Here is a 72,089-nt window from a genome sequence, read left to right on the forward strand (position 1 = left end):
CAATGTCGACGAAAATACCCAATCTGCACCACGAAGAAAGGATGAAAATAAAACAGATGAACATCACATAGACGGAATTGAATATGAAGACAGAACTGAAACAGTTGAACCAAGTCAAGATTACAGTCAAAGCCGTGACGATGATATGGATGTTGGTGGGGATAACACACAAATCACGAGGCTTTTTGAAAATGACCTACATACTGACGACGCCGGTGACGACGCCGGTGACGACGTCGATAATGATAGTACTAATAATGTACAAACTGATTCATGTAATGATCAAAGAAAATCTAAACCTGTCAGTGAAATTTGTGTGGCCAATCTAAACATAACAGACAGGTGTATCTGGTTCTGACCCAGTGTCAACATCGTCAGATTTTTCAAATACCAGCGAGGAGGTGGTACTAACCCACCCCTCAACCATCCTGCATTCCTCCGATCCTGGCTTTTGTGTTCCGTCTTACTCCTCTATTGTATCGGGTTCTAAGCCCATTGATGTTTTTGACCGAAAGGTCAGTGACCTTGATGGTCGGTCTGATGACAGAGATGAAATGGAGTCTCTGTCGTCAGAGGTCTCCGAACTCTCCGAAGTCAGTACTGATGATGCTGACTTAAAATTGTTGGATCAAGATACAATTACATCCTTTATCCAAAAATCTTACAATCATAAGCGCATAATTGAATTCGCGACAGAGTTCTGTCCAGATCTGGGAATACTTATTAAATCTATTAACCACTACCGGAAAAACACTGATATGCCGGGCAGCGAAAAAATCCGTATCCAGCGTATGAATTCAAAACTAACAAGTTATTACAAGAAAGTACTCAAGAACCCAGAAACTACCGTCAGCACAAAGGAAAAAGCAAAAGAAGTATTATTGAATACACAACGGGGTATACCCTCCAACACTGGAGGTAAACAAAAGATCTAACACTGGTTTCTTGTCCTCAACTCAATGGATTTAACAATGTGTTTAAATTTGATCTTTTTTTCTTTATGCTTAATCATGGCTGACATTTCTGCAGTCGTCCCGAACACATGTGTTGTGTTAATTTTTTGTCACTTGGTTGGTGTCTGTGTTTCCATCATTTTTCTAACACACAGTAAGAGTGTATTAAATATTGAATATGAAATTTCAATGGATCATATTTCCAAGCACGTTATTGGCGTGCCTATATTCAGCATGTTTTTATGTGCTATTAGTGCCTACAATATTTTAGTTCCAATCAAAAATCCCAATAAAAAACATAAAATACTCAGCATGGCTACCGGTATTTTTGTCTACAACTTATCTTTCATAAGTGAGTGCCTTTTGAAAATAAAACATAAAACAACTATGGGTTCCATTCCCGAGCACGTCACGAATGGTTTTGTACTCAGCATATGCGCTGGCGCTGATGTTTATAAATACTTGCTATCGTTCGTCAGTTAGTGCATTTTAAATACAAAGTATGAAACATTTTTGGGTTTTATTCCAGCGCACGTCACGAACGTGCTCGTACTTTGCTTGTTTACTGGTGCTGATGTTGTCTGCAACTTTTTGCTATAGTCCATCAGTGAGTGCGTTTTAAATGTAAAGTATGAACGATTTATGGTTTTTACTCCCGTGCACGTCACGAACGTGTTCGTACTCGGCATGTTTACTGGTGCTGTTATTGCCTGCAACTTGTTGCTATATTGCAGCAGTGACTGCGTTTTAAATATAAAGCATAAAACATTTATGGGTTTTATTCCCGAGCACGTCACGGGTGGTGTTATACTCAGTATATGTACTGATGCTATTGCTTATAAATACTTACTATCCTCTGTTGGTGAGTGCGTCTCAAACATAAATTATGAATCATCACTGGGTGTTATTCCCGAGTACGCTACAGGCGCACTCATTCTCTGCATATGTGCTGATGTTATTGTCCATAGCTTTATTTTAATCTCCGTCAGCGAGGGCCCTTTAAATGGGAATATGTTAATACTCTGCCTGTTCGCTAGCTTCATGCGCATCTATAAGCTTGTATCCCCTTTTAGTAGGGGAGTCATAGATACAATATGTGAAATATTATTGTGCTTCATCCAGAGGAACATTATATATGTGTTCATATGCAAGAATGTAATTACAGCTGTTCCATAACACCATTCCACTACAAAATATAAAACATCAATTGTTATGGATATGTTATTTTTCAGTATGTTATTAAACATGAATTATCTATGGACGTGTTCATACCAGTTGACAGTTTCTCGTCCCTTTGTATTTAAACATGGCTGATATCTCGTCTGTCACCTGGAACATTCGTGGTTGTCGAGACTCTCTCAGGAGGTACCAACTTTTTAATTTTCTCAAGACCAACTATAAAAGTGATTTTTTCTTCCTACAAGAAACCCACACAGTCGTCTCAGACGAACCAGCGTGGAAGGTTGTTTGGCGAGCGCCAATTCATTTCTCCCACGGTAACACGCATGCATCTGGTGTGGCAATTTTGTTTAACCGCCACAAGCAAGTCAACGTTATAACAGCCAGTGATGTCGTGCCCGGGCGATTACTTCACTTATATGTTGAGATTGATGGTACACGCTTTCATTTGATCAATGTGTATGCCCCCACCATTGGTACAGAGCGTGTAGCTTTCTTCACCACGCTGAAACAACTGTTAAATAATATCGCTCCCGACCCCGTAATCATGGGGGGTGACTTCAACTGTACTTTGAACTCCGATCTGGATAGAGCAAATATACCTGAACCACACACCCTTTCGTCAACAATGCTGACCAACATCAGTAAGCGCTTCAAACTCACTGATGCATGGCGACACTTTAATCCTTTAGTTAAACAGTTTACATGGTCTCGCAATCAAAGTATGTCCCGCATTGATACTTTTGACATATCAAAATCTATAGCCTCGAGAATTAAGCACACATCAATCAAACCACATTTTGATTTCTCCGACCACTCTCCTGTTAGACTTAAGTTGTCTTTTACAAAAATAAACAATCACAATCCCGTCTGGTGTTTTAACTCTAGTTTGTTACATGACAAAGAATATTCTGCTATTATCTCTGACTACTGGCTGACATGGCGCAAAGAAAAATCATGTTTTGATTCACTCCAACTGTGGTGGGATGTAGGGAAAAATAAAGAATTAACAAAACAATACACAGCAAGGCTATGCAATAACTATCGCAATATCAAACATAAACTATGCAATGAAGTCACTGATCTAGAAAAACACGTTGTCAATAATCCAGCACTTCAAGAACAATTAAATGAAAAACAATCATTACTGAACGAGTTTGTCAAAACGGAAACCAGGGGAGCAGCGATAAGGGCCAGGCATAAAGTTTTGAATGAGAGTGACGCACCATATGCATTCTTCTTTGATATGGAAAAATATAAAGGCGGCAGAAAAATCATGTCCCAATTGAAACAGGCGGACGGTACTCTCACTGACTCGCCTACTATGATGCGAAGGCTAGCTAGAGATTTCTATGCCGAACTGTTTTCTCCAAACCCTGTCACCACTGGATGTCAAGACATTTTATTAGAGGACCTCCCACAGTTATCTGTAAATGAGAGAGAACAGTGTGATGCTCAGCTTTCTTTTGATGAAATGTCTTCTGCGGTCAAACGCTTGGCAACTGGTAAATCGCCTGGTATCGATGGAATTCCAGGCGAGTTTTACAAACATTTCTGGGAAGTACTTGGTACTGATTTATACAATGTGTTCTCAGCCTCGATCGAGGACGGTATTCTTCCATTGTCTTGTCGCAGAGCAATAATCACGCTCCTACCTAAAAAAAGGTGACAATAACGACCTTAAAAACTGGAGACCAGTCAGTCTCTTGTGTGCAGATTATAAGATAATCACCAAAGCACTGTCTTTTAGACTAAAGTCGGCGCTTGCAGAAATCATTCACGTGGATCAGTCATATTGTGTACCTAAACGTCAAATATTTGATAACATTTATTTGGTGCGTGATGTTATTTCTTATACAAATATTAACAACCTACCTCTTGCTATTGTGTCGTTGGATCAGCAAAAGGCATTCGATAGAGTGCATCACGGTTATTTATACAAAACCTTACGTGCGTTTGGTTTTGGAGATGGATTTATTAATTTCATAAAACTCATATAATCAGGCACACAAAGCATTGTTCGTATTAATGATTCTCTCACAAGCCCGTTGTTGTTTCAGCGTGAAATTAGGCAAGGTTGTTCTTTGTCGGGCCAGTTGTATACCATTGTTATAGAAACGTTGTTACACAAAATCAGAACACGCAGTCAAATTAAAGGTGTTAAAATAGGCTTCTCTGACAATCACGTGAATCTCACAGCCTATGCAGATGATGTAAATTTTTTCTGACGGAGAACAGCGATTTTGAAAAACTTAACGAGTGGTTGAGTATTTACGAGAGAGCAAGCAACTCGCGGATCAATCTTTCAAAATCGAAAGGTCTCTGGGTTGGCATTTGGAAATAACGTATCGATAGACCACTAGGCATTGGCTGGCACAGTGATGGATTAAAAATTCTAGGCGCGTATCTTGGTAATACGTCAACTTTCTTTAACAAAAACTGGGATGACATTTGTAATAAAGTTGAAACCAAACTTGATTGGTGGAATACATATGCGCCTGCAATGTCATATAGAGGGCGTGCTCTGGTCATTAATCATCTTGTCTCCTCGAAGTTTATTCATAAGTTTATCTGCCTATGCCCATAAAAGAAAATTATAGACTATATACAGAACCTTTTTCTCAACTTCTTTTGGAAAGGGCGTCACTGGGTGTCGCAGCAAACTGTTTTCTTACCTGTAAGTGAAGGCGGACATGGCCTGCTTCACTTAGCTACACGCGTTGCATGTTTTCGTGTGCAATATATTCAGCGCTACCTATACTCTGGCATTGATCATCCAGTTTTCGGCTTCACAGACTACTTTATCCAACAAATACACAAGCTACGTTACGACAAACAGATTGTTATTACAACCCCGCCAACCGCATCCGATTTACCCCGTTTCTACTCCGACTTGCACAAGGTATGGTCATCACTCCCAACTTTACGGAAGGATAGACCATCAACATATAATCAGATTTGTCAGAAACCACTTTTTCACAACTCACTCATTCTTCATAACTTACAACACACACCCCTAAATATGGTTCATTTTCACGAAGCCGAGATCACTAAAATTGGTGATCTGATTGATCAAAATGGCTGGAAAGATGCTGACGTTATTCATAAGTCGGTACCGATCTATTCAAAACGGATCTTTAATTTAGCAATAGATACTATAAAACAAGCAATTCCATTAAAGTGGAAAAATATTATCTACAATGGTCCAGATACTGAATCACGTGCTAAGAAATATTCGTTAGAGCTGATATATAGGGACGATGAGCGTGACATTTTTCTGAATTACCTTTTGTATAAGTTTGAGAGGGGTTTCCTATACAAATTTCTAGTTATACTGAAGAAGCTCAACTGTGACAATACACTTCACCACACTGTGTGGAATGACATATTGTCATTTAGTCAAAACAGCAAACCCAATTTCACTGCATGCTATATACATGTACCACCCATCACTAAAAAGGACGGCGACCTCCAGTGGCGGCTAATGCATGATGCATATCCCACTGGCGGCTTCCTCGTAAAGTCGCGTATTCGTGACAACGATAAATGTCCGTTTTATCAGGAAAAGGATGACCTAGTCCACATTTTTCTGGATTGTCCGAGGTTGACGCATGTGTTCACCACTTTTAATAATTTAATCCAGAAACTAACTGATACACCGAACATTTCCTTAAGCTGGTATATACTCGGTCCACCTAGAAAACGTCCATCAATTTCCACTCACCGCTTGTTGTGCTACCTCATAGCATCTATTTACGTCACCGGCTACAACAAACTAAAAGAACTCGAGCCGACCAACGTTCGAGATGTGATTACAGCAAGACTGAAAAGCCGTTTATTCAATGAATTCAGATTCCACGTACTGAACCATTCTTTAGATGTGTTTCAAGATCGTTTTTGTACAAATGAAGCTCTAGCCACCGTCGTTAACGACCAACTCCATCTATCTCCAGATATTACGTGATGTACTATAGACAAGGTTACAGCCCGCATGGAAACCTCTCTATTGAACTTTGATTCTATATATTTTCGAAAAACTTAAATTTTGCAATAATAATACATTTATATAAATAATTATTTCATATATTCCTCAAAGGTTTGTATTTGTCCGTTTTTATAATTACTAAAATGCATTCTCGTAAACATTAATTTATTGTTCTCGTATTATTTACTAGTGTACATTGATAATTATAAGTATGTAAATCAGTATAAGTATGTATGTCAGTATATTTATGTATGTCAGTATAAGTATGTATGTAAGTCAGTATAAATATGTATGTCAGTATAAGTATGTAAGTCAGTATAAGTATGTATGTCAGTATAAGTATGTAAGTTAGTATAAGTATGTATGTCAGTATAAGTATGTAAGTCAGTATAAGTATGTAAGTCAGTATATGTATGTATGTCAGTATAAGTATGTAAGTCAGTATAAGTATGTATGTCAATATAAGTATGTAAGTCAGTATAAGTATGTATGTCAATATAAGTATGTAAGTCAGTATAAGTATGTAAGTCAGTATAAGTATGTATGTCAGTATAAGTATGTAAGTCAGTATAAGTATGTATGTCAGTATAAGTATGCAAGTCAGTATAAGTATGTAAGTCATGGTCAGTCATAAGATGGACCAGCATGGTGTGTGATCATGGAAACTGTCAGTTCTACTCAGACTAGTATCGCCCCAAATAAAAGTAGCGTCATAAATTAGAATATTGTTATTCAGGATGGATATCAGAATACGTGTCCCTCTGATTACCGGACAGACTGGCGAATGGGCAGTTTGGGTTTTCGGTTTTGGTTGGGTTTTAGGTGGGTGTTTGATTGGTGGGTAGGGTCGATGGATGCATCGATGGATGGATATATGGATGGATGGACGGACGGACGGACGGACGGACGGATGGACGGATGGAAGGATAGATGGATGGATGGATGGATGGACAGACGGACGGACGGACGGACCGATGGATGGATGGATGGATGGATGGATGGATGGATGGACGGACAGACGGACGGATGGAAGGAAGGATGGATGGATGGATGGATGGATGGATGGATGGATGGACAGACGGACGGACGGACGGACGGACGGACGGACGGACGGATGGATGGATGGGTGGGTGGGTGGGTGGGTACTTGGTTGGTTTGGATGGATGCATGGATAGATAGATGGATGGATGTATGGATGGATGGATGGATGGATGGATGGATAGACGGACGGATGGATGGATGGATGGACAGATTGATGGACTGACGGATATATGTGAATCACCTATAAAATACTTTTTTTATATTTTGGCAGCATGTGATCGATTTGCCTTCGCTTGGCAATTCGCAACCCCCATGTTCTTTGGATAATATGTGTACTAGCTTATTTCATAAAGGATGGTCTGACCATCCAATACTGTATCAAAGAAATCACCCTGAAATAATGATGTTAATAACATTTACAGAATACAGTAGTAAAGTTTATTTGATGGGAAATACATATGTGTGTGTATATATATATACTACTATTGTAGTAATTCAGTTAACCAAAGTATATATCATTGGATGTAAAATTAACTTGTCCAATAATATAGCTGAACTTTTCGGTAAAATAGTGTTGAATGTTCGTGAAGAAAACAAATACAATGTGAATATTTGCCACAAGAGGGCGCAAACGCTTGACGACGTCAGTTGACATGTGGTTATATTTTATATTGGTGAAGGCACGGTTATATTTGTCAGGTTGTGATTAATATTAATCTTAATTTCGCATATCACTCTACAAGAAGTCCGTTTATAATAATAAACTATAATACAAAATATCTAGAGGTTTGTAAGTGAGCACCCCTAACTTATTGCACATTATACCCTATACTGTGTTCGCGTTTCATGCAACTACGCCACCTGTAGTCTAATATACGCAGCTCTCTCGGACCGGAAGCGTTGCACCATGGGAGACACCTGTCACGTGTGCATGTAAGTACTACGGATTATCTGCCGCTTTTTGTCCGGTTTGAAAGGTGGCAAAACTAGAGTGTTCCCAACGGATTTTATAGAATTAAAAGCAGACAATATGAGTGTAATACATTAATGATGGAATCGCTAGTTGCTTTCAGCAAAGCAGCGAAGGTTCTAGTTCTAACGTAACGTTGTTAAGCTGCATTCTACACTGATGGCAGTCCATTCTGTTTGTGCGATTGATTAGCGAGCTGTGTTTGTTGTTTAGACAGGTACATTGCATGGAATCCAACAGGACACTCTACTTCATCAGGAATATTGGCTCGACCTAGCTCTGTAAATGTGCTGGCATCCAACACCAATAGAAATGCCGACCTCTTCCGTGTGTTGATGACTGTTGAAACGATTACGCCTGAAAAAAATAACACAAACCGCCATGATGTAAATTTCAGCTTATCATCTAACAATGAATAATGCATAAGCAAAAGCTATCGCGCCCTCTAGCAATGCTACGCGCATGTGACGTAAAAATGACGTATATTGATCGTTTTTTGGTGATCTCTGTAAAAACTATATTTTTACTGACTGAAAACCACATATTCAAAACATCGACACTCGTCCGCTGCTCCACATTTATCCAATTACGTCGCTGAATCGTTTAGCCACTAGAGGGCACAATTAAAATGGAGGCATCTCAGTAGAGATGATGTATATTAACTTGACCAAAAACAACGCACATTTTTAACTGTAATGCAACCCCCTCCCCCAACAAATAGCTGTGTCCGGTCAAGAGGCTACTACGATAAACTTGTCTAATAAACCTTTCAACGATCATTTTTATATCGAAGTCAGGATTTATATGTGCGCTCTTACCGTCGTCTTCCATTACAGCGCCCGGAGACTCGATAAATACAGGTTCGGATGGATAGCAGTCATCGTCAGACCAAAGCTCAAATGATTTCTGTCGCACGTTAACCTTCACGAGCTGTAGGAGAAACAGAAAATGTCAATCACTTTGAACTCCGCTCTGAACCCATCTTTACACAGCGCCGCCAACGTGTTATTAGAGTACATAGTAGCGCACTTACCCCGTTCGTGAAATCCCCGGGCTTACAGGCAGCTACACCATAATAATATGTATACGGTCGTTGATTACATTTGTCGTAGTTTATTCTCGGCATATCAGTAACTGAAACGTTGATTGGGTATATGTAAGCACGTGGTACGATTGAATAGTGAATTGCTATAATCAGTTGAAGGCAGGTCACTCTGTATAATTAAAACACTACAATTGGCCCTCCTCACAGAGATTCCCAATGTGGGCATGTTCTCTGCGTTTTTCCCCGACACTCATAACTCCCCGGAAAAAAAGATTCACTGTAATAATCACGATAGGGACCCCCGGATTCGAAAGTGAGCTATGCCGGGCTATTTGAAAGAAAACAAGTTGTTTTATGTATACTTACTGGCTTCGGATATCTTCTCTGGTGTAATGTGTACCGTGCCGTTTTTCTGCAGTACCGCAACTGCTTTGCAATTCTTTAATGTTACCAGATTGCGCCCTCTTGGGGTCGTCGACTGCATTAAACAAACATAATAAAATTACCAATATTAACCCCACCCAGCGAGTAATTGGTCTGATATTCAAACATGGTTGGGGTGCACAGTTTTATCCTGATGAGGGGACTATGCTGGAATCAGAAAGTGTATTTCGCAGAGAAAACTATTTGAGGCAACACGGTAAGAAAAATTGATCGCAACAGAATTCACTCAGACAGAAATAACTTGCATTTTCTTTTCAACAAACAGAACAAAATATCAATCAAAAACATTCGAGCGTACTCCGGTAGAAATATTGGTCAATCCCGAAGGATTTCGGGGGATATAACGTACCCTCCGAGCGACACTTTTGAAACTTACTAGTATAATATGAGGGCGCACTTTGTAGCTATGGTTAAAATAACACTTACAAGATTTACGTGCAACGGCATGACGAAACGCATACTTGATGACGGGCTGAAGTGGCGCTTTCCTTCGTGGTCTCCATTGCGCAGATAGTCTAGGTAAAACTTAGTGATCAATTCATCGTCATGGTAACAGCACATATCAAACACGACGTGTCCTTCATCCTCGTACGCATTTATGACGTGCATGCCAAAGAACCCATCAGCCTCGTACTCAATTGATAGTTTCTTGCCGGTTTTCTTTTCCATTAGATGGAAGTAGGACTTAGCGTTATTGTCGAATTCAAGACACGTGCAGATGGCAGAACCTCTCAACTGCGCAGTCGCGAGTTTCTTGAGGTTGATATATAATGGTTGTTCCAAAAATATGAAGTAGTTCTCTGTCATGCCAAAGCTGTGGTAGTAGGAAGGCTTAAGGCAGTGTTTGGCGCGAATTGTTCCAATTATTTCGGCATTTTTCGACGGATCATCCGAACTCTCTGAAAAATAAGAAATAACATAATTACTCAACGTGCTATAACATAATATGGCAGCAGACAGGGAGCTCGATACGCATGCGTCATTTTTTGTCACTGAGCCTTATGGTAGCCTTGCATGACACATGACGTCATAAGGCACTGACCTATACAGTTCAGTAAACTCAGAAAACCTATTATGTTTCTTAATACTGTGCACTATAAACGAATGGAAATAACTACGAGTCGTTGTCTTTCAGTTACCTTTGCCATATTTCACAATGTTATAACAGCTCCCGGTCATATAGGACGAAGCCATGTTGTAAGTAGTGCCATCTCTGTCAACATGTGGGTGCGCCGACGCAGTGAGCACACCTAGCGTTCGGAATTGGTTGATCTGTAACAACAAATATAGTAATTATAGCACGATTTATAGAAATATATCTCACCTCGTCCCCATTTTTATACAAGTTCAAAACTGACTATCACTCTCTATAGTTTAACAGAATAGATTACAGGTTTACAAGAAACCACAGAAAGAGACGTAGCCTGGTGAGGTCACGTGAGTTGCGCCCTCTGCGGTGCTCGGCCGGCGAGGGCCTACTCTACTCAAGTCTACATGTCAGGCTGAGAGAGACATAGTACCACGTAAATAGCATGGTACAAAAGAGAGTGGTACCCTAGGAATATTTCATTATTGATCTGCAACTTACCCTTTTTTTGTCAAATTCAAGAGTCTCGGTATTCGATATTCTGCGGAAAAAGCAAGTTTCTGTGTTGACATAAATCTCATCGCCGATAGTGAAGACATTGATCAAGTCATTGTCCGTGATATTCAGCGGAACTAAATGTGTGGCAAAGCGTTCAAATATGGTTTTACAAGGATCTGGGATTCCTAATGTTCCAAATTCGCTCAAAATAATACGGTTATATTTCATGGCCTTGTTGTAGGCATCGCTTCTTAGGAATCTGTTCTGGTAGGTAACTTGGCCATCGTGAAAACTGAAACGATGAATGAGCGCCAGTCCATCAAACCAATGTTTGTACGGTTCATCGCCAACTTCAAACTTGCCTGGACCGTTCCTTAGCAGGGTCCCCGTCAACCATTTAGGAATTGTGCCTGAATGAGATAATCAGAACACATGTTATTTGCGGGGTTGAATCATACCTCTCCTTTCCGATAATTGAATCCCCCGAAGAAGAACGACATCACCCGATCCCATTTATTAGTGTCAGCGTAGTGTAATTTTAGAGCGGCGACTAATACCGTCACTAAGCAATGTGCTATTAAAAATAAGTAATGAATAAAAGGTTTATAAAAAAGACAAAATCTTATTGACACAGGGACAGGGGGTGGATGGAAGAGCGGAATCTGTGTAGTCATATATTGGCGTTGCTTTAGCTGTACATTTTATTTTTCTGGAATTATTTTCCAGCAATACCGTGTATGCATTTTTCCTCAGTGTCCTGCTTGAAAACCTTCCGGCACCCTCATTATTTCAAATGATCGACCCCTTCTGGGACATCGCACTTGGTTATGAACTTGGGATGTGGCGTACGTAACCTGTCGTTACCCTCATGCGATATCATATCAGTCACGTGATCTCTCCGCATTGTTCACTTAGCGCATGTATTCACTGCTCAGTCGCAGATTAAAAGTACATTGAACGTGGATGACTCCAAAATAAAGTGACCCACAAACGCGTTCAGTATTTTAGAAACAAACACGTAATCTGTTCCCCGCGCCACCAATATTAAAGCGCGGTGGTCGTCGCGCAGCGCGTGTTCGATTTTCATGTAAATAAAGTGTATTTTACACGCGTTGTATACGTCGCTATGAGTCCCATATCGAACAAGACGCGGCACGACGACTGCCGCCCTATTAAGAAGGTCTCCATTGTATTACAAGAAAGGGTTGCATTTGTAATAAATATACACCTCGTATATAATTGTTAATTTTTCTCCGTTTTCTCGCTTGCTACACCGGCTTCTGCATTCCCACATTCACAGTAAACGACTGGAAATCGTGATTAGTGCTGCCTCTAAACATTTTCCGCAACCAAACCGCGGTGAGACTGATATACAGATAGCAGAAGTGAATATAAAAAAACCAGACGTGAACGAGGATGAATGAAATACTTGTAGTGCGTCTGACAAATTGCTCGGTCACTAGCTTCATGTGAATCTGTTTCCCGCTCTGGTATGACCGTATTGTAACATGCCGTCGCTACCTACACACATTTTCGATATACAAAATGGTAAATTAGAGAAGAATCTCACGAGGGAACTTCGAAGCTTTCAGAGTCGGCGACACGAAACTTTGCTCACCAACCTTACCAGGGGGTCCGGGCATGCTCCCCCTTAACAGTCTAGACCATGTAAGACGCTATTTCCTGCATTTTCAGGGACACATGTTGCTGACACAACCGGGGTTTCAGTTTGATTTTGGAGGGTCGCCTCCCTTCCCCCACATTTTTATCAGAGGGGCGACCCCCCTGTGTCGCCGCCACTGGCTTTTGGAGTAATTTGTGTTTACGTGTTTGATTTTCCGTTCAAGAGCCGACTGAGATCGTCATCGCTTTGCATCATGGGTATACAATGCATCATGGGTACACAAATGTTGCGTTGTAAGTGAAACACTAACGTCCTGTGTATGAAACACCGCCGTCAATTTTGCCTCAACGGTTGGGCCACACGACTGAGCGAGTACATTGGTAACCGCTACGTGTGTACACGTATGGGCTACCAATGCAGTCAGACACCTCGCACGGCGACGGCATTGAATAAAGCTGATCATCATCATATCATATAGTTGTCTGTGTATGAGACAACACGTAGCGTCTGAAGCGTGGAGCACTGCCCTGTCTGGCATAATTGGCAAACGCCCAGAGAGCGTACTGCACACATAATGTGTAATTGTTCCGATAGGTAAATCACCTATTGTCACACTGTCTGGCCTAAAAGCCACAAAGGAAAGCCGACAGAGTTCTTACATCATAGGTGTGTCTGACCATGTGGTCCCACCAAGTCACAGATAGTGTGTATGTGTTAAAGGTACTGCTTTATTTTTCTTTTTACCTCACACAGGATCAAACATTTTTAAATATATACATACAAAATATAACAAAATTAAACGTAGCGCATGTTATCATTATGTAGCACGCTTGTTGAAGCATAAATTCATATTCGTATTGGGGAGCGATAACACTCATGTTCAACATACACATCATCGCGTGATGATGTTGTAGTGTGAAATCGAACAGGGCGATGTTTTGCATCATGTAGAGGTGACGTAGATGGAATTGTTGATACAGAAATCGAGTCAGGAATACAACACAGCCAATAAAATACAGAGGCAGCTCGTTGAAAGTCAAATGACAGTAATTTCATTGTATCGCCAACCACGAATTTTAGCTACTAACTTTACACCGTATAAACACCTCTGTATAAAACAGTGTTTAAAATCGATGTGCGTCTCAATAAGAGCTCATTACATGTCACGTCTAGCCTCCACGCCTGTTTGTGCGTACAATAGAAAAGTTTATCCTTGACAAGTATCAAGTCCAAGTTAATAGACGCATGAAAGAACCAAGTTCTAAATATATCTTTTATCACAATCCGTTGAACTATAGTAAAGTATTGGACAACAGGTAGGGATATATTACAAGGTTGCCCCGGTATTGTTCGTTCACCCACCGAAACCATATACAATGAATTCGGCGTAGATAACTACTACTTGTGGTTGATATACGTGGACAATGCAATCCGGCCTCGTCAGCATTGTGAAAGATTGGAAACCCGTATGGCACTGGTGATGTCTAAGGGCGGTCGTTAACACCGTTACAGTTCACTTAAATCGATTGATGTCCATACGTCCCAGCCTGCACGTGTTGCCCTCCATCAAATCAGTGTGAGCGGCACCCCTGACAATATAATTTGTCGCACTATAAAGACGAACTACATTCATGTAACGCGATATTGAGGTCGCCATTCTACTGGCCGCGTTTAAATAAAATAGATCTCTTCCACTATAAGCATTTGAATCGCACACATTCTGCGGTCAAGCTGTCCTAATTATTCGCTCTTTGCAATTCTTTCAGCGGAAAAATTCGTTTTGGTTTTGATGATTCGATGCAAGTTTGTCAGAAGGTTGTTTTGAAATTAATACCTATGCCATTATAAGCTCCCATTGCTACACGTTGTTATCACGAATAACGCCGTAAACAAATTGGGTTGTTTTCTTTCTTGGAGCAGCGCGTCACTGAACTATTGATGGTGTCACTTTGTCCTTGTGCTGTACTGTTTTCCGACTCGTAGTGAAAACACTGCATTGCATCGAATTCGAAAAACATGATTAAAGAATATGTTTTGTTCTAATTTTGGATGTGTATCAAAAATTTCATTTAGGTTCAATGAACATAACATGTATGCGTTAACATGCGTCATATTACTGGTGGTTCTGTGGATAGGCAATACCAACGATAACTGCGACGATGAAATATAACAACATCAAACATTAGTACGGAGTCCCGATACACGTTTCCCAGCGTCTGTTTTTTGTTTGTTTTTTAAATTCGTGATCCGTACGTACTCGCTTCCCAAGTTTAAAACGAACTAATCAATCAGCGCTGAATGGTCTCAATATACGGCAGTAGGCAAGCTTTATACATCAGTACAATGCACTTGCTGATGCAAAACTAGGGCAGTGTTAGGTTTCTCGTTAAAAAGTCAATAAGATGATCGCCTCCCTGGATGACATGACAGCTTTATTAGGGTTAGCTGAGGTGAGGCAGGTCATGGAAATACTTACACTTCTTCAGTAAATGTCTTATTACATTATTTTAATAAAACAAATGAATAAAACATAATATATTAACTATATATTCTCAGCTTAACCCTGATTCCCGGATGTTGCGGACTTAAGTTGTTTTTTTCGTATTATTAACTTTTTTTTCGCGACACTACGGATCATTGACGCAGTATATTTCATTGTCTACTTTCGCGAACCCTAGGCAAACACAATTAACGTCGACAGTTATCATACATTCTCATTAACATATATATTGTTCTATATCGTATCGCACCAGTTTCAACATCACGATTAGCTCGATTGACCGAATTTCCAAATACAGGCTGAAAGTTATCACTGTGCAGGCCGTGAATGGAACATTACCTTTCCCATAGCGAGACTATACAATCTCAAACAGCGTGCAAAAAAAAAAAAAAAAATAACAAGCAAGACATTTAATTGAAAGGTTATTGAGTCAAGTGTTGATTTTAATTAGAGGTAGCATGAGTCAAAGTCAGGGTGCAGAGCGATAATTGACGGTACTGGCAGTATCACTATGTGCTTTGCCACGAAAATAAGATAGCATATAAAAAAAACGACATGTATTGACGGAAAATCTTTATAAAGCTAAAATTATTATTCGGTGTGTTTTTAAGGGAATGACTATTTCTTAAGATAATGTTGATATTACATACCGGTTATGTGTGTCTGCACAGGGTCGGGGTACTCTTTGCTTACCGACTTGAAGAGAAAAGCAAAATCGTCTCTTGTTTCAGACATGGTTACACAGGTATACACGTAGGCGGACGCTGTACGTTACTGCCGACTGGTCAGTGGCTCTCGATGCTTTGCTAGTGTCCGCCGATGTGAGATTTTATATAACAGTAGAAATATAGATAAGATTGTCCGGTCTGATGTTCTTAATGATAACACTGGGGCATCATGCCGGCAACAAGTCCGCTCGCACCGAAACGCCAACCGAGGAAATCTGTGACGAAACATCTATTGTGTTTGAGTTGTAAAGCCGGGTTTGTGCTCTGGCATTGATCTTGTACGGGTGCTCGTACATGACACGCACTACGACAACAACAACATCAAGAGGGATGTATTGAAGGCTTGAATCAGTGGCCACGTCAATAGGTGGGCGGAAAAACAACGGAAGCCTGTCTGAATTCATGCACGGACAACGAAGAGAGACCTTGACCCACAGCCTGTTGATCAAGAGGTACTTTGATTGGTTCGTGTAATAGCCCTGTTACGTCCAGTAGACAGAGATGGTTAGAACCTAGGATTGTTATGTGATGAAATATGGATACCATTGCGTGGCGTTATTTCGTGTATCAATGCTAATTTGATAATTCGCAGCAATTTGGCGCCAAAATGCAAATCATATGATAAAGTATGATTCAAACTTGCCAGGCGATGCTTTAGCGACAGTGTATGTAGAAAATAAGAAAGGCGACTCCACGCCATCATACACCATCATTCCCCCTCCCCACGTTAATCTTGTAAATCTTGTTATTGCAGAGTCACGGTGCACCCGACGTTCTACAAGCTAGACAATCCGTTAGATGGAACAGGGCTATCATACAGGGGGAAATTGGACCCGGCTTGATGTCACGCAAATGTCGTAGCATTATTTTACACACATTATACGAAGTTCCCAGAGAAGTCAAAATAAACACGTTCAAGTTCATACATGAGTTTTTTTTAATTCATTGCTTATTTTGTCAATGAGTCTTGTGAAAGGCGGGGCTCTGATGCCACGACAGCCAATCTTGGAGTAGCCACTGGTACCAAAGCCGCTTAATTATAATAAAAAGTACTGTGCTACCTTTTAAATCTCTGAAATCTATTTACGTTAAACAAAAACAATCACCAGTAAACTTTATTGTGATAGAACGCCAACAAATGATTAACGCTCGCCACGTGCGAGTCATACTAAACAGAAAGGACGGGATAGAACTGCAAGCCGCGATTAATTCACTAACGAATTGGGGACCGGACCTTGGTCGTTCCACATGTGCTTGTGTTCAGCTGGGTCTGGTTGACGTCAGGATTTCGCAATGAATTGCTGAAATGGCATTACGATAAGTATATGGTCACCCGGATGTCCACTCACCCATATCGCGTATTATAGATTACATTGCCCCGCTGCATACCTACATGCCTACAGAGGGATCCGAACGAGGATGTGCTGCCTATGCTTTCCAGAATTTTTTCTTCTTTTCCTTATATGATTTTGCTATGACTTTTATAGTCAAGTGTATGATGATGTGTATTCTCACATGCATTCAGTTATATGACACTGAGTTATGTTTAACATAGAACAATAAATCGTCCTTCACCTAGTAATTACACCCCAACAGAAATGACCCTCCCCCTGGCCGTGTGTTCAAAGCAGCAATAAGCAAGAAACATTAGACAAAAGAATGCAAATTGCAACTGACACATTACTATTGATGTAGAGAGGAACACAGAATATCCCGCCGTTTGAAGCGGCCTATGCATAAATGTTGCACACGTGAGACACGGTTTACGCATGCGCAAGTTTGAGCCAGTAATCAGGACAAGGGTAATGACCTGCATGATCTATCACATGTTCATACTGTCAGACAATTCGATTTTAGTGAATCATTTAACTTTTTTTAAAAAAAGGCATTTCGTTCTCAATTACTTTGTCTTTCTCTTTCTCTCAAAAATATTTATCTTCGCAAATCATATATTAGTGTAAATATTAAATACAACTTTTGAACAAAAGTCGTCTATGCGTGTTCTTGACATCTAAGCTACTCTCTGATTACTTTTGTAATGGTGATTTATTGTGTTAGCATAGTAGAGACAAAACGTGGCGTCCTTTTATACACGTCAAATAGAATCCATAACAGGCAGGTGGCTGGTATGGTAAAGAATTGTCCACTTTTGGGAGGGTTGGATAGCTTAGTATCAGGAAATGACAATTTGCAGCGAAAAATACAAATAATCTTCCCGAAGGCTACATACCCATCAAGCTGAGAGAGAGAGTTATATACTGACTAGATGAAAACACAATCTGACAGATACAATATTGATTTACCACTCTACATGTTGAATATGCATTTTGCAACATAATAGCCTAACAGTAAAAAAAAAAAACATTGTCCATGGAACTGTGTTTATGTGACAACTTACAGTCACTACGTAGTAGAAGCATGCGCAGTACATGAAGTCACTCACAGAGGTAAACTGGATTGCGCCACTAAGATATTAACCATGATATAGTTTGGTGGGGAGGATGGTTTCAAAAAGTAAACAGATCTGCACATTCTATATATAAAGTTACAGAAATAAAAATATTCATAAAAAATACTAGAAAGAGAGAAGTAAATAAAAAAGGAAAATAATGGGAAAAATGTAGCTCAAAACTAGGAGAAGGAAATAAAAGAATTCGCACAGTAGTACTCCCCAAGAATTTCTAATGCTCTAATGTTCTCATTAAATGTCGTATATAGATTAAACTGTATACATGTTTCTATTAATATATTGACCGATTAAACGCATCATTATGTGATTTCTTCATATTGTGTTCTAAAACCCTAGATATAAAGTTTATTGGCCTGCCTTTCATGCCCGAGAAACGTGATCTCTTGTGTTGTTTGCGGTAACTCCCGTAAATGCGAATCGTTTCAGACGCCAGTGGGAAAGCAGAAAATAACGTCAGACCTTAACTCAAGTGAAATGACAAGGGAAAATGATTTGATGAGTTTAGGTATATGTTAACCTGTTTTGGAAATATTTGCTTTTACTTTCAAAGGACTGCATTGGAAGTCTTGAAATATCCTAGTTGAATATAGTGGAATGAATGAATGAATGAATTGATGGATGGATGATTACATTGATAAATGGGTGGCTGGATAGATGAATGAAGGAACGAATAAGTTAACAAATAAATACATGTTTGATCCACGAAAAAGGAGCAGAAGAATGGACTAAAGTACAAGGTCATATTATATGCTAATTAAATCTGTTTACGATTAAGCAAGAGATGACTGTACGACAAGTAAATGTCTTGCATGTTCACGTCTCTAAAAGTCTACAGGCAGGCATATCCAGCAATAATAAGGAAGGGCACATGTTTTGCTATTTGTTATGATGGTAACCAAATAATACAATGTTCAATCTTTAAATTTCTTGGTCAGCAACTCTGATTTGTTAGTATCTAACTCAAGCATGTCACATGGGCGCTGAGAATGAGAGCCACGATACTTTCTTTTGACCCCAAAAAGTACTCTATAGTCTACGTTCAGTTGTCTTGACTTGGTGAGAATTTAATACATCTTATGTATATTACGGTTAAATTTTCTCCCTTCACATCATTTGTATTTTGCTTATTACCTAACTTCCACCAGGACAAATACTTACAAATAAAAATGGAACAGCCATTAATGCAGAGTGAAAGAGTGAAAACTGGACACTGAGTTATGTTTAACGTACAACAAGAAATCGTCCTTCACCTGGTAATTACACCCCAAATAGAAATGACCCCCTGGCTGCGTGTTCAAAGCAGAAATATGCCAGAAACTTTAGACAAAAGAATTTTATTTTATATTATTAATTTTTTTCCTTATTTTTCTCATCTGTCTGTGACATTTAATAGGATATCCACATGTTATTATCATATTAAGTATTTGCAGACAAATAGATTCACATCTGTTCGTTGTCATGATACTTGGAGTTTTTATGCTAAGTGCTCTGAACCTCTAAATGTCAATCACTTCAAGGTCATTTTAGTATTGACAGTCTCGACTAGCAGGTAACTAATAATATTATAATTAGTTTTAATGATAATTATCTGGAATGGGCACATCGGCTCAATAACTGTCAGAGAAGGAGTGGAATCAGAGGGAGGCAGTTAATAGAGATTGTAGGAATAATTGAGCCTTGGGCAGAAGGTCGGAATATCAGAAGAGAATATAGGAGAGGTGAATCAGGTAAATAAACATGGGATGATTCAGAGGACACATAGTTGAAAGTCGATAATTATTTGACCAGAATTCATCAGGTGAATTCCTACGGTGTATGGTTATAAAACATTTCGCCACAACTTGTTATTCGAACACAGTATCAATTCATAGATTATCTCTTGTTTAACCTTCAGACCTTACTACGGTCAACGTAAAGTAGTTAAACTTGAACCTGTATCTGTACCAGTCAGCTCAACAAATATGTTCTCAGATAAAGATGAGATCCTATCGTATACCTTTGCCCATGACCAGTTACCTTTGATCATGTCGTATCTAAGGCGTAACAGGGTCATGATCTTCACTCATCTTATCCTATTTTACAATTTCTCTTTTTTAACTTTTTACCTTAAGCAGCAATAATATTTTGATTTATAGCTCACAATAATGGCGCGTGCATTTATATTATAATACAATTGCCAACGTTCTCAGTGGAGTGGAGTGGAGTGGAGTGGAGTGGAGTGGAGTGGAGTGTAGAGCTATACTCCATAGTCTTTATAGCCTGAGTGGAAAATTCAATCATAGAGGTTCCAGACAGATCTATTTTCAAATGGTTATATTCAACTCATTGCATTTTGTAAAATTCGAACTCGGACACACCGTCAATGTTCCCATCTTCAATAGCAAACATGGGAGGGAGTATGCTAACTATTACCATTTTTCAAACACGACAATTCCGCACTAAATACTTCAAGAACTCTCGAATCTATAAACTATATTCCATACTGATGAATTCGGACATATTAGAATGTTTCATACTGGTGAATTTGAGAAGACTGCACCTCTGAGTGACTTCAGAGTGAATAAATCATATTTTTTGCAATTCTTGACAATGCTATACTGGTAACTTCATGTGAATACAATATATTTCTTTATCTTGACGTCAGGGGGACTACAAATTATTACATTAAAATAATCTTTCACATAACATCACAGGATTCGAAAGTGCCTTGTGACAATGGTGGATGAATACTGGTTGAGGTGGGAAAACTGCAAACTAGTATCATATTTTACAGTAGACCATTCCAACTGGTGGATTCACGGAGACAAGAATGTATTCCCATCTTCTGTACCACAAAATTACATACTGGTAAATTCACAAGATTATAAATTATTCCCATCTGCCACAACGAGCAATTGCACACTACATTTTCACAGTAATTTGTTTATAATGGTAACTACAGGGAGACTACAATCTACTTTAGAAGAATGTTCCATACCAGTGAATTTGTGAAGACTGCAAACAATTCGGAATTTGTACAGTGGACAATCACACAAATAGAGACGCCAGTAGACTAGACTCTTAACTATAATGTGACAACAATCTTCTTCCAGTGTTTACAGCAGACGCTGATATAACAATGATTTAGAGAGATTATGAATTATAAATCGTTCACTATACAAATAATAGTGAATTCAATCCACAGTAGACGATTCCATACTCAGTGATTTCAGTGAGATTTCTGTGAGACTACAATCATATCTCACAATCCACAGTAGATGATGCCATACTGGTGACGTCAGGAAGACTTCTAGGATTCCTGGTATTCTGTCTGGGAGACTACATTATACAATTTCATACTGGCGTTTACAAGAAGTCTTCTGGGATGTCTGGGAGGCTACATTAGACAATTTAATACTGGCGTTTTCAAGAAGTCTCCTGGGATGTCTGGGAGGCTACATTAGACAATTTCATACTGGCGTTTAAAGAAGTTTTCTGGGATGTCTGGGAGGCTACATTATACAATTACATACTGGCGATTACAAGAAGTCTTCTGGGATGTCTGGGACTACATTAGACAATTTCATACTGGCGTTTAAAGAAGTTTTCTGGGATGTCTGGGAGGCTACATTATACAATTACATACTGGCGATTACAAGAAGTCTCCTGGGATGTCTGGGAGGCTACATTAGACAATTTCATACTGGCGTTTAAAGAAGTTTTCTGGGATGTCTGGGAGGCTACATTATACAATTACATACTGGTGATTTCAAGAAGTCTTCTGGGATGTCTGGGAGGCCACATTATACAATTTCATACTTGCGTTTAAAGAAGTCTTCTGGGATGTCTGTGAGGATACATTCAACAATTTTATACTGGCGATTACAAGAAGTCTTCTCGGATGTCTGGGAGGCTACATTCAACAATTTTATATTGGCGTTTTCAAGAAGTATTCTGGGATGTCTGGGAGGCTACATTAAACAATTTCATACTGGCGTTTTCAAGAAGTCTTCTGGGATGTCTGGGAGGCTACATTAAACAATTTCATACTGGCGATTACAAGAAGTCTTCTGGGATGTCTGGGAGGCTGCATTAGACAATTTCATACTGGCGATTACAAGAAGTCTTCTGGGATGTCTGGGAGGCTACATTATACAATTTCATACTGGCGATTACAAGAAGTCTTCTGGTATGTCTGGGAGGCTACATTAGACAATTTCATACTGGCGATTACAAGAAGTCTTCTGGGATGTCTGGGAGGCTACATTAGACAATTTCATACTGGCGAATACAAGAAGTCTTCTGGGATGTCTGGGAGGCTACATTATACAATTTCATACTGGCGATTACAAGAAGTCTTCTGGTATGTCTGGGAGGCTACATTAAACAATTTCATACTGGCGATTACAAGAAGTCTTCTCGGAAGTCTGGGAGGCTACATTCAACAATTACATACTGGCGATTACAAGAAGTTTTCTGGGATGTCTGGGAGGCTACATTGGACAATTTCATACTGGCGTTTACATGAAGTCTTCTGGGATGTCTGGGAGCCTACATTAGACAATTTCATACTGGCGATTACAAGAAGTCTTCTAGGATGTCTGGGAGGCTACATTATACAATTTCATACTGGCGATTACAAGAAGTCTTCTGGTATGTCTGGGAGGCTACATTAAACAATTTCATACTGGCGATTACAAGAAGTCTTCTCGGACGTCTGGGAGGCTACATTCAACAATTACATACTGGCGATTACAAGAAGTTTTCTGGGATGTCTGGGAGGCTACATTAAACAATTTCATACTGGCGTTTTCAAGAAGTCTTCTGGGATGTCTGGGAGGCTACATTAGACAATTTCATACTGGCGTTTTCAAGAAGTCTTCTGGGATGTCTGGGAGGCTACATTAGACAATTTCATACTGGCGATTTCAAGAAAAATCTTCTGGGATGTCTGGGAGGCTACATTAAACAATTTCATACTGGCGTTTTCAAGAAGTCTTCTGGGATGTCTGGGAGGCTACATTAGACAATTTCATACTGGCGATTTCAAGAAAAATCTTCTGGGATGTCTGGGAGGCTACATTAAACAATTTCATACTGGTGTTTACATGAAGTCTTCTGGGATGTCTGGGAGGCTACATTAAACAATTTCATACTGGCGTTTACAAGAAGTCTTCTGGGATGTCTGGGGGGCTACATTAGACAATTTCATACTGGCGATTACAAGAAGTCGTCTGGGATGTCTGGGAGGCTACATTAGACAATTTCATACTGGCGATTACAAGAAGTCCCCTGGGATGTCGTGGAGGCTACATTAGACAATTTCATACTGTCGTTTTCAAGAAGGTTGTTCGGGATGTCTGAGAGACTACATTACTGGCGATCATACTGGCAATTTCAAGAAGTCTTCTGGGATGTCTGGGAGGCTACATTAGACAATTTCATACTGGCGTTTTCAAGAAGTCTTCTGGGATGTCTGGGACTACATTAGACAATTTCATACTGGCATTTTAAAGAAGTCTTCTGGGATGTCTGGGATGCTACGAGAGACTCATTCATACTGGCGTTTACAAGAAGTCTTCTGGGGTGTCTGGGAGGCTACATTAAACAATTTCATACTGGCGTTTACAAGAAGTCTTCTGGGATGTCTGGGAGGCTACATTCAACAATTTCATACTGGCGATTACAAGAAGTCTTCTGGGATGTCTGGGAGGCTACATTAGACAATTTCATACTGGCGATTTCAAGAAGTCTTCTGGGATGTCTGGGAGGCTACATTTAACAATTTCATACTGGCGATTACAAGAAGTCTTCTCGGATGTCTGGGAGGCTACATTCAACAATTTCATACTGGCGATTACAAGGAGTCTTCTGGGATGTCTGGGTGGCTACATTAAACAATTTCATACTGGCGATTTCAAGAAGTCTTCTGGGAGGCTACATTAGATAATTTCATACTGGCGTTTTTAAGAAGGTTGTTTGGGATTTCTGAGAGACTACATTAGACAATTTCATACTAGCGATTTCAAGAAGTCTTTTTGGATGTCTGGGGGGCTACATTAGACAATTTCATACTGGCGATTTCAAGAAGTCTTCTGGGATGTCTGGGGGTGGGGGTACATTAGACAATTTCATACTGGCGTTTTGAAGAAGGTTGTTCGGGATGTCTGTGAGACTACATTAGACAATTTCATACTGGCGATTTCAAAAAGTCTTTTTGGATGTCTGGGGGGCTACATTAGACAATTTCATACAGGCAATTTCAAGAAGTCTTCTGGGATGTCTGGGAGGCTACATTAGACAATTTCATACTGGCGTTTTGAAGAAGGTTGTTCGGGATGTCTGTGAGACTACATTAGACAATTTCATACTGGCGATTTCAAAAAGTCTTTTTGGATGTCTGGGAGGCTACATTAGACAATTTCATACTGACGTTTTGAAGTAGATTGTTCGGGATGTCTGTGAGACTACATTAGACAATTTGATACTGGCGATTTCAAGAAGTCTTCCGGGATATCTGGGAAGCTACATTTGACAATTTCATACTGACGCTTTCAAGAAGTCATTCGGGATGTCTGAGAGACCACATTAGACAATTTCATACTGGCAATTTCAGGAAGTCTTCTGGGATGTCTGGGGGTGGGGGTACATTAGACAATTTCATACTGGCGTTTTGAAGAAGGTTGTTCGGGATGTCTGTGAGACTACATTAGACAATTTCATACTGGCGATTTCAAAAAGTCTTTTTGGATGTCTGGGGGGCTACATTAGACAATTTCATACAGGCAATTTCAAGAAGTCTTCTGGGATGTCTGGGAGGCTACATTAGACAATTTCATACTGGCGTTTTGAAGAAGGTTGTTCGGGATGTCTGTGAGACTACATTAGACAATTTCATACTGGCGATTTCAAAAAGTCTTTTTGGATGTCTGGGAGGCTACATTAGACAATTTCATACTGACGTTTTGAAGTAGATTGTTCGGGATGTCTGTGAGACTACATTAGACAATTTGATACTGGCGATTTCAAGAAGTCTTCCGGGATATCTGGGAAGCTACATTTGACAATTTCATACTGACGCTTTCAAGAAGTCATTCGGGATGTCTGAGAGACCACATTAGACAATTTCATACTGGCAATTTCAGGAAGTTTCCGGGATGTCTGAGAGACTACATTAGACGATTTCAAGAAGACTACCTGATATATTTTTTAGACTACATTTTGTCACAGTAGATAATATCATACTGATGATATAAACATAATTCTTGGTTTTCTGGGAGACTTGTGACAATCTGAGATATAATCTTTTGTAAAGCCACAGTAGACAATTTCATACTATTCACATCAACACTACTAAATTGAACATTCGTTGCAACTAGGATTCTCGTAATTTAGATTATACCTTTATTAAATAATGTTGCATTTGTTTTGGCAATTATGTGGAAGATATTTGAAGACCGGATTCAATCTATTGGTAGATATAGATATTACAACGACGATGAATTACGTAAAGGAATACACTGAAATATTTTATATTTCAGCACTAATATTTTTCTTGACCACGTATTGTGTAATGTTACTATGCCCATTCAGACCTGTATATACACCTGGATATACTATGTATAACAGACCTAGATTGGAAGCACATACCAATCCATGTCATCTGTGTTGTTATTCGTGTTTTTATCAACATCGGGTCTCTCTGTAGATGAAAATTTGTCTTATATTAAAATGTTGTGTTGACATTCTACAATCTGACTAACCCATAATAAATATGAAGGTTCACGAAGCATGTCGAATAATAGAACTGATGGCATCGTATCTCATTTGCAGACCTTATATCTGTGTTTTGTGTAAAAAATATTTGACTATATCTATTGTTGCATTGTGATCGAATCATCTTCCATCTCAAATCTTGTGCAAATATCGTGAGGGGCATTATTAAAACAACGAAATCTTTACGCGCCCTATTTCCACCACTATCTACTAACTACTAACCCCATTAATTCTAACGCCTTGGCATAGTTCTTTTAGTATATCATGGTGGTTAGCTATTTACTGTTAATTTGAATGGAAATTTCGTCGACAGAATCATTGTCAATCATCTTGAAATCTCGTAATTACGGGGAAGTTTCAACATGCAGTATTTAAACTGGCCAATAAGAGTGTTAGTATGGCATCATTTAGTGTATGAGGTTTGCATAAATCTGAATGCACAATGAGATATTACTAGCGTAGTATATAGGTATTCGTATAGGCTACACCAGTTACTACTTAACACTTATCGATCCCATCAATACCTCCTCCAGGGGGTGCACACCTTTTTAATGACGTCATTATCACACTGCAGTATGGGTAATTTCTGTATCAGTGACAAAGGCAACGGTTAAGGACTTATCCCAAGCAGGCCCACTCGTTTGGTAAATGGTGTGAATTTTGACATCAGCATGTGCCATAGATGTCCGCCAATACACCGAGCGCGGGCCTGCAACACCACATTGTCCACACAGGCGTCTAGCCTACTGTAATGTACATATGGCAGATACGGAGCAAATGCGTACTTTGACACCGCACAGGGACGCGTTCGCTGATAACCAAAAAGAACATACTACAATCTTACATGACCTTATACTACATCTTATTCAACTTGGCAATGGCATTATCTCACCTTTTACAATATTTAACCAGTAATCACAACGTCAATAAATCATACGAAGGCGTGTGTTGATACGGTATCGCGGCCACACTACTGGACGACTCACTGTGAAAACAAGTAAATAATAGACGATATTTCGCGGTGAATTTAATGTATGTATCTCAGTGTCACCGTATCCAGGACAATATTTGGGGGTAAATTCCGATCTGTGAAGAACAAAAGTGCATCTGCATTTTACCAGATGCAGAAAAATGTACAATCATTAAAAAAACACAAACAACAACAACAACAACAACAACAACAACAACAACAACAACAAACAAACAGGCAGGTTGTTTAACCGTACAGTCTGGTATGACAACTCTATAGATTAAAATGTTGACGCAGATGATGGCATTGAAGAGTGGTAGTGAGTTATCGCAAATAATCAGGCGGGAAACTATAGATGTCGTCCTGAAATGAACATTTCTAATTGAGTCTAATACTCGAATAAACTATCTGATGTTTTTCGCCGTACCAAAGAAGTAGTAATGCACATTTTTACCAAACATAAGAAAAATACTCCATAGAACATATTTGTTTATTATTCTTGTGAATATCATGGCAAAGACAAAACACAGATTAGTGCAACCATTACGAAAACACAAATATGTGAATTTTCATATTAGCATAAGAAATTTATATTTTGGCTCTCGTTCTCCGCGAGTTCACAGCGGTCATTTACAAATGAGGCATATAACACATAAATATTTTGAAACTAAATAAGCACGGAGGAAAATCTGAAAGACATGTTGTGAAAAAACAAATTATCATAATAAGGCTGCAATGTTAAACTAAAGGGACAAGCTGTTTTTAAATTTGACAAGAGAGCTTACTAAAACCATTGGCAGCGGTTTAAAAACAAAAATATTTACTAATTTATAAATATATGAATATATATTGTCGTTGTGTGTCACCAAGACTTAGTAAATTGCTAACTTTAGTGGAGTTTTACGTGAGTTTTATTTATCGGTACGGATTGTTAAATGCGTATAAATAATTATCTACATTCGCCACAAAACTTCGCACCTCTAATTTAGGGGTTATCAACTAGATGAACTCGAGATGTATTGTAATCCTTTTGGAGGGTACTGGGCACGCACGCACTGCGTGTACAATCCCTGTACGACTATTGTTTTAAATGATTGTAAATAACCATGAAAGTATAAGTATATGTAAATAAATCATTGAATCAATGAATGAATGAATGAATGAATTATGACGTCGAGTTTTTCAATATTTCATATTAGACTACAGTATGGCGCCAACAATTTACTATATACACGCCAATTCCGCTACCCTCAGACTTGGCGTCAAGGTCACTGTCCTTATTGCATGCTAGTTTTTGAAAACTTTAGTTCAGGTAAGTCTGATTGACGCCGAAAAAGCGCATCAAATTGAGATGATGATCAACACAGACACTGTTACGGTGTAGTCCCAAGCACCGTCCCGAGGCAAATACCTTACAGAGGTGTCCAATTTAGTTTCGGTGAACACATAACACTGTAAGTACGAACGGCATTTTCCCCTCAGAAAGAAGTGACAACTGTATCAGTTAAAGTCTCGAGTTGTCGCTTTGCACAAACATGTTATTTTAAAAATAAACAGTGCTTCCTTTGTTGTGTGAGTTTAAATTGTCCACGACATTATAAATCTTATTTATATCAAATATTATGTGTCACTTATGCGTATAAGTGAAAAATTATTGCTCCAATTGTCAGACTCGAACAACAGCCCTGATTGTTCGGTATGCGTTAGCAATGACTTGAGAACGAGGCAGCATGGTTGGTAACTTCAGTTCATTTCATCACACCGAATGAAAGATGTGAGTTCGATATATCAGTGTACGTGAGGACGTTATATGTAGGTCGCTTGTCGTGGTAGCCATTGACCGCTGGTGTAAACAGGAGCATTAAAGGTGCCCGCTTCATACCTAAGATAAGAGCCGTGATTAGCTTCGATTCACAGATAAGAAACGTGAGTGTTTTGTCCAATGTTCAGCAAACTGATATACGCTAGTTGTAAAATGTGCTGCAACACCAAATGTAGTTTCAGCATGGGAAAACAAGACGATCTGGTTGAAAATTTTATTTATTTATTTATTTATTTATTTATTTATTTATTTATTTATTTATTTATTTATTTATTTATTTATTTATTTATTTATTTATTTATTTATTTATTTATTTATTTGGATGAATTATGTGTACTTTTTTTTTATTTGATGTTGCTGTCACAAAGTATACACGAGAGAGTCCAGCGGAAGTAATAAATGAATGAATGTGCAAACACTGAGTTAACTGCAGCACTCAGGACTATATGGTTATTTATTCTGTGCGCTGTACTAATGGTTTTGTTTCTTAATTGATTTAAATTTCGAATTTAAATTTGTTATTTTCCATTTTGTTTTTCAATCAGCTTGTTAATAATCGCTCAGCTCAGTGCTTTAAGGTAGCTGCAATGCATGCTGCACACCGACAATGGCAGTTTATTTTAAAGGTTTATTTTATTTAATCACAATGATATTTCTTTTGTTTTGGGCTCTTATATTCTGAGTTTATTTACTGAATTGCCAAGCAATAATAGACGAACTTCCATTACCCTAAATCTTCTCAGGTAAAACCAGATTACTAAAACGGAAAGAACCACGGGCGCCATACTACTAACGTCATTCATTTATCTGAAGGGACCGCCCGCTAAAAAAATCTACGGCAATGGAAACGTTAGATTGAATGTCGCTATAACCCGTTGAATGGCCTCTGAACTTTGATGATGTCATATGTCACGCAAGTTATTGTTTTTCAGTCGAGCTGACTCGGACGTGATTTCAGACACCCGCCTACGTAACGAAATGGTGTGGACTCGGTACAGGGCGTGGACAATGACAACATCACGCGAGAATTCTGACTTCACGCATTGTTTCAGTCACACAAAGCAGAAATCTAGAAACACGGTTTCAGAAAAACGAAAACACGCCGAGCGTCTTCATAAAACGTCGTTTTCTTCAATTACCAAATATGTGCATACCCCTAGACGACCAACATACTCAATCAGCATATTTATGATTTATCGAATTACAATGTTATCTATGTGCGACGTCTGAAATAAACGCGGTTAAATAAACAAAAATAATCAATATACAATTAATTATGGTTCTGAGACAACAATAGGAAAGACACCTCGTCATTGCTTTCATGCGATTCCAGACTTTTCATTGTAGGTTAAAACGTCTCGAGAAACCACGCCCAAATTGTAACTCAGCTAACTTCGAGTTATGGAGAATATATATTTTTGTTTATGTTGAACGTCAACATTTAGTAACTTGAACTTTATTAAATAGTTAACCGAATATCAAGTTACGGGCAACTTGGATTCGTTGTTCTGTTTAACGTTCAAATTTAATAACTCGAATTGTAATTAAACAAACTTTGAGTTAGGGGAAACATAATACGTTAAACAAAACAAAACATTTATATTGCCCGTAACTAGAAGTTCGATTAACTGTTAATTGAACATTTAGATGTAGATTTCCAAAAGTGGGCGTGGTTTTCTCACAGTAAACAATGTATTTTACGAGTTGCGGAATTGTTCGAGTTTCGTATATCGAGTTACGAAAATAGCATTTTTTTTAGAAACAATGCCCAAATTGTGACTCGATGATCAATTAACAGTCAACAGAACTTCGAGTTACGAGCAACATGCATTTTTTTTTTTTGTGAACGTGCACGTCTAGTAACTTTAACTTTAATTATCAGTTAACCGAACTTCGAGTTTTTTATTTTGTTTACGTTTTATGTTTCCCGTAACTCGCCGACAGTTCACTAAACAGTTAATTAAAATTCGAGTTTGAACGTTAAACAAAACGACAAATCTATGTTGCCCGTAAATCGAAGTTCTATTACCTTTTAGTTAAAGTTCGACTTTCACGGGCACGACGTGGAGCAACACCGATTAATATGTTGTTAGATAAGGTCAAACTTGACTTATGATCACTAGAGGGCGGCGTACTCAAAATCGTACTGTCACATTTGACATTGCACTTCACGAGAGGCTCGTCAATGTAACCTAATGTGTCACTATGATGACTTGATACATCTGAAACCAAACTTATAAGGATAGAAGGGCAATTGTCAACAGCCAATGTTCTGTCCGATCATTACATCAGCCATGTTCATAGTTTGTTTACGTTGCGCGCAGTCCCCGTCTAGTATATACTACACATACGTACGCGAAAGGAAATCCAGTTTTATTGCAGATTAAAAAAAATACCTGCCATGTATTTGGCATGGGAGATGAGTGACTAATTGAGTTAATGCAATATGAAAGAAAAATACTTGTATATTCGCATTCTAAATTCAGCTCTGAGTGTGACATTGACGATTGGCTAGGTCAAATGTTGTTAACAGATTGACATTTGACCTAGTTGAACAAACATTTGACATGGTTAAAAAGTTCGATGATTCAACATGTTTACCGACACGCCTGTTTTATTTTCCCCGTACGTTACTGTCACTCAATTACCTCCCCCACCATAATTTGCATTCCTGGTAAAATCACGTTTTCACATTCCTCTGCCAAACGCTTTTACACGGATAATGTAGTTTAACCTATCGGGGTTTTCATAAGAAAGTAGTTCCGTTAGAAAGTAGTTCCGTTAGGTTGCGAAGATGAGTATTGAACTATAAGCGCAGCTGTATTCGTGACTAACGAAGTAGGTCGGTTCAACTAATTAACGCCAGTTTATTGAGAGCATTGCACACCGCCCTACATATCAAGTCTGTGTCGCCGATATAGTTTGAATCATCGCTATAATCCAACCTTAACCCTTATCTGGTCAAGACAATGTAAAATACATATGGCTCACCACTTATTTGTATTTTTATAAATTACGTATGGAAAACAAATCAAAGTTGTAGCACCGATATTTTGTAACAAATACATACAGTCCTATTTGCCCACTTCTCACCACTGTGGCAAAAAAGGGTCATTTGTTTTCGGGCGATAAAATGTTTTAAACACGTAGCCAGCAAGTGTTGGAGTGACCAGATATGTTAATTCATAAAAGCGTTTGTATTCATTAAATTAAAGGTGCATTATTAAGTATTTTTTAGTCATGGTCGATCTGATCTGTACATAGTTCGACGGTAAGACTGGATTCATTAGTCCCAATCCAGCCAATTTGAGTACACCTAAAAATGTCCTGGTGAATCGCTATACAACAACATGTCTGATTGGCTGTCTCCATGCTTTCAGTACATTGTGACGGAAATACACGGTCTGGTCTACCGGTAATTTCTGTCCATAACCGATTCACATGTCTATTATTTGCAGTCTCATGATCATGGATTTAGTCTATTGAGTCACAAAAATGTCTGATAAATTTATTTATCATGTTGATTTACATACTGTGTTATGGTTTACCGAAAATTAAACCACTGTTTCAGTCGCCAACAAGACAGAATAGAGAATTTAAGATTTTCATACGCAGCGGGAACGTAACGTGTTGTTCTAATTTCGTTTGGTTACGTTCTCGGGAGTCAGAAAACGATCAAGTACAAGCTCAAACAGCAGAGATTTCAGTTCTGTCTGGCGCAACCTCTTTCATCAGATCAATGTCATGCATTACCATTCATTTAAATATATGTCTCTTTGCGGGAGTGGTCATTCTGAAATGCTAAAGAACAATATGGGCTTTTCCGTACAATTGCGAGATCTCACGAGATGTATGAAAAATGCGCGTCGAACGTCTGCCGCAAAAATCGAACGATTTGATTTTGAACTAGAATTTCTTTATTTCGTAACTCACATCGACCGGCCGATCTTCGACAGAGGAATATTGCTTCCGAATACCCTTACTTAATTAAAATTGCCTATCATCAAATGTGGACAGCACATTATTAAGCATGGAAATGCCCCCCAAAATACTTCGCGTTTGTCAAATCCCACGCGATGTTTGACGCCACTACGACGCTATGACCTTTGTTTGTCCTGTTTTTACGTTCGATTTCACGCATAACGCGTGATTCTCGCAGTGAACGGAAAATGGTCTATTCATCTTAATGTCTCTAATCAGAGGTACATTACTTGGGGTTTGTAACTACGGTGACATGATACCAAGATCCCGTCACAATCTCGCTCTCGCATAAGCGTTCCAACTCAGAAAAAATGCGAATGCGCATGCCCGAGGTAACTAGGATACTGGGATGTCCAGGTGGATCAAAATAGCTGCCCACGATATGACGGATTACGAGAACTATATTTTCTGTACATTTCGATGTATTACATTTTTCACTATGATGGTGACAAGAAAAGTTTATTTTTTTCATTACAAACCTTGAACATTGATATGCGTCATGTCAGAAGGTCGTAGCCTCAGTCTCGCTATCTACGAGAAGAGACTTGAATGGGATCTTGACATGATGTCACCATACAGTACAATGCGAGTTGCAAACCCCAAGTAATGTACCTCTGCTCTAATATAATTGTTTGCTCGCAATAATGAACCACACAAATGCACATGCGTGTGAAATTACAGTACATACTATGAATTCGAAGCGCACGCACGGTTATCCAACAAATACCACATCGTGTGTTGAAGACTCCGGAATGTAAAACTTGTTTGTCGTACAATATCCCATAATTCATTGCGCATACTATTTATTAACTCTTCGAGCAGATGTTTTATTTCCCGCTCAAATGTTGGGGCAAGATTTTGCTCATGTTTATGTAATTTCCTATTTATTTATTTTTTTAATCTGATCTCATCATATACAGCTTTTGATTAAAATGTAGGGAAACATATTTAATTATTTGCAATTGACCATTTCCGTACACTGCAAGAATCACGCGTTATGCGTGAAATCGAACGTAAAAACAGGACAAACAAAGGTCATAGCGTCGTAGTCGCGTCAAACATCGCGTGGGATTCGACAAACGCGAAAGTATTTCGGGGACATTGCCATGCTTAATAATGTGCTGTCCACATTTGATGATAGGCAATTTCGATTAAGTAAGGGTATTCGGAAGCAATATTCCTCTGTCGAAGATCGGCCAGTCGATATGAGCTACGAAATAAAGAAATTCGAGTTCAAAATCAAATCGTTCGATTTTTGCGACAGACGTTCGACGCGCGTTTTTCACGCAATTCGCGGGATCTCGCAGTTGAACGGAAGATCACCTATTATGTGGGTTTTACTTTGTAAAAGTTGACAAAAGTTGAATTTGCCGAGTTGACCTTAGCTATTGAACACATAACACACTTTCCAAATTATTTATACGTATAACGGAACTAAACCAAATACTTACAATACGACTGACATTGGTAATATATACGGGAGTGAAAACAGAAATGCAACGAATATTTTTTGTACACACGATATTTTTAGCAGTACAGCGTAAGAACCATGTTTGCAGCCTTGGAACTGAATACGGATATCCAAATCCCTGGTGGATTTGGGATAAGAGAGCTTGTAGACGAAATGTGTGCCGGACACATGCACGTGTAAAAATAACTCAGCATATCTATACAAAAATGATCCTGTCCTTACTACATGTTGTTAGGAAAGTATTTCTACAGAAAACATATTTACAACGCCATTTTTATGTAAACAACCCTAGAACTGTGATGGGTACGTACTACGCTGAGGCAGGCGCGTGGGCGTATTTGGAGCACGTACACTCAATTATCGTAGTGCCAGACAAGACAAGCAATTACATTGTTGATTTCTGACCCTGTAATGAGTATTTGAAAGACCTTGTCTGGTTTGCAAATGATAGTGCACTAGGGACACACGCAGCCCTGGATCGGAGCCAAATTGATGAACAAAACACAGATACTTTGTAACATTCGTTGCACAACTTGTCTGCTAAGACTGGAAGGTTGCCAAATCATTCGGAAACTCAGACACATATTTCAATTCTGTTACATTTGAGATTAATTTAACTGATAATTGTAACACGTCTAACCGCACTTCGATCATGATACACTAAAACAAACTAGACTACCAGTTTACCCCAGTACTAAATAACAAAATACGTGAACCTAAAATGAGTGCGTTCGTTCCCAGAGTCCTCGTAATTTGTCTGGTCGCCCGGCAACTAACATGATTGTCTCGATGAAATAACTAAACTCGAATTAGAAGTTGAATTACTGTAAAATGACTAATTTTCATTGGGTTTAAATTTAACTGATTTAACATTTCAGGCATATTCATTGGGTTTAAATTCACGGTTTTATCATTTAGATAATGTGTTCTATGCTAAATTTTACAAATTCACTGGGTTTTTATTTAGCGCATTTCCCAGTCAGCGAAACAAGAAAAATTTTAAACCAGTGAATACTAGTAATTAACCCTTTTACAGTATGTGTATTCATTGATAGCGCCCTCTGGTGACGAAGAGTGATTAATTGCGGTGATGGTGTAAAGACGACATTCACTTGGTCTATATTGTTTTGACCGGAGGCCTCAATTGCCAAAACAAATACACAGCCAAACAAAGTTGTCCGCCTAAACGTCTTTGCTAACAGCATCGGCACCATTTTGACGAGAAACGAAGTTTCGCTGGAAGACACGATTTATTTCGCCTATTTCAGTATTACGCCGATCAGATCATATATGTCAATACTAATACCCATATTATTTTACGCTGTCAATTAAATAATAAGAAGAATAAGGTTTATCACTATCGAGTAAAAGGTATCGCAATTCTTGTATAATTCCAATTATTACACGCCTGTTGTTTTATTCAAGATGGCGGCCCCTATATAGTAAATATAGGTAAATTAATTTATTTCAATATCACTTGTAAGCCAGCTGATTCCATGTAGGATTTGTGTAATTATATTCAAACAATTTTAAACTTGCGTGAATTACGGCAAATATGTAATGAACTTTTATATTTCATAGATCCTCAGAATTTTCAAATCAAATCCGGCGTCCGAATATTGGCTTTCGCTTTGTATAGTGTTATACGGTTGATTCGTAAGGATTCATCTTTGTTCCAAATTACTGTACAACAACGAATGAATCTACAAAACACGTCACATGATAGATAAATACTATGACGATAAATTGGTGTCACTTCACCCTTCGTAGTATCACAGGTCACAGGTCACAGGTCATGGAAGGAAAAACAGACAAGGGCGAATGATTGAAACCTAACCTAGTTTATTGTAGCATTGTTTTGATAGTTGGCTAAAAATAATATGCAAAGTAGTCGTAACCATTGGTTACTCGTGTTATCAGTTTATTGCACAATGACAGAGCCTGGTCTGTCAATCACATGAATTGATGTCGACTCTTGACGTCGTGCGATGTATCAGGCGCACACACATACCTGGATTCAACACGTGTTCTATGGATCCGCCATTGCCATCCCAATGCAGAAAACAAATGGACGATCGTCCTGTAATCCAAGGTAGCTTCCCGTATAAAAGAGAAAATAAAGTACAACGTAACTTTAAGTTTGCGATGGTTAGGCGAGGTAGAATGGGAACGCTAATCTTCACACCGGATCTTTTGTATTACTTATATCAACAAGTTGTTTTTATAACAATGTTTGTGTTTGATGGCATTAAAAGGAATAAGAGGGCAGATGACGGATATTGTATGGGAATTATTCGTCATCGACATACTTGTTTAGTAATTTTATTATTTTATTTTATTATTTTGAATTTTCTACCTTTTACTCACTCTCGTTAAAGTCCACAAAGGTGAGTTGCAAATCGCAGTCAGGCAGCTGTTCCTTGATGAGCGTATCAACCAATCAGAGCAAACCTTACTAGAAAACTCTTTGTAACACGATATATAATTTGTAGCTGAGAAATATGACACATCAATTCATTCAAACATAAGCCATTTAAAAAAGAATTATCTAAGGTTTGCAGTTTGCCCAACAAGAGCTTTTCTGGCGTGATGTATCAACCATTTAGAACACGTCTTGTCAGGAAACGCCCTGTAACACGATATCTGATTGGTAGCTGATGAATAATATACTTTAAAAACCTTCAAACATGGTTCACCGACCTTTTTAAAACCAGGTTTTATACTTATCACTACTTTTAAACAGATGTGATACATGAATTTCCTCATTGATATAGTAGTGATCTTCCATTAAATATATAGTATATTATACATCTGTCACCGTAACGCCATAAGTTACAGCGTGCCGTAATTTTGCGGTATTGCACTCGGTATTTTCATTCTACCATATTAGGAAATGCGAATTCCAAATATGGAGTAATTACGCACGTGAGCGTGCTTCAATCATAAAAAACAAACATGGCAGCCCATGATGTATCCTTAGGAGGAAAAGATGTATAATAATAAGGTTATTACGAGAATACCAAAAAGTATGCACTCAGACAGTACGCCGTCGCATTGACCTCCGCTGGGCGTCGGCCAATACTTCTTCGTAATAACCTCATAATAGTATCAGGAACTAAGGTGTAGTCAAGGTATTCCTTTGACAAACTGCAAAGCGTACTACTAGGGCTTGTAATGGCGGGGAAAAATTGACCACAATTGTAAGCATTTTAGTTAGAAATAGTTTCCAACAGCCAGCCCAGACTTCCATTTTAAACAGCCGCAGTCTGACGACCAAAATGCTTTACTAGGCATGTCAGCTCGAACTTTATCTGTTTTAACCTACATCTACAAACTCGACGACTTGTCACGTAGTTTTCGTCTGCGATCGAGCTCAGCGTTTTTTCGGCACGAGAGTAGCATGGATTCTTGAATTGCTGCCAAGTCGCGATGATCACTGTATGTGGACAGACGAATGGTATGTCTTCTAAACTGACAGATTAAACATACCTGATATGACTATACCAGGTATTTTGACTGATAAGGGGTGTTTGCAATTATTCCAATAATCAGTTTGGGCGTGCATCAAGTAGAACGTAGAGACTATCACGTCAACAATAAAAAAAGAGAGGGGGCACGCCAACCCACCATAATTTTCTTCTACTTTTACATTTTTCTATAATTTCAATATTTATTTTGACTGAAATATTATCTATTACTTACTGTTCTCAAATTTTTTTTTATAATAATAGAAAAAGTTAAAAGTGCGACAAAACTGGATATTTCACTGACATTGAATAATTTCACATGAAACAATCCGAGTTAGGGACGGACCTCTACATGTTTCGAGGGGTGGTCAGACCAAGGACTTATTATTTGTGGATAAATTTTCATGTTGAGTACTAGTAGAATTTATTCTTTCTGTTTCAAGATTTATCTTTACCCGCAAAAAAAAAAAAATTGGTCCAATACTTTGAATCTAATTATTCTTAGTTTAGAAAAGAAAATACATATCGCATGGTTTTATATTATAGAAGATGGTATACATTGACTTTGGCTTTCAAATGGCTATAACCTTAATATCAACGAAAGCGTAGAAAGAACCGTCGTATGCTGGGGAATAAGAAGCGTGCAATAGACAATATTTAACGTGAATTACAAATTCGAGCGTCGAGCCTTGTTCGAATGGGGGCGATGGTGACGTATACAACACTTGTAAATTTCCGAATTCTTGGTAAAGAAGAAAGTTTATTCTTTTTTTACCGCAAGCGGGCACATGCGGTGGGATCATTACACTTCCTGTCTATCAGAACGTTATCTTCTAATTTATTCGGTTATTTAACCCCTCAACTCAGTTTGAGATTATTTCTCACAGCTGACAAGCGGAAAGTCGCATCACCACACGTGTTTTCGTATTATTCAAAGTAATATACATCACTGTTTTATAGTAACAACAATATTTTCTTTTCTTTGCATATGAATTACTCCGAGACCAATAGATAGTAAACGAGTATCGTTCTATATTTCCACTAATCAATTAATCAACTTGAAATTACGGCGACTCTGGTATCCTCGTAAAACTCATCCTTGAAAAGCGGCAACATTTGTAAATTCAACTTAACGTTAACATTACACTTTTTTCTTTCCATTGGAAAACCACGACATTTCTGTCATATTTTCTTTAGATTTGTTTTTCCATTTTTCAAATAATGTGTTAGTACTTGTTGGCACTGTAGACATTTAATTTAGATAGTTCTGTGCAAAATAGGGCAACTGAGCGAGTTCAAGCAATTGATTCACTAAATGCAATTACATCAATGTAGCCGCCATATTGATTCTGACCACGCCGTACCCGATTTCCGAATACGAATGACTAGAGTCCCTTTATACAGAGAGTCTGTATAAAGGGACTCGACGAATGACGTATTTGCAGCGCCCTCACACGACAGTATGAAACGGTTTGAGAGAACTCGGAAAGGTCTCCGATAGAGGGACTGCGTTTACGTAAGCTACGCGACGACAAACTCACATTCCAGTTATTGTTACCAAATATAAATTCCCGGGTCTCCTTAAACATTTTGAAGTCACTGTACATATTTATTGTACAGAGTAACCGGAAAAACTGATTGTATGTCTGGTTACCGTCGCAGAATTCATTTAAAGGAAAACATCAATCTAAGCAACATAATGAACTCTAAAGAAAAAGGCCCACAAATGTAGGAGAATGCAGTTTACAATTTTTTTATATCACTTTTCATTCTCTAGATATTCAACTTTATATCATTATTATGTAGTCAGCCATCTTGAATCTCAAGCAAAGGATTATGGTTAAAGTATGACATCATAGAATCTGTTGTCAACAATAGACCATTTCCCGTACACTGCGAGAATCACGCGTTATGCGTGAAATCGAACGTAAAAACAGGACAAACAAAGGTCATAGCGTCGTAGTGGCGTCAAACATCGCGTGGGATTCGACAAACGCGAATGTATTTTGGGGACATTTCCATGGTTAATAATGTGCTGTCCACATTTGATGATGGGCAATTCGATTAAGTAAGGGTCTTCGGAAGCAATATTCCTCTGTCGAAGATCGGCCGGTCAATGTAAGCTACGAAATAAGGAAATTCGAGTTCAAAATCAAATCGTTCGATTTTTGCGGCAGACGTTCGTCGCGCGTCTTTCATGCATCTCACGAGATCTCGCAATTTTACGGAAAATCACCTATTGAGAACATTATTTCATCCATAACATGAGAAATACTGATGCGAATTAGTTCCAATTTTTGTTGTGCATATTACTCATGTATATAATTATAGTAGTGGAAATATCACAAATACACATGAAGTGAAGATATTGCTGAAAACGTTAAAAAAAAAAAAATCAATCTTTTAGTCGTGAAATATAAAATGACAATTTTGTGTCCCCTTTTTGTGGTCAACTTGTGATATATCACCTATATAACCTACTCACATTGGTAAATTGTATACAATATAAGGAAATTTGAGAATTTGGTAGAAAAACATAAAAATAAATATTTTCAGTTCTGTTTCCATGACAACTATTTTATAAACATGGATGACACCAGTACATGTATGATACCAATCTCTAAACTTTCAGCCAATTTGAAGTTCAACTTTTGAAGTTCAAGCTGAAATCATTTTCTCAATTTCTGACAATAGATTCTATGATGTCATACTTTACCCATAATCCTTTGCTTGAAAATCAATATGGCTGACTACATAACACTGATGAAAAGTTGAATATCTAGAGAATGAAAATTGATATAAAAAAACTGTAAATTCCATTCTCCTACATTTGTGGAGCTTTTTCTTCAGGGGTCATCATGTTGTTTGAATTGATGTTTCCTTCAATAGCCAAACTTGAACGGGTACAAATTACATTTATCAAATATTTAGGCACGAGTTCAAATATTATTCCACTCTAATATATCGATTTATGCAAACAACCATGCATGTATTTCTACACTTGAATATTGTAGACGTGTTCTTGGGCAACTATTTTTATCAGTGTCAAAATGTAATAACATATATACGACTCATCCTCTATCTTTGGAAAACATTTCTTGTTATGCTCATGAGAGGATTCACAGAAAGAACACCTATTTTGAATCTGTCATTTCTACTAATATTCTTATATTGGCTTTGGGAATTCTAATTTAAAAGTAGGCTTCTTGCATTAAAGTACCATCAGAACCAGCACCATAATCGCAGTAATGCATTCAAAATGGATCCCATACAGCGTGTATGTAAAATAAATTGTTTATACTAAGTTATTCGACAACTGTGACATACATGTGACATACATGTGACAATGTATGATTTTTTTTCTAATTTAATATTGTAAATCTTATTTCTTAAACTTTTCAGTAATGTAATTTTTAAAAGTTTTGACGCTCCGCTCAAAAATCTGGTCCCCAAATGAGAGACTTATGCCTTTGAATTGTTTATTGAGCTTTATATTCATAAATGAGCAAGGCTTACCGACTCGTGACCTCGATGTGGTTCGTAACCAGTCTTGTGATTGGTTGTTGACAAAATGCTGAACAGGCCACGCCTCCAACTGTGCCGTGCGTTCGGGCAAACCGTTAGGAATTCCTAAATGGAGTCAATTTGTGTAGTTTTCTTGATTTATTCTGCAGATATCGGTAAAATGTAGGTAAGGCTTTGGCGAAATTTGAAGGAGCAACTAATATTCTTCAACCTGGTATTTGTTTTTAGATTTTATTTTTCACTCTTTTCGCCTGTTTTTTGGAGTTTAAAAAATGTGAGCTGGCTGGAGCCTTCATCCCTTGTCTATAGAGACTGCGTACTACAGTTGATTATAGTTCCTGGTCTCCCTGTGATTACACTTCAAAATATAATATCTTGTACGGGCAGTTGAAGTTAGGTTAGTGCTGGTGTACGCATGCGCATTCTGTGTATTGTGTCTTACGCGTCCACTTCGTTTTGCTATAGCAGGATTCATTGCGGCGTTGGATGGGCATCCGGTACTAATGTAAATAAAGCCCATTCTGAAAATGCCGTAGATCCAGGGCTATACGAGGGGGCGGAGCTACGTCACGGACGTTCCACGTTGCTAAGACGCGCACCACTGTACCACGTATTTCTAAGGGCTCTGTGCGCGCTGCTGTGGAACGCCGGTCCAGCCGGTGAAAACTCGAGAAAACAACACAAACTCAACTTTGAAGTAATCCTGAACAACCAAATTCATATATGTTACACACGTAGGGCTAATCATGTTACACTGTTCAGGGGACTCTCAACAACCATCGCAAAGTACCGTTTTCTGCGAGTTTTTGGTCTTTGTTTTCACCGCGAGGGTTGCCAGGCGGTAGAAAATGCCCGGATGTCCGCCCCGAGGATACACGAAACTGTTTTAAACTACCACGAGGGCAGAGAACTATGATAAACTGAAAAAAACTAAAAAATGGCAAAAACAAATATAGAATATTGATGCATTCTCGAATTTATAATTAATTTGTGTGGGAATTATTTTCTTTCAATTGAAATCATTCCTATTTTTACCTTAACTTTGCTGTATTAAGATACAATGGAAATTGCTCGCATGGTTAGGACATGTGATTTATACATTCTTATTGACACTACCCGGATGTATGACCTCTATGCATAATGCACATAGTCTGACCTTTTAAACGGAAGTGAGAGCGCCACCAGTGTTGGAAGTGTGCAGACATATCCAACACAGCGAAGGCATGGGTTCTGAATATACGAGTATTGTTTTATTCATTAAGGTATTTGTATATATAATCACTTTGAAGTCATCTTAGATTGTCTTCAACAACGGTACCTGAAAATAAAACATTATAGATGTTAATCTCTTGTTTATCGAATGTACTGGTTAGTTAGCACGTGTTTGAATTTTATGTACTGTAAAATACTTTATTTTAGCTGGAATTAATTTTCGCTGAAAAAACTTCGGGTGTTTTGTATGGAATTTATTTTCACTGAAAATAGCGAAAATTAATGATTCTAAGCGAAAATTTAAATAACAACGATTGGAACACATAATGACCAGCACTTTGAGCAGAAAAGTCATCTATCATTTACTGTTCATAATCAAATGTCAGTAACACCTCAGAAATGTGTGGTTTGACAACAATGAAAAAAAAGAAGAAAAAAAAGAGAAAAAACAAAGAGTTCTGATTACACGTGAACGTGACGCTTTCAAGTGGCAAATATTTTATTTGCTTCAAGAGGACATTTTCCCCACTTTTTACGACAAGGTTTCCTCGTCTGATTTGGTGAGCACAAATGTTGCGCACCTTTTATCTATAAAAAAAACCCGTCAGCATGTAGTTATTTTTGAACCTAATAGCGCCACTTACCGGTTCACAGAACTTTGGCTTTACACACAAAATAATATTCGTTCAAACAGTCTTCATCTTCCCATGTCTGATCACCTGTGTGTAGTCAATGACGTACGTTATTACATTATGACGTCACATGTAACCCTAGATTAATAGGTGATTTACCGTTCACTGCGAGATCTCGCGTTATGCGTGAAAAGCGTGGATCTATCGGCTGCTGTAATAATTGAAGAATTTGATTTTGAACATGACTATTTTTTCAATGTTCAAATGCTGTGCTTCTACGGGGGAGCATGATGTTTGGATACACTTACTTCAGAAAAAATGACGATTAAATGTATAGCACATTATTAAGCCCGGAGATACCCAATTGATACTTTTGACTTTATCAAATGCGACGTTTTGACGCCACTACGACGCCGTGATATTTGTTTGTCCAGTTTTTACGTTCGATTTCACGCGCAACGCGGGATCTCACAGTGCGCAGAAAATAGTTTATTGTTACATACAACATTGTATCTGACCACCTGTGTGTATTAAAAGAAGTACGCTATCACACTGTGACTTCACGTGAAGCCCTCGTTTAACACGTTAAAGGGCGGTAGTCGTCGCGTCACGCATGCTCGAGATATATGGGTCTCATATAAACAAAGATGGCAAATTTGACTGTTGCGCAGATCAACGAGTACAAACTGGGACGCCACGAAGCTTTAATTAGTTTTTTTAGGTGTTTGGAAGGTATCAAAGGAGTCACCGGCGGTAATTAGTGCAATTCGCACACAGGTCAAACCTCATACTTGTGATTCCCATTTGAAAAGCGCATTGGATTGCGGGAAAATCAATGTTTATCAAAACAATGGTCGCACATGCGCAGCGCGACGACTGCCGCGCTTTAATACAATAATGGCATAATGTATGTGCAAGGGAAGACACTAGATGCGTCACCTACCACTGCCTACAACAGCCTCGTTCTTTTGCATAGCACACGAAACATCCCCATCCAATAATCCCGAGGATTCTCCATCTGGTTGTCCTTCTTCCCAATTCGTGTACACTAAATCAGTTCCGTCACTCCATTGCCAAGTTAATGAATCATCCTGAATATGTAAATATACGTATTAATTAATTCCATTCAAATGTTTTGTTTTGCTATTTGATTCAAGATGTCCAACTGACTTATTTCTAGAAGTGTTCGCTTTGGCTGAACAAAACGTGTATTTCAAAGTATCACCACATTTGTAGCATGCTGAATCTCAGACAACCGGGTGAATGCACCGGGTTTCATGAAGGCGTGAAATTCAAAATGGCGATCGAAAATTAAACAGCTTGACTAATCGCAACCCTTGGCGGATGAATACAACTCGTATTATATTGCACTGAGGTCAGTTTAACCTTTAACTCTGCATTCGCATTTTAAAGTTCTGTGACAAACGACAAAGATATTACTAAATTTATTTCACAAACAAATTTAGTGGGATTTATCTTTTCCGTTCATGGAGTAAATCGGTCAATAATTAAAAAAAACATGCAAAAATTCATGGGCATTTGATTTGAATTAACACAATGATATCTCGTTTATCTGAAGCCATCAACAAATGACACGTATCCTTCAGCGATAAAAACCCTACCCACAAATCCTGGCATGTATTTTGAATATCAATTTGTTCAAGTTTATCTTTCCCGGGACCGCCAATATCTGCCCATTTTCATGCGTTTTATCTATAATCAATAGATTTTGAACATAATTTTACATCAACATTTTAACCAAATATAACTTTTGGCTGCGGTAGGAGATGGGACTTTACCTTCTTATTAAACCCTATCCACAAATCCCAGTCAGATGAACACGCGCCGGCCACAAACTCATTTTCATCAAGAGTGTGTATCGACGCTAAGTAACCAAAGTGATTTTTGCATATATAATCAGCGTGCTCCCACGTAGTAGCGGGTTGCATACACCCGTAACAGTGTCCGAGGTATTCGGACCACCCATCAAGGCACGCTGATTTCACTGAATACAAGAAGAGAAAATAAATTATTCAGGTTATTGATTATTCGTTTCGTAACTATAGATGCATACCAAGAAATATCGCGAGATAAACTCATGTACACACCTAATACAGGTGATGCCATTGCACCAATTAAGATGAACAACATAACTTGTCTCGTCATCTTGGCGTTCTGCAAGAGACATGAAATGGTTATAGTGCAAATAATTTGAGTCGCATATACAATTTAACACAAACAAACAAACATTTGCACCTGTCGTTGTAGCAGCGATGTTTGACATGCTAAGTTAGTCATTTTGTTTTAAAGAAAATTTGTAAATTTGTAAAGTAGAGCAAATCATTCAATAGAATCAATTAATACAGCTCAACATATATTGTAATAAATATTTCAAATGAATTTAACTAGTCGACTGAGAACGTCACATAAATTACTTTTTAGTCACACAAACTGCTGAACAAGGAATTTCCAATATGTCTAGAAACTGTTCAATTTACAATAACATTCAATTTGTTTACCATATATACATACACTTGGCACCACCAATGTCATTGGTTTAATATTACTTGTTTCAAACATTTCGGAGAATTTGACAAGAATACAGCCGAGGACCCTTTAACCATATTATTCTACACATATACCACCGTGTCCTAAAGTTCAAACTGTTTGCATAGATCTGAAGTCAATGGAATAATCCTACCTTCGAGTTCAATATGGTAAAATTGGAAGAAATTAACAACTGCGTGTGAATGATGGAATAGATATTTTTTTTATTTTTGTCACCATATCTGTATCTCTATCAAACATGTCAGTGACACGTTGTGGAATAGCAAACATTTCCCACGAATCGTGCAAATGGTGCCGCCAACGTTTCACGTCGATATCATATATATCAGTCAACGTTGTTGGCTACCACTAAAAATAGTAACTCCTGCCAAAGCGGAGGGTCATTCAGCTGACTTGTTCAGTGACTTTAATGGTATCGTGGTGTTGAATATATATTCTTATATTCTTTTTTGAAATGCATTTCTGCTGCGATTTAGTCAAAATTGTAATGGGATATTTTATCAGTTTTCTTTGATACAATCTCTGACAAATTACCGCACACCAAATCCATTCGTCTTGTGACGTTCATCTGGGGATGAGAGAACATCCCGTCGCCAATAATAGAGCTAGCAAATAATATTCTACTCAAACATCGCTCGGCTCAAACAAAGAAAAGTGTTTTATCTATTTTACCAACACGACAATCTCAAAATAAATCGAATAATTGTATATTGATGTACTGTGAAAATATAAAATCAAGGGAGAACAAAAATACAACAACAGCAAACGTCTACATGATTCTGTAGCATTTGAATCACCTGCCAGTTGACAACTATGGGCATGCAATTTATTATTCAAGTGGGTGGACTTTTGTACTGACATGCCTCACACGATTTGGTGGTTTTTCAAAGGCTAAAGGTCAAGACATGCAAATTTATAGTGGGCGAACAGGAATAGTAGTGAAAATGTTCTGGAGTCTATTTTCGGTAGTGTAGCAGAGAAAACATACGAAGGTAGATGGACTATTGAATTCATTCAAAATCTTAAAGGCTGTCTTAAATTGAAAATTATAGAAGCCTTCATTCAAAAGAAAAGAATTTAAATAAAGGAGGAAAAACAAGTTTCTAGCATGGGATTTGTTTGATCTATAAATGATCCTCTACACTATGGAGTTTTTTTTTTCACTGTGAGATACCCCAAAATAGTTGCCATTCAGTCATTTTGAAATAAATCTAAATCTCCGTAAAAATATCCATATTACATCAAAACCGTTCTGTAAAAATACTTACTGAAGAAAGCTGAACACACTGTGTGCTGTTGGGTTGGTGTAGAAAGTCGGCTTTTTTTTTTTTTTTTTTTTTTTTACAAAGAATTTGATTTTATGACTCATAAATTAGAAAATCTGGCGTGACCACAGGGAGCCCAGGAACTACAATCAACTGAACGCAGTCCATATGAGCATGAGGGGGGGGGGGTATGAAGGCTCTAGAAAGCTCACATTCTTTAAATTGAAAAAAAAAAAAAAAACAGTCAAAAAGAATGAAAAATAAAATTATTAAAAATGTACAGCTTGAAGAATATTGGTTGCTCTTTCAAATTTCGCCAAAACCTTGCCTATATTTTACCGATATCTACAGAATAAATCAACAAAACTACACAATTTGACTACATTTACGAACAATTAGCGGTTACACAGAAAGCAATGCACAGTTGGAGGCGTGGCCTGTTCAAAATGTGTCAAGAACCAATCACAAGACTGGTTACGAACCACTGCGAGTTCACGACACGGTTAGCCTCGCTCAAGAACAACAGTTTGAAATTACGTTTGCCGCTATAATATTTCATACTTGCCAGGCTATACTTGCATCACTACAATTATAAAACTGTTTACGAAAACAATAAAGCAAATAAATTCAAAAACCTTCTCGGTAGAACTATGAAGTCATTCAATTATTTACGACAAACGAGGGTACAGTCACCTGTAGTGCGTTTGTCTTACTGTCCGATTTTGGCTAAATTCGCGCTCCGCCGCCTCTTTACACTAGTTTTTATGCACGGAATTTGATACCTTTTTTTGCCAACAGCATGAAAAGAAACCCCAAACAGATAACACTTCAGATGGGAATCTGTCGCACTCACTTTCACACTGTAACACTTTTCAGCAAAAAGTGATGTAACCTGGTAACATGTAGATATGTTCCTTAGATTCATGTGATAGTATAGTTGTATATTTATAATTGTGTTGCAATTAGCAACAAATAAAACCCCAAAATGAATATATTTTAGATGACCATAATATTTATATTTAAACTATCTCCAATATTTTGTTGAATGTGACTTTTATAGTATCTTGCTTGTACTCACCGACATTTACAGTACCTTGCTAGCAGTCGCCGCCTCTGAAGACATTTACAATACACTGCTGTAACTCGCCACTACGGACAGGGAAATGAAATCACAAAATGGATGAAAACGGAGAACCTAGGGGGTGCCAAGAGAAAAGCTGAGAACAGAAGTTTGTGGCGCAGTATTGTTGTTAACTTTCAAATCGAAGAAGGCACTGGATGATGATGATATAACGAAACAATACATTGGCCAGAGGAAACGCCAACACAGGTCAACTGAAACAAACTAAAACCAATGATGATCGTCACTGCATGGCGTCACAGTTCACTCACCCAGATAAACATAATTATCAGTGAAAAGCGGACACTATGAATGAAATATATCACTGAATCGACGACAGTGTGCCTGTTGCTGACACAATTTCCTGCATTTATGAAATGAGACGTTCAAAATGATAGCCATCGCCAAACTACGATGACGCACAATGATTACTTCATAAGTGCAATCTTACAAAAGACAATCACACAGTAACCAACAATATATACAAAAAATAAGATAACATATGGTGTTAGAATATGGGGCTCCATATAAACACGTCTCCAAATCCAGGCTTACTGCTGCCTGGTACACAGTCAGCTGGCGCACACGTGACTATATGGGGGCCGCCATCTTGAATGCGGCATAAAACCAAGATGGCGGCCCCCATATAGTAAATATCGCATTTATTTTATAATCACGTGTGCGCCAGCTGAATGTGGCATCTAGGGGCAGTTTTTCAGAACAACTACTATATAAATTCCGAAACGCGTTCGGAAATTATGTAAAGCTTTGATAATAATCAAATCTGTGTTTGAAATTTCACCACCTTCAGATTACTGAGTACGAAAATTTGCCGGCAAGCAGAAACGTACATACCTGGATTTCTCATCAATTCCTTTCTTGCTCCATGTTTCTCTGGTAATATTTTTTCGGTTAGTTGCCTTTTCTAACACTTAAAGATGTGTATTTTGGCTTGGATTAATTTCAACTCATCAGACGAACAAAACTTGTATATTACATAATACTGTTTCATTTTCTCTTCTGAAATATCGTTTTTGCAAGGTATTTTTTCTGACTTGAAATGGTTTTGTCAGTGTTGAATTAGTAATTCTGGCCAATGTTTGACCAAGTAAATGAATTTGATTTTTTATGAAAATTGTTCTCGTTCCGGTTTACTGTCGCAATATTGTTTCCGAGTTATATTATCCATGGCTTTACTTTATTGTGTACATATGTCGTGTTTGTGTTGACTGTGTAATTATGGTTAACTTTTCACCAGACATACTAGTTAGATAAAACTTCTATTTAAAAAAAAAACACTATTATTCTTGTTCCATTTCCCCCTGCAAATATTGACTGTTATTTCTGGGGATTAACTTACTTTTACTGGTCCTGTTAGTGTTGACCCTAGTTTTAGTTAACTTGTCATCAGTCAAACTAGTTGGATTGTTCATAAAACATATTCTTGTTCATTTGTCATTCAAAAATAGCATTTTAGATAGACATTTCTGGGGCTTGGGTTGTTATGCACTGGACCTGCTAGTGTTACTTTTTACCAGACATTATTAGATGGATAAAACTGTTCATAAAAATTATTCTTGTTCCATTTTCCTCTGGAAATATTGTCTTTGACGGCAATATCTGGGACTTGAATTTATTGTGTACAAGTCTTGTGTGTGCAATTCTGGTTAACTTTTGTTCAACCTGGTTTGTAGCCATCAAGTTTTATTTTAATTAACAGCTTTTTGTTTGGAATTAAATTCACCAGTGAACTATCTTTACAAGCAAAAAACAACGCATATAAAGCATCCATTCAATCAATGTGCTGCTTGTGTGTTCTTTCTGCATTTGCATGTTTGTTCAGTTTTTCTCTCCATTCCAAGATATGCAATATTATAACATTACTTTATTACCCGTTGAGTCTGAAAAGATGTTGCTTGTGGTGATGCATATTTCAGTGACCACACCATAATTAATCAGCCTGGCTCAAACCGCAATACAATAAATATGGGAAACACTCAGTTACAGTCACATGTACAATACGAGAAATGGAGGACGCAACGATTGTGATTATGACGTGACTTTTTCCGAACCATCCTGACAATGTGCTGCTACATTGTTTGTACTTAAAGGGCGGTGGTCGTCGCGTCGCGTCCTGTTTGATATGGGACTAATAATGACGTATAGAACGCTTGTAAAATGTACGGTCACGGCCCTTTAAGTCAAGTTGAAAGTCAAATTCTAGAACTCTGGTTGACCTTGTGTAAAAGTGCATACAAACATATTTAAGCATTATAATATTCATAATTTAATAATTTAATAATAATTCTTCAAATCATTTTTTTTAAAGTTCTACTTTGTAAAATAAAACACTTCATTACGTTTCTTAACGAGGTGAACACCAGTTTGTAGATTTTAGTTACCATCTGAAAATATAAAATAAATAATTGCAATATGGATTTTAAACGCATGAGATTGTTTTCCCATCATCTGAATAAATAATATGAATATGAATAACAAAAGAAAGATCTACTCACCATAACAATATACATGTTACTGGGCCTCATGTAGTTTGGACTTGCAAGTGAAAGCGTGTTCGTCGTTGCAGTTTTCATCAACCCATTCGCCACCTAGTTAAACAATACAAATAATAGTAAACCATTCCCTTCTGGCAGGATGGCTTTATTTTAAATCGGTCACTTTGCGAAGAGAGACGAAAAAATACTGAATGACCATGGCGACCATCAAGACCGAGACAATAATGATATAAACGCTGATTTGTATGCTGATATTTCATAATCGGCAGTCCTAAACATCCAAACCAACATCACTGTTTTAGACCAAAAGGAATTGATATGAATGAGCAACTTTAGTCTAATTTATTTCCCAACGTCTCAATAACCCCGTTCATTGGAAGTCCCTCTACCGGCGTACAACAATAATGTAGTGTAAACATGTTTTGCTTGTTTGTAATAAACGTACATTCGTCATACTAGTTCACACTACAAATAACATTCATTCTCACGTGGGTATACATTTTGGTGTCGTGATAGAAACAAATTTCAGTATTTCGGTCAATTAGAGATAAAAAAAAATACTTCTGTGAATTCTGTTTTAATGGCACAAGTTCTATTATTTACCCGAGCCAGGTAACGGAATTAGTAGTTCATTGGATTGCATAGCGCAACTGACGTCCCCGTCAATCAAACCAGATTCACCATCTGGTTGTCCAGACTCCCAGTTAGTGTATTCAACTGCCGTGCTATCAGACCATGTCCATATCCCCTCCTGCTCAGGTCAAATGTATTATTATGAATTAAATACGTCGTATATTGACATGCACACAATATTGTACATAAGATGGTATTTTTTAGTATTTAATGTGGTATTTGCATTCTACTTTATCTGGAAATGAGAATTCCAAATTTGGAGAAAACCATGTTGTATATTCATAATAAGTAAAACAACAGATACTGATCAGTCATTGTAATAGACCATTTTCCGAACAATTGCGAGATCTCGCGAGATGCATGAAAGACGCGCGTCGAACGTCTGCCGCAAAAATCGATTTGATTTTGAACTAGAATTTCTTTATTTCGCAGCTTACATTGACCGGCCGATCTTCGACAGAGGAATATTGCTTCCGAATACCCTTACTTAATCGAAATTGCCTATCATCAAATGTGAACAGCACATTATTAAGCATGGAAATGTCCCCGAAATACTTTCGCGTTTGTCGAATCCCACGCGATGTTTGACGCGACTACGACGCTATGACCTTTGTTTGTCCTGTTTTTACGTTCGATTTCACGCATAACGCGTGATTCTCGCAGTGTACTGAAAATGGTCTATTTCATAAAACTCAAAAAGCTAGGTTTTACATTTATTAATACAACCTGGAAATACGTACAGTATTGAGACAACAATGAATATTTTGCCAGAATTGCAAAGACCCAATCTCTTTTGTATGGCTAGACCTAAATTATAATAAATTATAATTGCACGTGTCTGAGACTCATAGGGAAACTAGTTAATATCTCCATCTCAATTTGAAAAAAAATGTTGGGGTGGTGAGGTATTTATTTTAGGGTTGTGTGATGAATTTGTTTGCGCGTATCTGTTGTTCGACTTATTTAGTTGATAACTTGTGAATGACGGTGTTATGTCTGTCATCGTTTAGGCGAGGTCCTGGACGGAACTCGACTCAGTGATTTGGAACTAATTAGGATATAACCGTCGCTATCCGGACTACTATTTCTGGCAGTTGGTATTCGCAGTTATTAATGTAGTGAACGATTAATCAAAAGATAGGACGTGTTCAGTACTTAGTGTGATTGGCTGTGTGCTGGCCGAATGTGTGAAATGTGTGAATGTGAATGTGTGTGCCTTAGAGTCTTTTAACTGCTTTGTAATTGGTTAAGGTTTTGAAAGTGAATAAAGTTGTTTTAGTTGGTCTTGGCGAGAACACCACGAGAGACGCAGTCTTGGGGCAGTCTTGGGCCAGCCTTGCGATAGTCTTGGGGACTTTTCCCCAGGGCGCTGAGTCTTATAGAGTACTCGACTGACCGACTAAAGACGAGAGTTGAAACGTATTTCGTTGTGTGTGCCTTATTTGACTGTAAAGTTTAAGTGACGTTCCCGATCCCGTACCTCAAGCAGACGAGATATAGAGACCAGACGAGATTCCCCCCTGGCACGTTGGAGAACCCAGAGGAGAAGAATCCCCCCTGATAGTTGTATTAGTAAAGTAAAAATAAAAAAAACTAATTTTATGAACTTAAGCCATACAACCTGGGCATACTCTTAGTTAGAGGATATAAACGACAAGCAAGGGTATTTGTACGAGACCTCCTAGCATATTTGGCGGGAAATTATAATTGAGCGTAAGAATTAATGTTCACAATTTCAAAAAAGTATACTTTTTGTACTGAATATGTATACAACTAATTTACTATTGTAGTAAAATTTAATTTCAAAGTATAATGGTTAGATGACATGCCAGCTACAGTAAAAACCTCCCCAGATGAGACAACATCCCATTGTGCGGTCAGAATATGGGGTCTGCCTGAGTTCTTTGTCTCCACTTCCTCTAACTATGATCTCCGTCATATTTTAAGAAATATTTACATGGCAGAGAATTATGTCAGGCAAATAACCTACAACCAGGTAAAAGGAGATGACCAAGAGGATAAAATTCAGTTGAGTTGGCACTCCAACCCGGCGTTATTAAAAATGGTCGAGCGGTGTGAGCTCTCCAACACTTGTCAGGTCTCTACTCGAAGAAATTCTGAATCCGGGTCGTCGTGTGGTTGTTAAAAAAACAATAGCTACAACTAGTAAATTTAACCGCCGAGTGATGTTGCCGTGTAGGCTGGTGATATTAGATATCCTACCAATAGAAATCGCATGCTTTTTCAGGCTGATTACTCTGTCGACAAGATATTGAGAAACCAGGTGGTATTAAACCAACATTCTGATGTTCCAGGTCACTGGCATATATACGAAGTCCTACCAATGTAATTGACAGTCGTTGGGCTTCAGCTAAGAAATTTGACAGTGACAATACTGTGGCATTTGTTGCCAATACTGTAAAATATCCGATCCGTTAAAGCTTAGATGATAGTATTTCATCTATTTCGTAACACAAACTGTATTAATTGACAGCTACTCGTTAGGTGTCTGGTGATCATAACATTCAATCCCGTGTATATTTCAGTCATTACAAAATGTCAAATTACGACAGATTATAACAAAATTATACAGTTTATATATATTATAATAGTGGGTAACCATGGCAATTTATGTCACACTAAAATATTTTTAAATTTTAAGTAACAAAACCATACTGTACCCAGCCTTTGTCATTGTAACCGATCCACAAATCAAAAAGACTTGCGCACACTTCGTTGATTTTATCATTTTCTTGTCTGCTATGAATGGATGCCAAGTAGCCATTGTAATTCTTGCAAATCGTATCAGCGTCCTCCCACGTTTTTGGCTCTAGAAAGCAGTAGTAGCAATGATCCTGCCATTCGGTCCATCCCCTCGGACATTCTGTCAAAAGTGCTTAACAGGACAAGAACAAACTCTAATATTACATTATTACACTGTGTTTTATTATAATTATACTATATTTTGTTATTACACTATGTTTTGTTATTACACTATGTGTTGTTATTACACTATGTACTGTCACCTAGCTAATTAGTAGTTATGTATATGTGTATTCGTTGTGTACTATGTATTAGTATGTATTATGTACTATGAGGATACCGCAAAGTATGCACGAAGACAGAACAACGGAAGTATCGATCGCGCAGTGGAGGTCGATGCGACCGCGCACTGTCTGAGTGAATTCTTTGCAGTAACCTCGCAATAACTTTATTATTATACATTTTTTCTTCCCAAGGATACATCATGGGAATGCCGAAATGCAAAACGTTTAGAACAGATTTAGCGAACTCTTTGTGTGGGGTCCGGTTAAGCACTGGGGCAGCCATGTCTGTTTTTATTATTAGAGGACGCTTACGCGCGTAATCGTTCCATATTTGGAATTCGCATTTCCTTATATGGTAGGATAAAACTACCCCGTAAAATACCGTAAAATTGCGACACGCTGTAACTTATGGCGTTACGGTGACAGATGTATAATAATAGTATGTATTATGTACTGGTATGTATGTGTCAGTATGTAATATGTAGTAGCAGTATTAGTATCAGTGTGTAATATTATAAACGGAGAAGAATTAGTGTACATTGAAGACAAACACCTTTGAACTACTTTAATACGAATGCACGTATTTGATCACCGACGTTAGTTTATGCGTTTTAAAAAGATACGGGAGCAGATAACAGTATATAAGAATCGAGATCTCGCAATACCAAATTTATTTAATCGAGAGTAATTATTTTGACCGGAGCTTTTGGACAAATGAAAATTACTACTATTATACTATTAGTATAGATTCATCGTGAAAAACACGGTGCAGCCAAAATATTTGTGTGATATTATTGTTATTAGGTATTAGTATACATTGCCTGGGTTCTTACATGACTGAGATACAAGTACGTTGAATAATTGTTTTTAGACGTACATGGCCGACGAGATCTCGTTGTGAGCGAGATTTGTTTTGCTCATCAAATAGTGTTCATTTCTCGTCGTCATCACGTTATATGTTTCCCGAAGTTCATTGCGACTGACTAACTAACATTTCACAATGTAAATCCACGTTCATATCTCACCAATATATTTAACTTACCGGTAGTAGAAGCACTCGTTACGGTTAGGACCACAATAACAATACCAAATAAACCCATATTGCCGCTGCAAGTCACAGTAGTTATAGATTTCTGTGTATTAAACACCACAACCACGTAGTAAGTCATGCTTGTTTCACATTATACTTTACTGATAGCGTAGTAAGTACTACTATGTGCAACATTGGTATAACGATGAGTAAGTAATAGGTACTTCTTGTACAGGCTTGATCAGTTTTGAAAAAAAACGTCTCTACAGTAACAACATTTTATATAAAGATTATATAAAGTAAATTACATAAAGTATTCATGAAAAGGAAATGCCACGCCTTTGTCAAATTAAAAAAGCAAATACCAAGCGAAAGAAAAACTGAACTTGAATAATTCCACCGTCTGACGTTCCTAATTAAGCCATATAGGGCCATGCTATGTTATTTAAAAAAGATTCCAATACATTTTTCCTTTTGTTCTCCTTCAGCTTCCATGCACCCAAATTATTCACATACATTCCCTAATGTGAAATTGCTACGGTATGTAGGAATTTAGTATCATTGTAGATGGATGTCCCCTTTTCTTTCACATAAATTATATCAGATAATTATACCAAACGTAACTTATGAAAATAACACCTACTACAAAACGGGGGATTCATTTAGTCTGAATGACCACATTGACGATCATATACATAAACGTTTTTCGGAAAGCCATATTAAACGTGCTCACCTTACGAATTCAAGTTTTCCAATACATATAGGTGAGAGGTAAAAACCAAAGTACTGTGGGTAATTATGCACATGTTAATCAATATGTATCCACTGTGTCAAGTTGAAGGACCACTGGGTTGTGTTGATTTAATGATACAACAGCTGCGAAGTTCTCTTACGTTTGGGGGTAGATGCGAGTACAATGATTTGAATGCCGATATCATTGAGGGGACTAAAAGGGCACAACCTCAATGACTAAGAAAGACACTTTGATCAATTGATGACTTGCGGAGTTCAGGGTCACGTGGTATTTTCGTCCGAGTAAGTCATACAATCAGCTGTCTCGTTCGCAGACAGTCGTATTAGTCGTACTAAATTGTATTTGTATGTAACACCAATGCATGGTAGCAATGTTTTGATTGAAACATCGAAAGTTGCCTTTATTTCACTTATGTTTGTGTATGTATGATACGGTGATCATGCGCATGCGCACTATGTGTGCAACTGCAATTATTTTGCTGACGTAATCGGACAGAATAATGTCACGAACCTCCAAATTGACTTTGACATTATGACAATTACTAAATGTTGTACCGGTCACTGGTAGCATGGTGGTTGTCGCTCCAGACTAATGATCGGTAGACCCATGTTCAAATCCTACCTTAGGCTGAACATCAAAGGGTCAACCCCTACCCTGGGTGAGTGTGCCACAGACTCAATGGGAAGGCCAATTCCACTGGCCGAGATTCATTCACTAACGAATGCGACTTTGGGGGAACCTTTGTTAAGGTCCGCAGGTGCTTGTGTTCGACCGAGCCTGGTTGACGCCAGGATAGCGCATTAAAATTGCCATTTGACAGAGAGATGGCCACACAGCCCTGTCATGTAGTCCCAAACATGAATATGACTTCTGTGGCAAAATGCACTATGTGTCAGCACTAGCACTTGCAATTTGCACATACAAAAAAAAATAAAAAGTCAGGAGAGACAACAGTGACAATCTGTCGCCTGGCACAAACATATTTAAAAAAAAAAAAAAAAAAAAAAAAGTTGTACCTGACATCAGGGCTGGTGAACATTGTTGCAGTCCTCCTTCCCAGATTAGAAAACACCCAAAAACAAATATTTTCCACATCCACTTTAAAAATCACATCCAGAACTTACAGCCACTGGTGGCGTTGTAAAGTTTCTAAATCTTAAATTTCTAAAGGACTTGAAGGGGAAGTCAAGGCAAACAACAAAAAGCTCTACAAGTGTAAGAGAATGCAATTTACAGTTTTTTATATCACTTTTCATTCTCTGGATATTTAACTTTTAATCAGTATTATGTAGTCTGCCTTCTTGTTTCTCCAGCAAAGGATTTTGGGTAAAGTGCGACACCATATCCACTGTTGTAAATTCTGTCAAATTTTCGTTGTGTATGTATCGAATTGTATTAATGGAAATTAGAATGTTACAAATACACAACACGTAAAGATATTGCCAAAAACGTAAAATAAATTAACATCGTTATTTTGATTGTTAAAAATAGAATGACACTTTTTTGCTCCCTTTTTGTAGTCAGGTTATTTTAACCTGTATAACCTACTCGCATCGATACATTGTATACAATATACGACAAATTGAGCTTTAGGTAGAAAAACACAAAAAATGAATATTTTTAGTTCTGTTGCCATGGCAACTATTTTATATGCATTTTCGACACTGGTACATTATATTCTACCATACTCTAAATGTTCAGCTAATTTGACGTTCAACTTTCGAAGTTATAGATAAAATCATTTTCTCAATTTCTCAGTGGATATGATGTCATACTTTACCCATAATCCTTTGCTGAAGAGTCAAGATGATGGACTGCATAAACTGATGAAAAGTTGAATATCTAGAGAATGAATGCTCTCGACGAGATATCGGCGGCCATTTTAGTCTAGAGTTTATTCAGACGTTCGATAAAAAATGTACATTGGGAAGAATCACAGTTTGTTGTTTTTATTTGTTGTGACTTTCGACTCCATAACCATAATGTAATGACCATGTTTGCTTATTGTTTTGTCCAATTTCAATTTTTACAGACAAAAGAATTATATTTCCAAAATGACACAAAATAACCAATATCAAACATTGAAAGTGCTGCCAAGTGAAGTAGTTTTTAAATTGCCAACAAACAAGTAATTTGACTAATTAAAAATTGTGTGCAATTGTGTCTGATTATTGCTTTGAGTGGTCAACGTTCTATTCTAAATTCTATAGAAAATCATCTTGAGTGAAATACATGTATTTCCTTTTTTTTATTGATGACTGGTTTTTTCTCACAGTATGTTTCACTCATGGTGCACATGGTGAAGAATTGGTTCGATTTTTATTTGGCAACGATTCACATCTCGACGGCTGTGCACTCAGTTGACGATAGTAGACAGAATTTTAAAGGGTTGTATCGTCGGTGTTCCTATGTAAAACTTTATTTGTATGTATGTATGTATGTATGTATGTACCACCAGTAAATGATATTTTATATAGAAATGACACGATAATAACATAACTAACTGCACCTCAATCAGTGGCGGCGGCACCGGGGGCAGAGGGGCCGGTCGCCCACCCGAAAATATGTTGGGCGCGTCACCGCCAAATCAAGCTGAAACCCTTTGTGTCAGCAAAATTGTCCCCTCATAATGCAGGAAATAGCGTTTCAGAGAGTCTAGATTTCAGATGTCGCCCTCTTATGTAAAATTTCGTGTCGTCGGCTCTGTCAATAGCCTGAGACAACCTCAGGCAACCATACCGGGATGTTGAACCAGCAAAGGTAGCCCATTGTTATGTAACGTACAGTGAATCAAGGCGGCAATTCACATTCCGGTGACAGCTCCCACGTGGCGCCTACAGTTAATCACTATGCTAGTTCAGCATAAAACATACGTAGCTACAGACTGTACAAAAGCGGCACTACAAATTTTCAAGGAAGTTAGTTATTGTCTAACATATTACAAAATCGTGGCTGCAATAATCTGACGAAGAGGACATTCTGCCCTATTTCTACTTTGTTATCATGAAAAGAACGAGAATCAATAAAATTGTATAATTATTAAAGAAAGGGAAAAACTATAAGCAAAACGATTAGTACAAAATATGGTTTTGAATACGGTACATAATTTGCCCTGGTTTTGTTTCCATGGCAACAACCAAATCGCTTGAAATATTTTTTTTTACTTCCTGATCAAACACAAATGGTAACAAATAACGTATTGCGGAAGCAATAGGCTTTGTGTCTGGAACGCAAGCGATAGTGCGCCATCAACGGAGCTGATGTGCGTAATGTGATGTCACTTCTTGTTGCGCGAGGTGTGACGTCACTCCATCTTCAAGGCGTCACAACAGAAATGTAAGTGGTCTTTCTTAGTGTGGTAAATTGTGGAAATAATATTCATTTTATATTGATCTCCGCTTCACTTGGTATATTTATCAACCTTAATACATCCAAGATTTGAATGAAGGTGGTTTGGTGTGGTATATCATTTGAATTTCATTCCTAGAAGCGTTTTGAATTTGTAGTCTGCGGCAGTTTCTTTTGCTTAATTCGACCGCCATTTTATTACGTGTAAGGTGAAGGATGTGTGCGGCAAAAAAAACCAAAAAAAAAACCAACGGTTCTTATTTTAGGACACTCGTTTGTAAGGCGACTCAAAACTTTTGTGCATGAGGACCAACAGCAATATAATGTGTCACCAACTTTCGATTTGAGTCAAATTGTTATTTATTTCCATGGTGTTGGTGGACGAACGGTATCGTCGCTGGTAAACTTTGACCTTGGTGTGGTGAGCCGGGTTTCGCCGGATATTATGGTCTTAGAGTTAGGGTCCAATGATCTGTGTGACTTTTGCGTGGAGCCATTGCAAATCACATGCAAAATGGTAGACCTCGTTCATCAAATGCATAGGGAATTCAGGGTAAAACAAATAATTGTCAGTCAAGTCATGCACAGGATGAGACCAATTCATAAGTTTCATATTTACAATGCTAGGGTAGATATTTTAAATCACGCGTTAAAGTCTGCCTTAGAGGAACTTTCATTTGCCATGTTTTGGAAGCATATTGGCTTATGGAATTCTTCTCTAACTATAATGTTACCAGATGGCATTCACTTGAACAAATTGGGTAATTATGGATATTATCGAAGTGTTCGTGGGGCACTCTTGCAGGCATAGAGGTTTTTAAAGGCAGCACAGGTTTAACTGGTGGTGGTTAGGTAGTTGCTAAATGCAGACTGTTACATGAATGAGTTTCTGCTTTTATTTTAAATTTTGCAGACTGTTGATCTTATCTCTATTGCAATTAAGGGTTGAATTTCTGTTTTTATTTTTATTTATTGGACTGTGGATACTATCTCTATTACTTGAGTGTGATTTTTGTTTTTGTTTTTATTTAAAATTTCGCAGACTGTTGATCCTATCTCTATTACATGAGTGTGGAATTTCTGTTTATTTAATATTTTGCAGACTGTTGATCCTATCTCTATTACATGAGTGTGGAGTTTCTGCTTTATTTATATTTTGCAGACTTTTGATCCTATCTCTATTACATGAGTGTGGAGTTTCTGCTTTATTTATATTTTGCAGACTTTTGATCCTATCTTTATTACATGAGTGTGGAGTTTCTGCTTTATTTTATATTTTGCAGACTGTTGATCCTATCTCTATTACATGAGTGTGGAGTTTCTGCTTTTATTTTAAAGGTTGCAGACTTTTGATCCTATCTCTATTACATGAGTGTGGAGTTTCTGCTTTTATTGTAAAGGTTGCAGACTTTTGATCCTATCTCTATTACATGAGTGTGGAGTTTTCTGCTTTTATTTTAAATTTTTGCTGAATTTTGATCCTATCTTGATCACACGTGGGAGTTTCTGCTTTTATTTTATATTTTACAGACTGATATTGTAAATGTTGCAGACTTTTGATCCTATCTTTATTGAGGTATGTACGGTACCCTCTAGAAGGCATTTGAGACCAGTTCTGAGACTCTCCCACAGAGGAAGATGCCGTTTGAGACCGTGTTTGAGACCGATTTAGAGACTCTCGGATGCCACATAGACCGGGAATGAGACCGTGTCTGAGACCAGCTTTAGAGACCGTCAATTCGCGCAGTCTGATTGGACAACCCTCTGACATCCGAAATTGTATTCTCTACTCTTTTCACCATAGATTTAGGAACAGAAAAATTGTTGACAGACTTGTTATCTACGAGAAAATTAAGACGCTAAAAAAGAGAATAGTTTGACGACATACAAGACTGTATTATTATGATGTAGTGTATTCTGAAACATGAAGCTCAGAATATTTAGTAACTGTGTTGATTGTTTGTAGCCAGTTAACGGGTAGTAACGATGGTCTGTGTCCATTGATAACGATCGTATTTGAGTTGCAAGTGTTTCTTTATTTGTCAATGCTAGGTTGGGGCGAGTCGTGGAGCTAAAAAAAAAATTGTTTAGCTCCATGGGTGAGTGGGAGTACGTCATAGTTTAGAGAAAAGTTCCGCGATTTGCGTTCCTTAAATAGTACTAAGTATCAACAGAGGTGCGTGAAACCGCAGCTACGGTGCCCAAAATAGTCGGCGTCCCGGCAACCAAGAGACGGCTGTTCATTTCCCTTTATCTGTAATTAGTTCTTGGCGCCATTGAGCAGCGAACGAAATAACGTTGGGTCGCATATGCACGAGTTCCTGTTTAGCGAGTTAACGTGTTTTTACCGATGATAACTACACTTCTGTGAATATTTCAACGCTGAGATGCCCATTTTCATTTTAACGAAACATATTACTACTGATTTATATTTTGTGTCCATCTCTAATTTTATTTATACAAGTTAAAATGGTTAGGTTGAAGTGCTCGGGCTCGTACATCTATTTAGCCCTAAACCTCAAACCCAATACACAGCCCCTCTATCCCGGTCAAGCAACGCCAGACATTTTTTTTGTTTCAATCCGGGTTGCGGTTAAACAAACTTCTTGCCCACGACAGGGATAGAGAAACTCGTCGCAAAACATGTACTTTATTTCTTCATATATTCTATGACTTCGTGTTTATGGTTTATCTCGGAAATGTGTGCTCTGTGTCCGAACTACACCAGTAACAACCATTGTAGTTTTCGTGTTCATTGTGGCAAATTTAACACCTCTGTGAGGTGTGACTACTTTTGAAGCCTTCTATTGTTTTCACCACGGTTACTAAAAGAGACTGTAACCGTGTTTTCACGTAATCGGCGGCGCGTGACGCAGGAATAACCTTTTTACAGGCGTGACCACGTATTTTTACTGACGTAAAATAAAATATTTACCATGGCTGTCTGAATTTATGACAGACAATTATTCACACGTTCAGATGTTAACAGTGTGTGACTGTTAGCGAACAAGAGACAGACTAACTCCACCATTAAACAATGAAGCAAACAATTGTCATCGAACTGTTATTGGCGAATACTAGTACATAATTTACTAACCATGGGCTTGGCGGAGCTTAGTATTCTGATTTGACTGATTATTCAACGACAGCAACTGTCAATCGTTCATTAAATGTAGATAGTCCTAATCTTGTGTTTATGTGTATAGTTACTGATTTGAGCCCTGTAAAGTGAAATAAACAATTCATTTTCGGTGACGAGGCAGCTTGTTGGAATCCGTATTCAAGTCGGGTATACTAGTATACACAGTTCATTCTAAAGTGACACGATCTATGCTGCAATGTTCAATAAATATATTCACTTACATAAATTACGTTGCGTAGAGTAAATCTCTTGTCTCTGAGCGACCACATTTTACCCCAGACATGGAGCTAGAAAAGGATCTCTTTTTACCTCCATGCCCCAGATAACTAAGAGAACTGTATATTCAAATAATTGGCGATCCGCTCCGCTAGGATTGCCCTTATAATCACTTTTGTCGTTTTGTGTGTGTGTGTGTGTGTGTCTGTGTGTGTACATTTCCAGTGTTCCAGTGTTCACGTATTATTTCTTCTGTGATTTTTTTGGCTTGGCCGATTTCGTTCAAACTTGGCAGGTAGGTCACACCTTAACCCTAGTTATAAGGAAAAATCTGGAAAATTGTTTTGGCCCACCGTTGCCATAGCAACAGCCAAAAAACTGATTTTTGGATAGCTTCGCGCCAAATGTATCTCCTCCTACAAATTTGGGATAAAATACTTCAAACATAGCTCATTCTACTCAGCTTGAGTGTGGGCACAAAGTTACCATTTGAATTTTTGATATCTGTTTTCATTACCGAGAAATTTGACCCCAAAGTTGGGGTAACTTTTCACCAGCAACGGCTCGGCTGGTTTTGTTCATACTTCACAGGTAGGTCGTGCCGTCACTAATTGGAAAAAAATCCTGGCCCACCACTGCCATTGCAACATCCAAAAACTGATTTTTGAATACTTTCGCCCCAAATGTATTACCTCCTACCAGTTTTGTACACAGTCAGCTGGCATCGGTGTCGCTGGGTGTATATGATAAAGGGAAGTTGTGCAACCAAATTTGCCGAGTTCGCAGTTTTTTGTCAATAAAAAAATAACTAAGGCAAAAACTCACGGTTTTTCAGCATTTTTGTAATAAAGACATTATTCTCTATCAATAATCCGCCCAAAACAGGAACATTTCTACTAATTCTTGTGTTTTTTCAACGTTTTTCGAAAAACCTGCGATTAGGCTGCGAAAGTAGAACATTCCGGAGGGGGTGAAACGGAAGAGCCAAATATAACGCGTTGCTCTTCTGTTTCACCAGTTGCGTTTTTTGACTAAAATTTGGGCAGTACTGTCAGTCACGAAAATTGATGAATAAATTAATACACATAAAATATGAATCACGGGCTAATTCAATGGTCAACGAACAGTCCACTACTAAACAATCTGTGGCAAGATAGTAGCGTACTGTATATTTGACCCAGATTTGACAAGCGTGGTACAGTTTTTTGCGCGTGTCCGTAATAACGCGCACAAAGGATTGTGGGACAGAGTCCTTTATTTGCTGGCATTCTTGACTTTTGACTGCAGTTCTTTTTTTATATTTTAGAGTAAATGCTTCAGATATGCTCTTAGGTTGCTTAATATCCGTCTGAAATTCTGGACTGTGGTCATATTTTTCGATTAGGAGTCGTATATTTAAATTACTCACTGTGACTAGTGTTTTGCATTATGAAGTATATTGTTATGAAGGTCAACACACTGCAATTTAGGTAAATATTTACCATTTCGTTATTTCATTATTTCGCTTTCCAGCATTTCCGGGAAACGCTTCATTCTAAAAAATGCTATCGCAAAACGGTTGGAAATAATAAATGTAACAGCAGAATACGTCCTAGCACAGTCACTCTACTAGGAGAGAGTAACTGTGGTCCTAGTACTAAACTAAGTGACTTCTAAAGACTGAATGGTGTTTGCGAACTTCGTATTAGTTATAAACCGACGTCAGCTTCACGTTTATGTCACCATGGAAACAGCCAAAAAACATGTTGCTTGTTTTTGAGCGGAGCGGATCGCCAACCAGCCTACCGGCTTGTATTTATGTTGATTGCATCATCTCAGACCCAGGTGAAATGAAACGCATTCGTTCACGGATTTGACCTACATGTATTATCATAGTTTAGCTGCTGTATTTTTTATGATTTGTATTTTCTTTTCTTTACTATACTGCGACCTCTGATGGCATAGTAGTGTAATAAAGTTATTGGCGATCCGCTCCGCTAGGATTGCCCTTATAATCACTTTTGTCGTTTTGTGTGTGTCTGTGTGTGTACATTTCCAGTGTTTTCACGTATGATTTCTTCTGTGATTTTTTTGGCTTGGCCGATTTCTTTCAAACTTGGCAGGTAGGTCACACCTCCACCCTAGTTATAAGGAAAAATCTGAAAAAAAATTTTGGCCCACCGTTGCCATAGCAACAGCCAAAAAACTGATTTTTGGATAGCTTCACGCCAAATGTATCTCCTCCTACAAATTTGGGATAAAACACTTCAGACATAGCTCATTCTACTCAGCTTGAGTGTGGGCACAAAGTTACCATTTGAATTTTTGATATCTGTTTTCATTACCGAGAAATTTGACCCCAAAGTTGGGGTAACTTTTCACCAGCAACGGCTCGGCTCGTTTTGTTCATACTTCACAGGTAGGTCGTGCCGTCACTAATTGGAAAAAAATCCTGGCCCACCACTGCCATTGCAACATCCAAAAACTGATTTTTGAATATTTTCGCCCAAATGTATTACCTCCTACCAGTTTTGTACACAGTCAGCTGGCATCGGTGTCGCTGGGTGTATATGATAAAGGGAAGTTGTGCAACCAAATTTGCCGAGTTCGCAGTTTTTCGCCAATAAAAAAATAACTAAGGCAACAACTCACGGTTTTTCAGCATTTTTGTAATAAAGACATTATTCTCTATCAATAGTCCGCCCAAAACAGGAACATTTCTACTAATTCTTGTGTTTTTTCCACGTTTTTCGAAAAACCTGCGATTAGGCTGCGAAAGTAGAACATTCCGGAGGGGGCGAAACGGAAGAGCCAAATTTAACGCGTAAAAATAGAACGCGTATTTTGACCTCTATGTGGTCGTTGCCAAAGAGCCCCGCGTCCATCGCAGTACTGTCAGTCACGAAAATTGATGAATAAATTAATACACATAAAATATGAATCACGGGCTAATTCAATGGTCACCGAACACTCCACTACTAAACAATCTGTGGCAAGATAGTAGCGTACTGTATATTTGACCCAGATTTGACAAGCGTGGTACATTTTTTTGCGCGTGTCCGTAATAACGCGCACAAAAGATTTGGGACGGAGTCTTTTATTTGCTGGCATTCTTGACTTTTGACACCAAATTTATCTCCTCCTACAAGTTTGGGATAAAACACTTCAGACATAGCTCATTCTACTCAGCTTGAGTGTGGGCACAAAGCTACTATTTGAATTTTTGATATCTTTTTTCATTACCGAGAAATTTGACCCCCAAAGTTGGGGTAACTTTTCACCAGCAACGGCTTTTAACTCCTCTGTGTGTTTTTTTGGTTCGGCTGATTTTGTTCATACTTGGCAGGCAAGTTACGCCTACACTATAGAAAGGTGAACAAATTTGAAAATCTGTTCTGTTCTACTGTTTCCATGCAAAATCATTTTTTAAAGTTGGGGTAACTTTTCACCAGCAACGGCTTTTAACTCCTCTGTGATTGTTTCGGCTCCGCCGGTTTTGTTCATACTTCACAGGTAGGTCGTGCCGTCACTAATTGGAAAACAATCCTGGCCCACCATTGCCATTGCAACATCCAAAAACTGATTTTTGAATACTTTCGCCCCAAATGTATTACCTCCTACCAGTTTTATCGGTGTCGCTGGGTGTATATGATAAAGGGAAGTTGTGCAACCAAATTTGCCGAGTTCGCAGTTTTTCGCCAATAAAAAAATAACTAAGGCAACAACTCACGGTTTTTCAGCATTTTTGTAATAAAGACATTATTCTCCATCAATAATCCGCCCAAAACAGGAACATTTCTACTAATTCTTGTGTTTTTTCGACGTTTTTCGAAAAACCTGCGATTAGGCTGTGAAAGTAGAACATTCCAGAGGGGGCGAAATGGAAGAGCCATATTTAACGCGTAAAAATAGAACGCGTATTTTGACCTCTATGCGGTCGTCGCCAAAGAGCCCCGTTTCACCAGTTGCGTTTTTTTGACTAAAATTTGGGCAGTACTGTCAGTCACGAAAATTGATGAATAAATTAATACACATAAAATATGAATCACGGGCTAATTCAATGGTCACCGAACACTCCACTGTGGCAAGATAGTAGCGTACTGTATATTTGACCCAGATTTGACAAGCGTGGTACAGTTTTTTGCGCGTGTCCGTAATAACGCGCACAAAGGATTGTGGGGCAGAGTCCTTTATTTGCTGGCATTCTTGACTTTTGACTGCAGTTCTTTTTTATATTTTAGAGTAAATGCTTTTGATATGCTCTTAGGTTTCTTAATATCCGTCTGAAATTCTGGACTGTGGTCATATTTTTCGATTAGGAGTCGTATATTTAAATAACTCACCGTGACTAATGTTTTGCATTATGAAGTATATTATTAAGAAGGTCAACACACTGTACTTTAGGTAAATATTTACCATCTCGTTATTTCATTATTTCGCTTTCCAGCATTTACAGGAAACGCTTCATTCTAGAAAATGCTATCGCAAAACGGTTGGAAATAATAAATGTAACAGCAGAATACGTCCTAGCACAGTCACTGGACTAGGAGAGTGATTGTGGTCCTAGTAATAAACTAAGTGACTTCCAAAAACTGAATGGTGTTTGCGAACTTCGTATTAGTTATAAACCGACGTTAGCTTCACGTTTATGTCACACCATGGAAACAGCCAAAAACATGGTGCTTGTTTTTGAGCGGAGCGGATCGCCAACCAGCCTACCGGCTTGTTATTATTATTATTACTAATAATATTATCTTCCATAACCTCACAGGCAAGAGTGTCTTGAATCGATTACCGGGTCGTAATATTTTTTTATCGTATTCACGTACGTGTTCGTGCCCATGCCTCATTTTATTATTTTGGCTAGGCTGCGCAACGACGAAAGAACGTCAGCGGCGACATTGTTTACATTTATACTGGAACTTGCTACAAAGTATCATCTAGGTCCCCACGCAATTTTGAATTTGATTGATAGGTCGTTCACTACCCCAGACCATTCGTCCCGGTGTTATCGCTATCGCGATAGCGATAACACCGGGACGAATGGTCTGGGGTAGTCGTTCACGGACATCAGGCAGAGAAATACGAATTGTGAAACTGCTTAAGATTTCTTTCGCAGCCACAGGTTATCGTCTATTTTTTGACAAACTAGAAAGAATTACAAACTATGCCGATCTAGTCAAACGCAAGAATGCGTAAATGTGCATTTTTATCGGATATATGTCAATTTGGCCCGAAACGCAATCACGGCAAAACTTGGTCGAGCAATATCACGACAAAATGTACTCTGTCCTTACTCATTTTGCATACGAAATTGTACGTGAATGTCTTATTGTAGTGCTTCGTTGATCCACAGTCCCTCTAGAGGGATAGAGGGACTGTGGTTGATCACTATAAAAATAATCATTCTCGCTACGATCCGGAAATAATGAGATAGAACATTACCGACTAGCACGGCGGCAGCGAATCTCTTTCGCTTATTTATTCAGAATTATGTATATCATAACTACAGGCAAAATTGTTGGGAACGGCTTCTGAATGCCGTTTATCGTTGACAAGTCTATTTCAACCGCCGGCTGTGTTTTCAAACAGACACTTTATATTCTGTCTGGTTCTGACGTTGCAAAGAAGTTCGTGTGTGTTTTCTTTCCTGTGATTCCTTTCATTGTATTGTCTAACATACCCCAGACCATTCGTCCCGGTGATAGCGATAACACCGGGACGAATGGTCTGGGGTATGTCTAACACAAACAACGCACTCGTGGCGTTTTTTCACCTCATATGCAAAGTACCGGTAGGCATTTTGAAAACAATGTGGGTGGAGCTTTCAGTGCCGGCAAATTCGAAACTCAACGCTTTTGAAACCCATTTCTCCGGCAAAAGTAAATGCTCTAGCCGTAAAATTCACTACTATTTTTATTTATGGCTTCCCTGGACATTCATGGTGCCACTCACGTTTGAAAAATAGAAAATATAATGCAATGAATCACTGTTTCTCGTGTTTTGTGGAACTTTTAGTCACCGTTGTTGATGTGGGTGAGGGCGACTCATTCGAATAATGAACTCCGCCCGCACCTGTTTATATACCATGTCGGTCTTTATAAGTTTAAACACGACCTTTTAGAAAACCCCAGACACCGAACGCGTTCAACCTGAAACATGTATATGCAAATAGTGACGTTAATATTAATACAATTACATGGCGAGATTATTACCAGAGTTCATAATACTAGTAATAAGATTGATTTGCATTGCTAAAAGAAAAAAAGTGGCTATTTCCAACTTGCAGTTCTTTGTTCACTCCCCCGGGATTCACTCTTTGCCTCACGTGGTTGCAGATGACTATCCGGTACTGCAGCCCGTATATTTATTTCATTTATTCAGTTTTGAATGTTATTATTATTAGTCTTAGTTTTATTATTATTATTGAACTTATTAGTATTAGTAAAAAAATTACCACATTACATTTTTCTTTATTATTTCATTATTATTATTATACTTGGTTATACTTTTATTGCTACTGTACTGATAGAAATGCAATAAATATCATTATTATTTATTTATTAACACATACTCACTCCCCAGAGGGAATAGTTACATATAATAGTAAAAGTATGCAGTATTAATACACTAAAAAAGAAGGAATAAAAGTAAACTAGATTTTAGTATAGTACTCCATAACTGGACAGTACAGGCATTTCGCACTGAATTTAGTACCCAAACATACATCTACTGTATGCATGACCAGAAAAAGTACCATATGCGAGTACCAAGATGCGAATAGCACTTCCTGTGATCACGGTTCTATGCAAACTATAGAAAAAAACTGTTTGATATACCCACTTAAATAAATAATAAAAAAGCCTTCCTAACGCACACCATTTTTTTACCATAGAAATATTTTATTTTACGTCAGTGAAACCATGGAGGTAATAAGAATTCTTATTACCTCCATGGTGAAACTATGTGGTGACGCTTTAAAAAGGAATTCCTGTGTCACGCGCCGCCGATTAAGTGAAAACAATAGAAGGCTTCAAAAGTTGTCACACCTCACAGAGGTGTTAAATTTGCCACAATGGACACGAAAACTACAATGGTTGTTACTGATGCAGTTCGGTAACAGAGTTATTTAGCACACATTTCCGATAGAAACCATAAACACGAATGCATAGAATATGTGGAGAAATAAAGTACATGTTTTGTGACAAGTTCCTCTATCCCTGCCGTGAACAAGAAGTTTGTTTAACCGCAATCCAGATTGAAAAACAAAAAATGTCTGGCGTTGCTTGACCGGGATAGAGGGGCTGTGTATTGGGTTTGAGGTTTAGGGCTAAATAGAAGTACGAGCCCGAGCACTTCAACCTAACCATTTTAACTTGTATAAATAAAATTAGAGATGGACACGAAATATAAACCAGTAGTAATAATGAGAATGGGCATATCAGCGTTGAAATAATCACAGATGTGTAGTTATCATCGGTAAAAACACGTTAACTCGCTAAACAGGAACTCGTGCGACCCAACGTTCAACAAACGTAATCTCGTTCGCTGCTCATTGGCGCCAAGAACTAGATACAGCTGAAGGGAAATGAACAGCCGTCTCCCTGGTTGCCAGGACGCCGCCTTTTTTGGGCACCGCCAGCCAATGGTAGCTGCGGTTTTACGCACCTCTGTTGATACTTGGTACTAACGGCGTAACGCAAATCGCGGAACTTTTCTCTAAATTATGACGTACTCCCACTCACCCATGGAGCTAAAAATCTTTTATTTCGCCCCAACCTAGCATTGACAAATAAAGAAACACTTGCAACTCAAATACGATCGTTAACGATGGTCACAGATCATTGTTACTATCCGTTAACTGGCTAATTGGGTGAATTTTGCGCCTGTTTTTCTGGATGATATCGGGTTTGTTAACGATTACGTCAATTGCTACAAACAATTAAGGTAGCGAGAAGGGAAATTTTCACTTTTTTCTTGATTTTTCAAAAATTGATAAAACGGTTACTTTAGACCTTGATACATCACCCCAGGTTTACAAAAGATCGAAATTGCGAAATAACGTTGCTCAAATTAGTGTTTTAAAACACTAGCAGAAAAGACTACAACTGCCGTTTCGTGGATATTTGCATAGTGTTTATCTTTGGAGGAATTAAATGATAAAATCTTATCTGTATACTCTGTTGTTGACGATTCTGATATAACGGGTGATAAGCTTCCAGTTGCAAACAATGCGTGTTTATCTAACGTCCATTGTCAGCATTATTGTCAGTCGAGACTTCGTCGGAGAAACATGGTCATACAGTACTCATTTCGCCCAACCTACCGCTTTTACATCGACCGCTTATCGCTTAATTTCCGACCACGCGGTCTTGTCCGACCGGAAACCGACCGCATTTTAATCGCGTTTTTTTTTTCGCTCGCTCGCTTATTGAAAACATTGACCGCTCGCCCAAACACTGAAAACTGGCACATGGGTGGTCGAAATGGTGGTTTTGATAGTAAAGTGTGAACATACAACTAGTATTAACTATTATTACATTCTGAACGACACTTCAAATCTAATAGCTGTATTACACTTGTATCGTGAAAGCAACTGAACTGGGACCTCTTGTTACGTGTTTTGGGTGCTTGTTCTAGATGTAATATTTTTATTTTTATTTTAATGAGACAGTTACGTGAAAAAAGCTTAGGTAACTCCTTTTGACAGAGCAGAGAAACGAGGAAATGTTAGTGATTAATTCCAAAAATAACGATATCGAATCCACATCGGTTCACGTCTGGTAAAATTTGACATTCAATTTTTAAAATTAAGTCACGATCATTGAATGAGCTCGGTCTATACTGTATACGTTCCGCAAAAGTGTTCCCACAAAAAATATTTTCGACTAAAAACGGCCACATGCCCTGAAAAATCGAACAGAGCTTGACATGTATGAATAATTTATTGGGCTTAAAAGAAAAACGTGTCAAATTTAGTTATAGCCATAACTATTTGGTGGCCAGTCGATGAACAATTCAATGTCCTTCAGGGCTGAAAATCATCGACGCTACTCTGGTTTACTTTATTTCACAACTTGCAGAGAAAACTGATTCGCGTGAGCTCTAATGT

The 72,089-nt window shown here is 38.2% G+C and overlaps 2 protein-coding genes and 1 long non-coding RNA gene across 3 annotated transcripts; 1 reads left to right on the forward strand and 2 right to left on the reverse strand.

Annotated features, from left to right (window-relative positions):
• Positions 1–7,573: 7,573 nt before the first annotated feature.
• Positions 7,574–16,114, reverse strand: LOC100374086 (carotenoid-cleaving dioxygenase, mitochondrial-like). The gene is made up of 8 exons (XM_078011994.2): positions 15,977–16,114; positions 11,206–11,612; positions 10,757–10,889; positions 10,044–10,516; positions 9,540–9,651; positions 9,162–9,262; positions 8,947–9,058; positions 7,574–8,485 (listed from the first exon to the last, which is right to left on the reverse strand). The coding sequence occupies exons 1-8, from the start codon at positions 16,059–16,061 to the stop codon at positions 8,280–8,282; spliced, it is 1,629 nt and encodes a 542-aa protein (XP_077868120.1). The 5' UTR covers positions 16,062–16,114; the 3' UTR covers positions 7,574–8,279.
• A 307-nt stretch (positions 16,115–16,421) lies between these two features.
• Positions 16,422–17,123, forward strand: LOC144357975 (uncharacterized). Its single transcript, XR_013421775.2, has 2 exons — positions 16,422–16,506; positions 16,809–17,123. It is a non-coding gene; the product is annotated as an uncharacterized LOC144357975 (long non-coding RNA).
• A 25,620-nt stretch (positions 17,124–42,743) lies between these two features.
• On the reverse strand, positions 42,744–56,294 carry LOC102802671 (C-type mannose receptor 2-like). Its single transcript, XM_085508413.1, has 10 exons — positions 56,272–56,294; positions 55,551–55,641; positions 54,143–54,357; positions 51,432–51,579; positions 50,854–50,921; positions 45,468–45,534; positions 45,159–45,364; positions 44,303–44,450; positions 43,372–43,446; positions 42,744–42,833 (listed from the first exon to the last, which is right to left on the reverse strand). The coding sequence occupies exons 2-9, from the start codon at positions 55,606–55,608 to the stop codon at positions 43,376–43,378; spliced, it is 981 nt and encodes a 326-aa protein (XP_085364539.1). The 5' UTR covers positions 55,609–55,641; positions 56,272–56,294; the 3' UTR covers positions 42,744–42,833; positions 43,372–43,375.
• Positions 56,295–72,089: the final 15,795 nt, after the last annotated feature.

This window comes from Saccoglossus kowalevskii, chromosome 15, assembly GCF_978046115.1.
Source record: "Saccoglossus kowalevskii chromosome 15, keSacKowa6.1, whole genome shotgun sequence".
Lineage (NCBI taxonomy): Eukaryota > Metazoa > Hemichordata > Enteropneusta > Harrimaniidae > Saccoglossus > Saccoglossus kowalevskii.

What these genes read in the sequence shown, in the direction of transcription:
- LOC100374086 (XM_078011994.2), bottom strand. Translation starts at nt 16,061, where the DNA reads ATGTCTGAAACAAGAGACGATTTTGCTTTTCTCTTCAAGTCGGTAAGC. An exon ending in TGTGCAGACACACATAACCG is followed by an intron (nt 11,613 to 15,976) that starts GTATGTAATATC and finishes TATCTCATTCAG; the next exon opens with GCACAATTCCTAAATGGTTG. An exon ending in CGCTGTAATGGAAGACGACG is followed by an intron (nt 8,486 to 8,946) that starts GTAAGAGCGCAC and finishes TATTTTTTTCAG; the next exon opens with GCGTAATCGTTTCAACAGTC.
- LOC102802671 (XM_085508413.1), bottom strand. Translation starts at nt 55,608, where the DNA reads ATGGGTTTATTTGGTATTGTTATTGTGGTCCTAACCGTAACGAGTGCT. An exon ending in AATTCCGTTACCTGGCTCGG is followed by an intron (nt 50,922 to 51,431) that starts GTAAATAATAGA and finishes TTGTTTAACTAG; the next exon opens with GTGGCGAATGGGTTGATGAA. An exon ending in CGAGGCTGTTGTAGGCAGTG is followed by an intron (nt 43,447 to 44,302) that starts GTAGGTGACGCA and finishes GACTACACACAG; the next exon opens with GTGATCAGACATGGGAAGAT.